This window comes from Lagopus leucura, unplaced genomic scaffold (assembly GCF_019238085.1).
Source record: "Lagopus leucura isolate 7727_CA_CO unplaced genomic scaffold, USGS_WTPT01 Super-Scaffold_100015, whole genome shotgun sequence".
Taxonomy (NCBI): Eukaryota; Metazoa; Chordata; class Aves; order Galliformes; family Phasianidae; genus Lagopus; species Lagopus leucura.
The window spans coordinates 10456644-10525482 of NW_024962269.1; the positions used below are offsets into that span (position 1 = coordinate 10456644).

At 49.3% G+C, this 68839-nt stretch overlaps 3 protein-coding genes and 1 long non-coding RNA gene across 13 annotated transcripts; 3 read left to right on the top strand and 1 right to left on the bottom strand.

The window, feature by feature from the left end:
* The first annotated feature begins 6923 nt into the window (after positions 1-6923).
* Positions 6924-29143, top strand: DET1 (DET1 partner of COP1 E3 ubiquitin ligase). 7 transcript variants are annotated; one of them, XR_006179808.1, is made up of 6 exons: positions 6924-7012; positions 7617-8728; positions 11642-11832; positions 13479-13670; positions 17446-17805; positions 29085-29143. XR_006179808.1 is itself a non-coding variant. In XM_042875734.1 (5 exons), the coding sequence occupies exons 2-5, from the start codon at positions 7646-7648 to the stop codon at positions 17633-17635; spliced, it is 1656 nt and encodes a 551-aa protein (XP_042731668.1). In that variant the 5' UTR covers positions 6924-7012; positions 7617-7645; the 3' UTR covers positions 17636-17940. The 7 variants fall into 7 exon arrangements, 4 of the variants coding, with proteins under 4 accessions (XP_042731668.1, XP_042731671.1, XP_042731669.1 ...); XR_006179809.1 differs by lacking the exon at positions 29085-29143 and adding an exon at positions 17985-20519; XR_006179810.1 differs by lacking the exon at positions 29085-29143 and adding an exon at positions 16046-16415 and having other exon boundaries at positions 17446-17514.
* MRPS11 (mitochondrial ribosomal protein S11) lies at positions 28438-31882 on the bottom strand. Of its 2 annotated transcripts, XM_042875738.1 has the most exons (6): positions 31823-31882; positions 31615-31707; positions 31406-31495; positions 30713-30842; positions 29239-29304; positions 28438-28780 (listed from the first exon to the last, which is right to left on the bottom strand). In XM_042875738.1, exons 1-6 carry the CDS (start codon positions 31873-31875, stop codon positions 28673-28675), a joined length of 540 nt encoding a protein of 179 aa, XP_042731672.1. In that variant the 5' UTR covers positions 31876-31882; the 3' UTR covers positions 28438-28672. The 2 variants fall into 2 exon arrangements, with proteins under 2 accessions (XP_042731672.1, XP_042731673.1); XM_042875739.1 differs by lacking the exon at positions 31406-31495.
* A 30-nt stretch (positions 31883-31912) lies between these two features.
* MRPL46 (mitochondrial ribosomal protein L46) lies at positions 31913-34435 on the top strand (the record flags this gene model as incomplete). Its single annotated transcript, XM_042876091.1, has 4 exons — positions 31913-32161; positions 32424-32619; positions 33168-33341; positions 33993-34435. Coding segments are annotated over 4 exons (870 nt in total), but the record flags the coding sequence as incomplete, so codon positions are not given.
* Positions 34436-36651: 2216 nt separating this feature from the next.
* LOC122182583 lies at positions 36652-58152 on the top strand. Of its 3 annotated transcripts, XR_006179877.1 has the most exons (5): positions 36652-39554; positions 39664-39736; positions 42169-42332; positions 52338-53314; positions 54673-58152. It is a non-coding gene; the product is annotated as an uncharacterized LOC122182583 (long non-coding RNA). The 3 variants fall into 3 exon arrangements; XR_006179876.1 differs by having other exon boundaries at positions 36652-39736; XR_006179878.1 differs by lacking the exon at positions 39664-39736.
* The last annotated feature ends 10687 nt before the right edge of the window (positions 58153-68839 follow it).

Consider the following 68839-nt stretch of genomic DNA (forward strand, 5'->3'; position numbering starts at 1 on the left):
CCCAGGGTAGGATGCATGCTCCAATTTGGTGCTTCCCAGCAGCAGTTGGATAAACACGGTACAAAGCTGCTCCCTGTGTATAGCAGAGTCACAGCTGCTGACTGCAGCAACTAAAATAAGCGTTTCCCTGCTTTTTATTCCTCCGAGCCCGGCAGAGCCCACTCAGCCCCAGGAGTGGAGCTGGAGTCTATTCTTAGCCCTGCAGAGCCTCACAGAGCTGGGAGGGAGAGGGAGTCTCTGCGTGGAGTGGGGACCACTGTTTTAACACCATCCTATCCCCAGAGCCTGGCCTGGCCCCAGGAAGGCACTGAGATCCATAGGATGCTGATGTTTGGCCAAGGAGGATTTGGGAAGAAAGCAGCAGCGGGGATATCCCAGCACAACTCTCAGCGTCGCTGCAGGATTCGGCATCCCCAAGGAGTGGCTGCAATGCAGGTGGCTTTCAGAGGGTGCTCGTGCAAAGCTGCTTTTATTCCCACTGAAATGGGCACGAGGGGAATCAGAAGAGCTCAGCTCACAGCTGTCTTTGCCCCCAGGAAGGGAGATTTAAGGGGAGTTTTGCGCAGTCCTCACTGAGAGTCACCCCTCTGCCCAGACACAGCCACGAGATGTTTTTGTCCATCCCGACCCTCCTCAGTGATTTCAACGTGTGCTGCAGCCCATGGCACCTGGAGGACCACTGCCAGCATCGTGTCAGCCCCCAGCATCACACCCACATCCCCCCTTGCATCGTGCTCTGAAACGTGGGGTGGTGAGGGATGACACAGATGAGTGCACACAGCTGGTCACACACGCTCCAACCATCATCCATAGGGACAACCCTCGGGACAGGAGCAGGGATGGGGAGAAGGCAGGGATGGGGAGAAGGCAGGGATGGGGAGAAGGCAGGGATGCAGGCGGTGCTGGAGGAGAAGCCCCAGCTCCATAGCAACAGGTACTCGCCGTGTAATGGAGTCCTTTCCGCTCGGCCTCCGCAGCCGTCAGCCTTATTCGCATGGCCATAAATAATTCAATTTTCTCATTCACACACATGAATGCTGCGGGCCGGGGCTCCGGGTGCACTCAGCCTCCATCTGTCCAGGGGGGAAGGGGAAGGCAGGGCTCGATAATAGACTCCGGCGTTTGTTTAACATGGATGAGTATGGGCAGATGGCCTGGGGATGGGGAGGAGGTGGGGGATGCTCTGTGGCATCCTCAAAGTCCCCAGGTTTAGCCCAGTCCCTTGTGCTAGGTGAGGAGGAGAGGAGAGCAGGGACCTGGTGCATCCAAATCAGCATCTCTGTTAGAGACAAGCGTGTTTTGGGTGGGATGGTGCTAGGTGCATTTGGATTGCCTTTGGAGCATCCCACTGGGGAGATGTCCTAAGGATCTGAACATCAGGGTCAGCCCTATCCCTGGTGGTTCGGGTGCAGGAGCTGCTCTCAACATGAGATACGGTGTCTGGAGATGGCATTGGCCATGCAATGGGGGATGTTCTGTGCCACAGCTGCTGTTCCACACCATGTCCTGCTCTTTGGGCGGGCAGCCCCAACCCCTGCCTTGGGCACAGAGTAACCAGAGCCCTGGAGAAGGGGAGCAGCCCAGCAATGAGCGAGCTCCATACCACCTTCTCCCAGGGAGCGTGGGGAGGCCTGATGAGAGAAAACAATATAATTAGTGGGTTCATTGGCTACACACATGCCGTGGGGTGCTGAGATGTGAGGGACAGTCATCACTGCCATCGCCATCTCTGCAGGTTTAGCATCGCCTGGTCCAATGCGTGCCACAAAAACGTGGGTTAAGAGATGAGACCATGCAACGACATCACTATCGGCCACCCACACTCCGGGGTCCCTCTGCAGGAATGGTGTCTGCAGGAGGTGGTGGGATGGAGCTGGCTGACGCGCGGATGTGCTGAGAGCTGCCACGTATTTGGGTACAGCACGTGTGTACGGATGTGTATTTGGGTGTGCTCACACACAGACACAAATTCTCTTTGGGTTGCACTGGGAATGGGCTCTTGCAGATATCAGCAATTCTGCCCAGCCTGCACTCCACCGCTTTCCCTGCTTGTTGTGTTTCCCCTACTTGCTCCATGTATCCACCTAGGCAGACCACGGTTATTTTCAGCTCAACTCCGGCCCCCTGCACAGTTAAGATTATGTCCACACAGCACACGCCCCATGCATGATCCCAAGTCTTCCTCAGGCACCCCAGCACCATGGGGTGCTCAACCAAGCAGGTCAGTGCCCCCTCTGTGCTGCTCTGGGAGGGCAGGCATTGTCTGCTCCATCATGCCACCTCCTTCCTCTTATGCACGGGGGTCTCGCCCTTCCCTGCACGATGCAGCTGTGCACCCTGCTGTGGGGCAGACAGATGTGCAAACACCATGGTGCCATGCCTTGAGGTTGCCACTCAGTTTCTCTATACCCAACAATTAGCATCGTCTCTTCCACACCAAACCCAGGCCCAGCCCAAGCTCTCACCGTCTTCTACCATTGCTTCACTGCGTCCCAGGATGCAGGGAGCCAACTTCTCTCTGTGGGGTTCATCCTTGGATTTGGCCCCATTTCTCAAGACTGGACTGTAGAATCCCATGGTTCCATTCCTACCCTGCATAGTTCCCATCCCTTCCTGCCCAGAAGAATTTGTCCTGTGCTGCTGGCTCTTTGGTGGTGGGGTCCAACACAGCCCCCATGGACTTGGGATGTGGGGACCTGCACAAGCCCTTGATAGGAGCTGCTGAGGAGCAGGACATGGTCCCAATGGGTTACATCCCATGGGAAGGAATGAACCCTTCCTCTCCCTGGGAGTAGACACGCTGATCTCCATGCACACATCTCCATTCTGAGCTGCTCCCAGACCCTTTTCCTACCCCATTCCCTGCCTGCACATCTGAGTGACACCAAAATCTGCAGCCATAACGATGGCACTTACCTGCTGCTCACCCTGTTGGGGCTGGGAGGACTGAGGGACAGACACTGGGGACTGGTCCTTGCCCCCCAGGGGATGGGCAGCCCCTCTCTCCCTGCTCCTTTGCCACGCACCGTGATCCCTGCAGCACCCACCACCACCCAGCAGCACCCACTCTGGGTACATGGCATCAAATAGGATGTACTGAGGACTAGGGGATGCCATGCTGGAGACACCCACTTCCCACATGGGGGTGGCATACAAGGAAAATGGGTGCCCAGGCAAGGGAATGGGAAATGAATTCAGTGGTGCTCTGGGAAAGCCGGAGTGGAGGTGCTGGGATCCTGTTGAGCCCAGTGCTGCCCCAAAGCAGAAGCATCCCAGTGCTCAGTGCCAGCAGGGCTCTGTCCCCACAGTGGGAACCCGTTGTGCCAGGGGTTGCCATGTCTTCTGGAATCATCCCCATGCCCTCCCCAGAGACAGCAGGAACATCCCCAGGACTGGATCGCAGCAGGTGCCCAGCGCTGGGTGTCCCCACCACCTCCCCTTGGTGGCACGGAGCGATCCCTTTGTCAGAGCCGGGGCTGCAGGGAATGGATGCAGAGAGGCAGGAGGGACCGTGGGGCCACGGAGCGCAGCCTTACCTTGGGGGATCCACTGCGGTGGTGGGAGGTCGGCACAGGAATGGGCACGAACCGGCTCGGAAAGCCCCGGCACAGCGGGAGCTGTACGGGATATGGGGACAAGTGGGATGCAGTGGGATGGGATGGGTGGATGGATGGGATGCGGTAGGATGGGGTGGATGGATGGATGGATGAGTGGATGGATGGATGGATGGATGGGTGGTCGGGGGGCTGCAGGTTCCCTCACTCCCAGGTGCGCAGACAATAGCCAGGGCTCCTGTTGCAGCTGCAGACTGTCTCTTTAAACCCCTCACCAGCCCACAGGTGGCCCTGTCACCACCGTGGTCATCCATGACGTCATCGGGAGGGAGGGATGGAGAGGAGGAGGAAGGGGGGGGAGAAGCGCGATCCCCCTCCACAGCAAAAGTCCCCGAGCGCCCATGGCAACAGATTGCAAATGTCACTGCGCATCAGCGGGAGGGGCCGTCACCCACGGGTGGCACAAGGCGCTACTCGCCAGGGGTCCTGCATGCGCTCTGCGTTGTGTAAAGGTCGGGAGAGTTTGGGAAGGTGCTGAGGGCAGCGATCAGGCGCCGGGGACAGACTGGGGGGGGGGGGCTGATGGCAGGTGGGGTCCCAGCACCATCCTTCTAGCCTGGCCCTGTGTGGCTCTGGAAAGGGTCGAAACAGGAGCCAGGGGGTTCTGACGGGGACTTCTCTGTCCCATTTTATAAAAATGGATGCCCGAATGCCCATGTAAACATGAATGAATTCTCTCCCCCGGCCCGGGGTAGAATAAAATATCGAGTTGGATCTCGTTTTTTTCTTGGAAAAAATGAGAGAAATTGGAGTTGGAATTGTCATCTCAGGGCTGCTCTCTTGGCTGCATCCTCACCCCAACTGTGTTCCCAACTGAAGCCTGCTGCTCCTTGGGCACACAGGATACTTTGCCCAAAGGAAAGCCCCACAGAGGCTGCTCCTTTCTGAGGGCGAGGAAAACACCATTGGAGATTTCTCCTGGAAGAAACCCCCCCCCCCCCCCATATCCAATCCACAGAGAAACACCTCCAGAAGGGATTTCCCCATGGTTCCCAAAGCACCCAGCACCTCTCCTACTGCACGTGGGTGCCAGCAGCCGTGCACATTTGGAAAGAGCACCCTGTGAGAGGGCAAAGCCTCGAGCAGGGCTACCTGCACCAACTTTGCTCTCTGCAAAGCCTGGGGGATGTTTGTTTTTCTCTCCTCCACCAGCACAGCGTGGATGGGGCCACGAGAGGGGATGGCAATACGCAGGACCTGGAGAGGGTTTTCTTTCCCTGTGAGTGTCCATATGAGGAGATGGCCGGGGCTGTGGGCTGAGGCAGGGTGGGAGCAGAGCATCCTTCCTTTCCTTCTTCAGTCCCCAGCCTCACTCATCCCGCAGCACTTGGTACGCAGCAGCAGAAAGGACCTTGCTTCAGCAAACCCCCCAAAACATTCCAAATGAGCTCTGCTTGCTTTTTTAAGCCCCCATGCTAGCTGTGGGGATGGATGGGAAATATCTGTGCAGCACTGGGGCTCATCCCAAGGGAGCTGTGATGAGGACACAGGCGTGTTTGAGGTTTGGGGTGGAACAGGATGGTTTGCATAGGGGAGCTGATGCTGACAGCCATCAGAAAGGACAGATGATGTGCAGCTGGGAGCAGAACTGCATTGTTTGTGCCTGAGATCCATTGGGCTGCGCTGGGAATGGCACTGTCACCTTCCCCAGCAGCAAATGGGATGGCTCAGAGCAAAGCCTCATGCGTACCGACCGTTCTGCCTGCAACACTCACCTGTTTTCTCTGGGTGCTTTCCACCAAAGCCTCCCCCCAGCCCACCTTGAAGCCGTCTGCAGCTGAAGAATGGACAAAACCCTTCCTAAAAGCAGAGCAGCCAGCCCAATTCCAGCCAATTCCATCCCATTTGAACCCTCTGAGCGTCTCACCAAGCTCCCTACTCCCAGCCCTCCCTCGCTGAGATTTCTTAAATCCCATCAGCAAACCCCTGCAGATGAATGAAAACAGAACTGTTCCCACAGAGGTCTGCTGCCCTGAGCCCCAACACAGGCTGGCCACAGGGATGGAGTTATTAGCTCAGGAGTGCCGATTGCTGCTGTGTTAATGGCTCTTTTGTCCGTTGAACTGCCTGTCTGTGTGTGTGCTGGGTGGTTATTTTCCTGCCAGCTGCCGTGTGGTTGGATGCTCTTTGGTATTTAGTTTTATCCTATTAAGGTGGATCCCAATTAATTACATAGAAGGGAGGGAAACAAAGAGAAGAGCTGAGGCCATTCATTTTCAGCTTGTCATCGTGTCTCCTGCTGTGAAAAACACTGGGAAATGGGCACGGACCCCCAGACCCATGGAGTGGGTTCTTTCCTCATGTTCCCATAGGGGATGCTGCTCCTCTGCTTAGCAGGGTGCCTCCTTCCCACATACATGTATAGGGGGCACAAGGTGGATGCTGGGGTTATATAGGGGTCCCCAGGGCTATAAAGGTCCCCACTGTCCTGGCACCTATCTGCCACCCCAATGGGGTGATGTCCCCAGAGCTTTGTGGGAATAGCAATGTCATGGAGTGCTTTATGGAGCTGAGGCCCTTCACCCAGGGCTGGCTGCAGCACAGTAACCAGTGTGGGTGAGCATGTCCCCAGCTCCATGGCACTAATGCCACCGCCTGGATGCTGCTGTCCCCATCCCTGGGCTGTCAGAGGGGCTTCTGGGGGGCAGGAATAGTTCTGACTGTCCTACACACCTGAGGAGCTTATGAGACAGAGGCATGCCCCAAAAACATACAGAGCATCTCTGGGGGTGAAATGCAGGTTATGCAGGTGCAGGTTTATGGATGTGCAGGCTGATAGGAGCACAGGATGGATATAGGCTGATAGGGCCACAGGGATGTAGTTCTGAAGGGGTGGAGGATAAGTGCACGTTTATGAGGTGCGTGATTATGGGTTTCAGTTTAGGTGCAGGGCTATAGTGATGCTTATTTATAGGTGTTCAGGGTTATAGAGATTATGGGGTGCGGAGCTATAGGGATGCAGCATGTGTGCAGGCTTCTAGTGGTAAAGGGCTACAGGGCTATAGCAGTGCAGGGTTATGGGGATGCAGGATGGATGCACATTTATAGGGGTGCGGGTTTATAGGTAAGCATGCTTACGAGCAGCAAGATTATAGGGGTTAAGGATGGGTGGAGGGCCACAGAGGTACAGATTTATGAGGGTTCAGGATTTTGGCCTTGCGGGGCTGTAGGGGTGCAGGGCGCGTTTCAGGCGGTTCCCGCTGTGCGCGGACGCGTCCCGCAGCGCTCCTCCCTCCGCCAGGGGGCGCTCTCTCACTCGCTCCGTGGACACTCTGGTGCGCCCCGCCTCGCTGCTCCGCCCACCGGAAGCGGAAGCGGACGGTGAGGGTGACGCCTTCTCGCCGCCGCTGTCGCGGTGCGTCGTTGTGTGGTGGCGGAAAGATGGCAGCGGCCATAGAGTAAGCGGCGGCGGCGGGCCCAGCGCCGGGCCCCGGTGGTGAGCGCGGCCTGCGCCCTTTGTAGGCACCGCTACGCCGTGGCCTCCACGCCCGGAGGGTTCCGAGCTCTTCCGTGCCCCCAGGGCATGGTCCTGAGCCGCGGTTTCCTGCGGGGCAGAGGGAGAGCGGCCCCCCGTCCCCAGCCTCCAGTCAGGCTTCTCCTTGGGGCTGCTGTCCCCTCGGTGGCCCACTGGCTGCCCCGTTCCCCCTGCCTTCATGCCCTCCCTGGGCTCCCTCTGTCCCAGCTGCAGGCTGCCCCTGGCTGCTCTCACCCCGTTCCCGGTGTTTGAGTGTCCCTGTGGCATCCACGTACGTGTGCTGCCTTCCTCAGCTCGATCCTTTCCTGCGCCCTGCTCTGCAGCAGGCAGCTCTGCAGACCCCATCGCCTTGCTGGGTTCCCTCTGGGTACCTCCCACTGTCCCTGTTACGTCCCCACTGAACCCTCTCTCCCAGTCTCTCTCCCGAAGGTTTTCAGCTGGCCCCCTCCCTCAGGGGGTTGCCCAGAACTCCATCTCTGTAAACAGCCTTGGTGAGGTCCCACAGTGAGTGTGTGTGCCATCTGCAGCAGGGTGAAGATGAAGTAGTGCTCTGACCATGGACCATGATGCCCCCACAATCAAGCCCCGCCGCATCCAGAACCAGAATGTCATCCACCGCCTGGAGCGCCGTCGGATCAGCTCTGGCAAGGCCGGCACCCACTGGCACCAGGTCCGAGTCTTCCACCAGAACGTCTTCCCCAACTTCACCGTGGTCAACGTGGAGAAGCCACCCTGCTTCTTGCGCAAGTTCTCCCCCGATGGACGCTACTTCATCGCCTTCTCCTCCGACCAGACATCACTGGAGATCTACGAGTATCAGGGCTGCCAGGCGGCAGAGGACCTCCTGCAAGGTTATGAGGGGGAGATCCTGGCTAACGGCAATGACCAAAGATCTGTCAACATCCGAGGGCGGCTCTTTGAGCGCTTTTTTGTCCTGCTCCATATCACCAATGTGGCCTCTAACGGGGAGCACCTGAACCGTGAGTGCAGCTTGTTCACTGATGACTGTAGGTATGTCATCGTTGGCTCTGCTGCTTACCTCCCCGAGGAGCCGCACCCGCCCTTCTTTGAGGTTTATCGCAACAGTGAGTCGGTGACCCCCAACCCTCGCTCCCCTCTGGAAGATTATTCCCTGCATATCATTGATCTCCACACAGGCAGGCTCTGTGACACGAGGACTTTCAAGTGTGACAAAGTCATCCTCTCTCATAACCAGGGGCTGTACCTCTATAAGAACATCTTGGCCATTCTCTCCGTGCAGCAGCAGACGATTCACGTCTTTCAGGTGACACCCGAGGGGACTTTCATCGACGTGCGGACAATCGGCCGCTTCTGCTACGAGGACGATCTGCTGACGCTGTCTGCGGTGTATCCCGAGGTGCAGCGGGACTCTCAGACAGGGATGGCAAACCCCTACAAAGAGCCCTTCATCAATTCTTTGAAGCACAGGCTGCTGGTGTACCTGTGGAGAAGGGCAGAGCAGGACGGCAGCGCGATAGCAAAGAGGAGGTTCTTCCAGTACTTTGATCAGCTGAGGCAGCTCCGCATGTGGAAGATGCAGCTTTTGGATGAGAACCATCTGTTTATCAAATACACTAGTGAAGATGTGGTCACACTGCGGGTAACAGATCCTTCACAGGTACTGCCTGCCACCTGGGGCTCCCTGTTGCTTGGGGGCAAGCGCTCTTGGGCAGGTTCAGTGCTGTTCGGAGCAGCATTTCCTAGCTGAGCCTGTGATTGTTCACTGGATGTGCTGTTTAGGACCCCATTACTTCATTCTTGTGTGAACATTGGACACCCTTGGTATTGAATAACTTCAGTGTCTTTTGCTCTCCTGACTTCACCACATTCTTCACAACTGAAAATGAGACAGAAAAGATCTTAGGCATTATTGAGTCCCCTTTCTCCAGGGATTGTTCCCTGTGCTCACAAGTGCTTCACGGTGCTCTTTCCCTCCTAAATCCCCAGCTGATTTTTTTAGCTGCTATTTCATGTAATGCACTTGCATTGTAGAGGTAGTCTCTCCCTTTTCTTCTGCATCTTCAAGCATGTTTTTCAAATATAATATCTCCATTTTTCACCAGTAGAATTACCTTTTCTATTCTGCCTACGTACTTACTCTATCAAGCTTCTGTCAGAGCTAGTATTTATGATCTCTCCAAATTGAAGTAGCAGCTCTTAAATCTAGCTAATGTGCCAATTGCTTTTCCTTTCTGTTTAGTACTAAAGAAGTCAAATCAGAGTAAATGTAGCTCAGACAGTGCTGGGTCCCTCCAGGCTTTTCACCATCCCACATGTTGATCATCTCTTTTCACCACTGTTGCTGTTACTCAGTTTTTGAGCTATGTGAAGCTAAGCAAGACATTTTTCACATTAACCTACTTTAGTCTTTTAATCTGTGCTTTGTTTTTGTTTGTTTTGGCAGCATTTGGCAAAAATAATTAATAAATCTACTGCTGAAGTTTGTCAGGTAGTTCCCTAGGTGTTTGTTTATCCTTCCTATCCCATCCTTCCCATCTTGCTGGTTCCAATACTTAGACCTTAATGAAACGAGCAATAATTCTTTGTGACCATGATTTCTCTTTTGTATTTGTTTTGGGCTAATTATTTTGGGAGAGAATAAAAGAGGCTAAAACTGTTTTACCCACTGGTGTAGAATGGAGTGTCTCAGGAACATGAAAGCTTTGTGGATGTGGCTTGCAGTGTGTAGCTTGTTGCTTGTATCCAGAGTGGTGTTCCTGATCCAAGCCTCAGGGCACCCCCATGTGAGTGTCTGTGGGAGTGTCAGCTCTGCTCCCTGCTGTGGTTACCAAGGTCTTTGTGCCTGCTTTGCTCCAACCTGTTCTTGACTTGCTTCACCTGAAGGTTACTTTCAGACGCAAATTGTGGCTTGTTTGCGCTCTTCCTCAGGTGATGTATTTTCTGCTGAAGGAAAGCATCTTATTTCTTCTTTCTTTCAGCAGAAAATTCCAGCTGTGGAGCAGCCTGACCTGCCTGAGTTCAGTCTTGGTGTTGGGGCTTCGTGAAGAACACTTTGGTCACAGAATACCTAAAGCTCCCATTTTTTCTTTCACCTATCAGTGCAGGACATGGGTTTGGTCTGATTTCAGGATCTTTCTTTAGGCTCTTCTGTTAAGGAGGCTGAGGAAGTTCCTGTTTACGCTTGCAGGTTGCCTGTGCACTGCTGTGTATGTCTAGTTTGGGGGTTGTTGTTTTTGGCCTGTGTTCCAGCTTTGCCAGCTTTGCTGTGTGCTTTTTGTAACAGCTTCCGCTGCCTGTGCCGCGCTCGTGCTTTGTCTGCGTCACAGGTGCTGCTGAAATGTAGGAAGGAACATTTCTGTGGTTGAGGGCATCCTGTGTTAACCTGGCAAAGGAACTTCTTTATTTAAGGTTGGAGGAGATTCCCTGCAGTTTTAAAAGATGTAAATGGTTTCTACTTCTGCTGTTTCCTCTCTGCTTCAAAGCTGTATTTCAGAAGGGCTTTCCTTTCCTCAGGCAGTCATTCAGTGAGTAACCTCATTCAGTGTGCTTCATTTTAACATGTGGGGGTCGGGTTGTACGATCACAATTTATTTTGGGGCTGTCAAACAAGTGAACCTTGTGATATTTACAGATGGATGAGGTGGGCAGAGTGCCTGCCGTCATCGCCGAGCATTGATTGGGAGCGGGATGTGAAGCATTCACAAACGGTGTTTATGAGCAGAAGACTTACCCAGATCTGTGCATGTGCCCAGTGAATTAGCTGCATTTGAAGCAGGGATGGGCTTTGTGGTGCTGGAAATCTAGCCCTGTCCTATCTAATAACAGCTACCTTTGGTGACCAAGAACTGCCCCTTCCTGGTGAGCTGGGAAAGTCCTTTCCCTTTGTTGCAGTTGTGCTGGTACAAATGTGGTGTTTTTCCCCACCTCTGCCTTGTTGATGCTGTGAAGCACTGAGATTGCCAATGTACAGCACGGCGCCTGAGCCTCCTTGCACGAGAATGATGGCATTAAAAAGAAGTTGTTAATGTCTTTCAGATTTTCATTCCTGTGTCAGCAGGGTATCAGGAGGGTCCAACTTTTTGTAGGCAGTGGTGTGGTGCACAGCACTCTGAATGGGCTCATCCCTGTGTGGTGGAAATACTAAGAAGAGAAAGCAAATAATTTCTCTGCATAAAGGAAAGGATGATTTGTTGCCAGCTAGCACTGGGTTTAAAATCATTTTGTCAGCAGGAACGAAAATTAAATTTGGCACTTCAGAAAGCATTTTGGATTTGGTGGAGGGCAGAGAGGAAGAGAAAACAGAAATATTGACATCCAGTTTGAGAAGAAAAATTGGAAGCCCATTCAGTTGTGGTTTTTTTCCATAAATAACGACATGGCAGTAAACAGGTGGATAATTTGGTGCCTGTTGAGGTATTTGAGTAGCAGAAGGGATTAGTATGAAGATGTGAGATTCTCCTGCTCTGCAAAGACGTTTGGGTAGGATCTGTGGCAGCACATGGGGAGGAGGAAGGGCCAGCTTCCCTCTGCCTGCTCTCTGGCTAACCCTCACCTCTGCTTCTCTCCCCAGCCTTCATTCTTTGTCGTGTACAACATGGTGAGCACGGAGGTCATAGCCGTGTTTGAGAACACGTCCGATGAGCTGCTGGAGCTGTTTGAGAACTTCTGTGACCTCTTCAGGAACGCCACTTTGCACAGCGAGGCGGTTCAGTTCCCCTGCTCTGCTTCCAGCAACAACTTTGCCAGGCAGATCCAGCGCCGGTGAGCCATTCGGAGCATGCTTTATACCATGTAGACACGCTCAGCCCCGTCAGCTGAAGGCTAGTATCAAACAGCCACCCTGAGAAAAACAGCTCCTGTGGTCGCTGTGTGATGTGAGGGGCTGCCTGGGACCTGCTCGTCTCGCAGCCTCGTGCAGCTGGTCTCGAATTCCACAGTATCTGTCTTTGTACAGCAAGGAAGAAGGCAGTGGTGCAGTTCAGTGCTTAGAAGAGAAAGGAATTTTAAAGGCAAGATATTGCTGGCTCTCTTTGAGCGGTACCTCCTCTGGAGTTCATTAAAACAGTGCTGCCCAGGAGCTTTGGGCCCCATAGATAAGATTTATCAAGATGCTACATCGTCTAATTGGATGTATTTTGCCAAGTGGCCTTCTTTAAATTTAGTGTGCAACAAGCTGTGTTCTGTAACAGCAGTAAACAGCTTGTGATTCTCACTGAACTCTGCTTGGAGAAAGGAAATGGATCTGCCTAGACTTGTTGTGAAAACTGAGCAAAATATCAAAATATCCAGGGTTTCCAGAATGTTCTTTAACAGTCAAATGTGGTTTTAATGAGGCAGAGTGTGTTGTTTCTCTTGGAATGTATTTTTATGTGACTCAGGGTGTTTTGTTCTTCTAGTGACTTGTTTGACATCATCCAAAGTACTTGGCAGTCACTCATGGCAGTGAAGCTTCGGCTGATTTTAGTTTCACATCCCATAAGTAAGAGGAAGTTGACTGTAGCATCGTGGAGCTCCCTGTCACAAAATCCCTATTGCTTAGGGGAAAAAAAACAAGAACGAGGGAGCTCAGTGCAGGCACCTAAAGAACAATTTCTGCATTGTGCTGAAATGTAGAGGAGAATCTGTTCATCCACTCGACTGTAAGAACGTGTAACAGGAATGTTTAACTTAAGTAGCCGAGTGTAATAATGCTGTATACACAGCAAGCTGGCTTTTGGCTGAGTGTTTCTGTTCAAAGGGAAACAGTTTACTGACTGTGGTGTGTGACGTTGGTGCAGCTGATCTGTCTGTTCTTGCTTGTGGAAAGCTCAAATTTTATTTGGAACAAGAAATCCAACCTGCGTTTGTCTCTTTACCTGGAAGAGCTTTGAGCTCGCTGTGGCTTTGAAGCGCGTTCTGCTTCTCTTCAAGGTTCTTCCTCATCTCAGGTTTCTCCCTCTATGTGTTTAAAACACAATGGCTAGAGAGGGAGGGGGGATTCTAGAGTCAACCTTAAGGGCTCAACTGTTGCTGTGAAACACGCTGGCTTTTGCTTATGCTGTTTACAGGCTTTGTGGCAAAACTTGGATTGACTGATAAGCTGCTAATCCACCTCTCCCTGTTTCTGATCCTGTTCATTTCCTGTACTGTGGTGCAGCTGAGGCCAGACCTTGTGGATAGGCACGGTCTTGTCCTTCCATCAGTTTGGACTTTCAGAGCAGAAACAGTAATGATGAGGGAGGATAAAAAGGTCACCAGAGCTGGTTGATGGTTGAATCACTCTGATACATCTTTGGAAGTGAGCTGTTCTAGTTCTTACACTGCTGCTGCTTTTCTTTCTCTATCAGTTTTCCTCCTTTTTTCTTTTTTTTTTAAATCTGTTCACCTGTGGCCTTTGTGAGTAAAACCTGCTTCTTGGTTTGCTTCAGGTTCAAAGACACTATTGTGAATGCCAAGTACGGGGGACACACAGAGGCCGTGCGGAGGCTGCTGGGCCAGCTCCCAATCAGTGCCCAGTCGTACAGTGGCAGCCCGTACCTCGACCTCTCCCTTTTCAGCTATGATGACAAGTGGGTGTCTGTCATGGAGCGGCCCAAGACCTGCGGTGATCACCCTATAAGGTACGAAACAGGTCAAGCAGCTGTATGTGAGGAGAAAGGGGAGCTCTAAATCACCTGTGAAATCTGCAGAAAGAACAGACATTGGTGCCTTTCTCTCCCGACATCCTTTGGCCAGGGGGTTTATTTCAGTAGTTGCACAAAGCTTGGCCAATCTCCTTGTGATAAGTCACCTTATATGTGTGGGAGAGCCCTTCAGGCTTTGTCACTGAGCTGCCTTATGGAAGATTTGGGTGGTAAAGAGTGAGCCTTTTTCCATATGAATGCTCTTGTTCCTCCTTCTAGAGCAGTTCAGCCCCCCTGTGTGGGCTGCAGATATGTTTCTGGGTGCTTGCTAGCCTTCCTGTGCTGGAAGGATTCTTTCTGAGCACGTAGGGTTAACTGGTAAGGATCACCTGGTTTGTCCTGTGACTAAAACATTGTCTGGCTTAGGTGTTATTCATAAAGCTTCTGGTATTGATTTTGCTATTTTCAGACTTCCTTTTTTTTCCCTATTTGCGTTTCTCACCCTGGGAGCCGTACTCCTCTTCATGTCCCTCTTCTATTTGTGATCTATAGGAAATTTGTTTCTGTAGTAGAAGTTTAGCCAGGTGTAAAAGCCATTCTGTGCCTCTTATGTCTGAGTCTTCATTGCTGGCAGAAGGAAGAACTCCAAGCCTGAGAATAAGGATGTTTGCAGTGCTTCTTTCAGAAACACCGTGACTATTTACTTCTTTTTGTTGGCTGCAGCTATGGTGGCAAGCAGTAGTGGTTAAAAATTCAGCATCCCCTGCCTGAAAGGCTCAAATCAAAGGGGCTGAGTTCTCCAGGCAGAACAGGCTTTCCACTTACACTGTTGCAAAAGAGAAATGAACCTACGCTCGAAAAACAAAGAGAGCCTTCAATGTCTAAGTGCTTTGTTTAGCAACTGGACGCGTGTTGGGGGCTCCGACAGCCTCAGGAGTCCATTCTGGATGGCTTCCCAAATTTATTTTCATCAGTGCATCCTCAAAACCTGATTTCATGTCTCCCCTGGCTCTGACTCAGGTGCTAGGGATCTTCTGATTATTCCTGTGCTCTCAATTCCCAAATTATGTATATTTAATTGATATATATATTTTTTTTCCCCTGCCCGTATGATTTGGTTTAATCTCCAGCTCCCATGCTATCTGCAGAGAAAAGCCTGCCCTTTCCCCCTTGTCATGCTTGACGTTGGGAAAACTTGCAGGGCAATGGTTGTCTGCCAGCACCGACCTGCGTAGGGCTCCTGCAGACAAAAGGGAGCAAAACCTCAGTCATTTGCTGTGGTTACCGTCTTTGTAGTAAACAAAGCAAAGTGCCACCTTTCCTCCCTCCCTTGAGCAACGCGGCATTTCAGAGCCAGAGCTTTGAAAGCTCAAAGCTGTGCAGTCAATTAGGACTTGAATAGGGCCTGGGAGCAGTGGGGCTCCTGGTTTTTGGGAAGTAAGCAGAAGACCAGGCGCTAACCTTAACCATTCAGTAGCTGAAGTAGCACTGCTGTGTTTCTCACATACGAAACAAGGGGATTAATAAAATAATACTGCTGCCCGTTGTGGTTGGAAAGCTTGGAAATGGGGGGCGGCGGGATTTGTAATGTAAGTCCTCTGACTGGCTGCAGTGCAGAGAGCTTGGGCAGCGACGGGTGTTATGGACTGCATGTATTTCCTGGCAGGACATCTGTGAGATGAAGGCCTCTGTTTTACTCACCAGTTTCAGCACCTCTGTGCCTGGTGCTCTTTTGACCCGTGCTGCTTTTCTGTGTTCGGCAGGTTCAGCCCTCTGGCTACTTGAGAGGCCAGTAGTGGTTTTGCTGTCAGGCGGGAAGGACTTCAGGTCCCCATCACTGCCATTTTCCAATATCTTTTCAGGAGGCTTGAAGAAAAATTCAGTGGGTGAAATGATGGGACTTGTGAGGAAGAGGCTCTAACACAGCTTTACCTATAGCAGGGGGTCTCTAAAATCCATCTAGATGGCTAATAAGGAGCCATTTAACCAAAAAATTGGTCTGCAGATAAATCTTCCATTTTCATATGGTTTGAAAAGGCTGGTCTTGCTGTTTCTGTTGACATACAATTTTATATTGCAGTGCCTAATTTATCCCCAGAGTAAGAGCCCATGGAAATGGCCTCTGATTGCAGAGCACTTTTAAAAATAGATTTAAAAATACCAAACTGAACACATCTCTGAGATTACAGGGAGCTTCATCTTGAGTAGTAAATTATTGTGAATTGGGGAGAGAGAGGAGCAGACCAGGGACTATGCTTTATTTAAAGAATGACCCTCCACATACCCAGCCTTGTGTAGGAGGGAGAGGGCTTTTAAAAAGCCAAATACCAAGATTGTGACTCTCTTGCTGAGTTCTTGTGTGCAATTTTCAGGCAGAGCTGGCTGGCGCTTTGATTCAGAGGAAGAGAGAGGAGAGTGGCCCTCCAGGAAGAACATGAGGATCTCAATAGGCTGTGCTGTTAAAATGTGGAGTATGTCTGCTCCTGAAACAGCATTGCCTGTATCTGTCATCACCTGTTCTTTCCAGGCTGAGAGCTGAGTGCATTGTATTGCTTGCCAGAAGTGGGGGGAAATGTGCTCTAGTATTAAAAGCATTCTCTGTGTTAAAACCAGAGGAAAAATGCAAAATGTCCACGTCCGCAAAGCGATGGTGGAAAAGGAAAAAGCTGGAAGACAAAATGGCAATTCTGTTCCCGAAACTGAAAGGGCAGAGAAAATGCTCTAAGGGGATGAGTTCTTCAGGTGAGAACTTGAGTCCTGTCAGCTGGAGCTCAGCTGCCTTGTAAAGGTACCAAATCCCCCAAACCTCTGCTGTGTTCTTGGGAAGAGTGGGATCGTTGCAGAGAGTCCCCTGTTCCCACAGCAGCTCAGAATAATGTGTAAGGTGGGCTTATATCTGCTACAGAAAGCGAGCCAGTCCTCTAGTATGCAGAGAAGGTTCAAGAAGCAAATGGCTTTCTAGACTTTGGCTTTTCACTGCATTGCCTCATCCCCTTGGCAGTGCTGAAGCTGTGTTCCAGAGCTCGCCTATTTGGAGACACAAATGTGCTTCCTCAGACCGACAGCCAGATTTATGGGCACCAGCAGAAAAACACATCCATTTGCCTTTACCTCTGCCCTTGCTGTGATTGTCTGTTGAATGCTGTCCACCAGACACTTCCTGCTCAAACTTTCATCTTGGTGATTTTTGTTGTTGTGTTTGGAAATCTATCAGGATTTGCAAAGCCTTGTTTGAAGTGTAAGGTGGAATATGGCACTGTGGAGCTGAACTGGATCCAGGTGTTCACTTTCCTCTGTTGAACAGGGATGTAACTAAGCACAAGCACAGCAGCATCCTGACAGCAGCAGGAGAGGGAAGGGTTGGCCTTACAGCTGGAATGAAGGCCATTGCTAAGGGAGGCAAGCTCCATCCTGTACAGTATATCTGCCATAGGCATCAAGCGGAGCAGCTTGCATTAAGAGAGTATAGAGAGTCAGCACACGTGGGCTCTGAACCAAACTTACTTTGCTATTGTAAAGTCAGCTAAGTCCACCAAAATGAAGACAGAATTTTCTGACTGAAAGGAATAGAAGTCTTTTTCTAGACAGTGAAAAACTAGCTGCCCCAGGGGGGACTCTCCTCTGTCACCAAGAGCCAGACACCCAGCTGAGGATCTCCTGCCACTGAGGGAGTACCAGAAACTGAACAAGGCACTTGTCTCAGTTTGTGAAGAGTCCAGATGGCAAAGTCAATAGTCAGGAACAGCCATAATTGACTTTCTCTTCCTTTCAGATTTTACGCTCGTGATTCTGGCCTCCTGAAGTTTGAAATCCAGGCGGGACTCCTGGGGCGGCCCATCAATCACACCGTGCGACGCCTGGTTGCGTTCACCTTCCACCCCTTCGAGCCCTTTGCCATCTCGGTGCAGCGCACGAACGCGGAGTACGTGGTAAACTTCCACATGAGGCATAGCTGCACGTAGGGCAACGCGTGGGCAGGGCAGCTCTTCTCCTCGGGTCTGGGCCTCTGCCACAGACAGACCAAAGCCAGGCACTCACACCTTCTAGGAAACCAAACCATCGATCGTGTCGAGAGATCTGACCTGGGAGCTCCCACCTGCCGGCATCTCGCAGTGCCCTCAGCTGTGAAAAGGTGATCTGTTGAAGTCAGACCTGCAAATATTTCTTCTCGCTCTTTTCGTACTGCAGCGGTTCCCACTGCGTTAAGCACTGCTGTTGTTCCCTATTCCTGTTGATGAACAAAGTGTAGCTGAGGTTTGTTTCTCGATTTCCCAGAGGCATGTCTGTTTTCTCTCCTGTTGTATGTCTTAGGATGGCAACCATGGAGCTTTGCAACATATTTGTGGAGCGCTCCCTTCTGCACTGATGCTTTCCTACTTTGTCAAGACAAACAGCCTGTCCTAGAGGGAATGGATAGAAGCCACGGGGAGAGCTTAGAAATACAGCTACCTGTATTTGTATCACCAGTATTACCAGGGAAATGAAATCCTGTTCTCATCCACACCATCTACTCACACGATTTTAATATGCAAGAGGTTAGGAAAAAGCTGTGAGAAATCATTGGAACTGAGAGAGATGAGGTGTATTCCTGACTTTTATGCAAGTAATTTAATCTTTGTGCCTTAGTATCCATAAAGCCCCCTAAGTGGAAGGTGGTAAGTTAGTACCACAAACCTGTGCAGCTGATTGTGTCTCTGGCGCATGAAAAAGTGGGCAACAAGGAGGGAGGGTGGCTGGGAGGAGTTTGGAGAATAACAGCAGCTCCTTGCTCTTCTTGAAGGGTTTCTTTCTGCAGTGTGGATGAATCCTTATGGGCATCTGCAGGCTTGCTGCTGAGCAGAAGGGAGTCCCAGCTGCTGGCACCCTTCTGTGTGCTGGAGAATGACCGTGGAGAACTAATAGCATTTGGGTTTTTCCAGGAAGGAGGGAGGAGACCTGAATTACTGTGCATTGCTGCAGGTTTGCAGTTAAGAGATGAGTTTGTTGACTTACGTTGCTTACCTATCCCTGTTTGATACGCTGTTCTCTGTGAGAACCCTTTTGGGTATTCCCAGGCTTCAAAGCACAGCTGGCTGGTGCGTCATGTTCGGCGTGGTGCTGAGTGGACCACTGCAGTGTCTATGCTGCCTAGAAATTAAGCTCCTAGGTGTAATACTGTTTGTCCTGTTAGTTGGTGTGGCCTGCCCTCCTCTGTTAAAAACGGAATTCTTGGTTGCAGAGCAGCGTTTGTGTTCTGCTGCACACAGACTTGTGACTGTGTGCTATCAAGCATTGCAGCCATCCCACGTGAGCTACAGAGGGGACATCAGAAAATTGGTGCTTGTGCACGGGAGACACCTACTTTAAATGACCCTGTTGGTGTCGTCTTTGGACCAAAGTGGGCTGTGGGTGATGTGTTGTGGCCGCATGACTGTGAAGAACAGTACTGATGTCATACAGTCATTTTGCATAGTAAAGCACAAGAAAGTAACTTTGTGTGTTGTTGGTGCCTGCATAAAGCATGAATGTGGGACCTTGCAGGGAAAGGTGGCTGAGGATCTTCAAGTCAGCCTTTAGTCTCTATTCTATGGTATTTACTTTCCCGGCCATGCTGAACTTAATTCTAGGACAAGATGCTGTATTTCACTGCTCTTTTTCTGGTTTATGCACTGTGGGTTTCTCAGGTCTTTCAGGAATGACTTCAAGGTTGGAAGACTGCTAATAGAGGGAGCATCAGGCCATGTGTGCTTTAGGTCTGGGTTCCTCTCCATCTAATAACACTATTTGTCAAGGTTTTAGGTTTTATCCTGTGATCTGTTCCTCAAATATTCAATTAAAGCTCCAAGTGGAGAATCATTTGCACATAGTAGATCATGGAATTATCTTCTTCCTGCACCACTCTCACATTTGTTCACACTTTCAGTATGAGACTATTTTTGTTTTCTCCAAAGCTCTCAGCAGCTCCGTTCAAGACTGGCTTTATGCCTTGATGTCAGCCTGGGAGGTCAGTGCTTATTAAAATAGCTCCCAGGTCTCTGTTTAAATGTTGTTTGTTTGGGTTTTTTTTTTTGGGTGGCAAAAATATAAAGCATTTTTATATTAGCATTTCTGCAGTAGGGGCTTTTGCCAGATTCAGGCTGTCCTGTGTGATGCAGAGAGCATGGCGTGGGTTGTTGGACTCGGGGCTGAGAGACCAGAGGTCTGCTCTTATTCTGCTATTAAATTGTTTTGTCACTGAGGGCAAATCTATTCCTGTTCCATCCGGTGTTTTCTTCTCTGTAAATGAGGCCAAAAACATATTTTCAGCTTTTGTAAAACGCTTGGAGATTCATGGATAAAAAGTGCTGGGTGAGTGCTAAGTATTTTCTTATTATGTTTGCAGACAAACTGATTGATTCATTCTGGGTACTAATTGCCTTTGAGTAGCATTGCAGATCCTCTGGTCGTGGCTGCTGCATTTTATATCTACAACAGAGTTAATTTTATTACAGAAATGCATTGGAAGAAAAAAGTCTCTCATACTTGAAATTTTGATTCTTTATTCATTAAAACAACAACAACAACAAAAAAGTGTGTGGTGGGGAGGGGGGGAGGAAAGGGCAAATATTTTCTACCTGATATTTTTCCTAGGCTAGGATGAAGATTTGTTAGCAGCACAACACAAAAATGGAATAAACAGAATTTGCTGTAAGAGCTCGATTTATTGTTTTTGTTTTCTCAGAACCTTAGTGGTGCAGCCAGGAGTCCCATTGTTAGGAAGAGATGGTAGGGATGTGTGCTGGGCTGTGCAGAATTATTACCCGCCAGTTTCTTGCTTCTTCCTGACGTCTGGAGTAGCAGTGTGCTTCCTACCAAGGGCATTGCTGTAGTTGCTGCAGATTTCTCATTCTTCCCTCCAGGAGAATGCTGGGGGAGGAATACTTGGCCTTCGGTTATGTTTTCCTCTTTTAATTTTATTGCTAGTCCGTCTTGCACTCAGACTCTTCCTTTAGTCCATTTTATAGCACTTGCCTAACCTTGTGGCCATGCTCCGTGATCAAGAGATAAAGATTGAGCTGTACAGATTGCTTGGCAGAAGTCATCACCTACCTATTGCTTGTTAGGGCACTTGCATTTTCCAGCTGTGTGCTGCTTCAGGCATGAAATATCTTCTGTACAACATCATGGCTGAAAATTTGCAAACGGTTCTGGACTGGGACCCCCTTGTAACCCACTGCTGCTTTGTGACCACCCAGCATTGTGCCTGTGTAAATTGGTTCCTGTACGCATCTGCAGTCTTGGCCCTGAGAGCTTCTTTGAACCTTCCTCTATTTTGGTGTGTGCAGTTTTCTGTTGCTTTCCTTTGGAGACCTTGAGCATGTCAGAAAGCTCTTGAGCCTGCGGCTCTTCAGAAAGGTACTAAGTGACAAGGAGATGCTGAGATGCTTGACTTTAATACCATGTTTGTTAGGTAGTGGAATCCCATCTTTATTACTTCTTGTGCTGCCTTTGCTTTAAAAAAAAACTATGTAATATTTCTTATATAAACTGCATTAGTCAGCAAGCCACAGAAATCCCAATAGAATCAAATCTGTGTATCCGTTAATGGCGTGTTCCTGCTCAAACACTCCTTCTGGTTAACCCTCCAGTCCTGAGCAGCTGTCCCTGATACAGCACCCTGATTTTCTCTGTGTTTTTGTTTTCTCAGAACCTTACTTTTGCTCACGTGCTGCTGTCTGTTATGCTTCCTTTGTTCTCTTTTGACCCAGCTGGAAGAACCAGATTTCTGAAGCTTTATTTCAGATTTCTGGTGCTTTCATATGTTTTTTTTAATTGTTTTTCATGTTTCTGTCCTCTTGATTGCTTTTCTGCCAGCTCTTCCTGCAGGATCTCTCAGGACTTTGGAAATGGAGATGATGTCTGGGAGGTACTGGGACGTGTGGCCCTCCCAACAGCTTTCCTCCTGGTGGGAGCCTTTATTAGGAAAGTCAGTCCTGTGGGCAAGCAATGGGACAGGATTTTGTGGGTTTGCTTTTGTGTTGCTTTCATAGTTGTTAGTGTCCCTGAATGCTTGTACTTTCCTGTCTTGTTAGTGTGGTTGTAAAAGCTTTGCTGGCCAAATACTTCCTTACGAGGAGGGAATGGTGAAAGGGCTTTTATATACCTTTTTTTTTTTTGTAGCCCCTGGGCTGCGGGGGCTGAGCTGTGCAGCCAGTCATTGTAGCAGTAACAGCCTGGCACTGCCTGCCAACTAGGCTGACTGCTCATCAGGCAGCAGCAGCCCCTGCTAGAGCTGTGTTCTGGCTGAGGTCTGATTAGCCTGTGTTTCTTTCAGGGTAGCAACCAGGGAAGAGCTGTCCTTATTGTGTAAGGAAATTAATTCTTAGAAAAATACTGATGTGGAAAAACCCTGAATTGCATATTCTTTTCCTGATGTTATAACATAATACCACACCGGCTTTAGACTAGCGTTCTGGAAATGAGTAACTTGTGGGTGACTACAGTGTTCCTACCAGAGAGAACTGAACAGGAGATGTTAGAACAGGGGCAGAGTGTCCCTGGTCCCAGCCATTTAGGGCTGGGGTGTAACATCTGGTTAGTGTTTTGCAAAGATACCGTGTGCACCTGTGTGTTAGAGGGCAGTTTTAGAGGAGATGGGACTGCTTTACAGCAGAGTGGCAGGGAGATGCTGGCTAGATGCAGGGAGAGGAGCCTGCTGGGGAAACTTTCTGAAAGGGGCAGCAGCACGGCGTTTGGCTGCCATGGAAGAAAATCCTACAAGAACTGCAGTGGAAATTCAGGGTGACACGGCAAATGCATTTTCTGCATTCCGCTTTGTTCAAGTACAAACTGGTGTCTTTGGAAGAGTTCACCTTCTGTAGATGACAGAATTTAGCCTTTTTAAAGCTGTCCTTAGCTTTCTTTCTTTCTGTGCCAGGCACGGACCAAAGCAGTCCTGGCTCTGCCCAGAGGATTCCCTGAGCCCCAGCTCTGGGCAGTGCTTCATCTCTCCCTGAAAACTATTCGCGAGCCAGTTCTCATCTGCCATGACCTCCATCCATCCCAGCGTGCTGCAACATGAGGAGGGAGGCAGAGCACTACGAGGACACATTGGATGCCCCAGGGCCCTGCCTCCATCAACCACATTTCTTGTATACGGGTCTGCTGAGGATGCACTGGTGGTGATGGCACTGAGCATGGAGCCTGTAGGACAGCCCAGCCCTAGGGACGACGGGACTATGGCTGTGTCAGCAACTGTGAGGCGTGAAGGGAGAGCGCTCCATGGGAAGCCCTGTCAAGGGCACTGTGATGTGATTTAGGGCGTGAAGAAGAGCGGTGGGCCGGTGTGTCCACCCAGAGCCTTCCTGCTGGCCATTTGATAGCTCCTCAAAGGCGCAAAATGGCGTGGGGCCGGATTAGATGTACCCTCAGCCTGAGCCGGGAGATATGGCGCTCGCCCTCCGCCTCCGGCCCTCTGGCACCAGCGCCGTCACCATGGCAACGGGGAGAAGCAGCCATCCGCATGGAAACGGCCTTGCTGCAACATGCAGCGAGTCGGGGGGAAAATGGTTCAAGTGGCAAGTTTGGAGGGGAGAGGGGCCCTGCTGTGTGGTGCTGGCCCCGATCGCAGTGCTGTGCGGCAATGGAGATCTCTCCTTAAGCTCTCTGGAACTGCCCCAGCACGTGCCCTCGCCATAAGGATGGCTTTTGTTGCCGCTGCCCTATTTTTTTTGTGTGTGTCTAGTCCTGAGGTCAGGGTGAGGCCCAGATGAGCTGTGCTGATAACCACGGGCAGTGTAGCTTAGTTACTGTTTCAGCCCTGGCTGAGAGTCCTTAATGCCAGCAAAATCCCTCTCTGTAAGCAGAAGGGGAAGCTGGCAGCCAAACAAGGTCTCCTGTAACATAGGGCAGAGCAATGTCGCGGCTGTGCAGTGCAGCTCTGGGCAGCAAGGTTGGAGCTAATCTCTCCCTTCCTCCCTCTCACTCCTTATCCCCCAGACAATGGCCCTGCCCACGCCAGCTCCATCCTCAGAGGGTTCCGATAAGGGCTGGGAGAGCAGCTCGGCTGCAAGGCTGCTTGCACCCATCTGGCTTTGTCCCAGTTTTACACCGGCCCCGGGGTGTGAGCCCACTCTCTTGCAGGGATTTCCACCAAAGGAGCAGCTTTGTCCAACATGTCTATGGGCAGATTGTCTCGCACCATCTCCCACTGCTGAGGCAGGCTGCTTCCCTGCTGCGTGCTTCACAAGGAACCCAGCAGGCTGCTCAGCGCTGCCCGTTTTCTTCTGGTGTTGGTTCTGACAGCTCAGGAAATTAGAAAATTTACTTGTGCTGTGGATGCAGCAGGAGCAAAATGAAAGGCAGCAGCCAGGTATCTGCAAGGGGCGGTGTGGGGGCCATTGCTGGCAATTAGGAGAGTGAGTTGTTTGCCTGCGGGTTGCTGTATGGAGAGATGAGAGCTGTATTTCACCACCTCAGCTTGGGGGCTGCTGCTGAGAGGCTGGAGGTGAACATATGTCTTTCTCCTGCCTGGCCCTGCGTTTTGTTACCTATGTGCAGCGGGAAGCCCGCTCTGCACAGGAGCAAGCAGAGGGAACAGGGGCTGAACGCTGGAAGCAGTAGTGATGTGGCTGTGAGGCATAGTGGATGTTTGTTCGACTTCTGCAAAATGAGCCATGAAGTGGTGTAGCACAGAGAATAGATTTTGGAGTGCCCTTCTTGTCTACCTCCAAGGTCCCCATCTTTGCTGGTTTCTGGGCTGGCAGATCTTGGGGAAGTTTTTCATGCCGTGTTTTCTCTTCCTGTATTTTTGTCTCCTCACTCCTTCTTTCTTGCCCCACCTTTTTGCTGCCCACACACCCTTGCTTAGCTCTCAGCCCCTCACACCCAACACTTTTTCCTCCTGCCCGGCTTCTCTACCAAACTGTAAACTGCTCCCAAGCAGTAGCTTTCGGGGCTCCCTAGCTGAGAAGAGGTCCCAGACCCATGCATATTCCTGCTCCTAGCTGTGGGGCATAGGAAGCGAGTTGTGAGCTCCAAGGGAACAAAAGGACCCCGCAAAGTGGCAGCAGCAGAACGGGAGAGCATCGCAGGGGAGGCGTGAGTGGTTGCAAAAAAAGGAAATACAGTGAGGCTGCATCTCCCCAAGAGGACCCTGCAGCCCTGCTCCATCGTGAGCCCAGGGACTTGGATGCTATTAGGCAGTTCATTAGTAAAACCTCTGAGCCGTTCCCGCTGCTGTTGAGTACCTATTAATGCCTCTTGAGGGGAGAGGAGAACAACGTGAAAGCACAAAATCTGAGGGCCCTTGATCTCTTTTTGGGCTGAGAGGTTGGGGCTTGGGCTGAGGGGCAGCTGTGGGGAGGAGAGGCTGTGCAGGGACGCGGGGCGTGAAAGCGGCAGCTTTGCGCATCCCTGATTATCTTGAAAGTCTGAGTGCAAAACATAACCCGACTTGAACTGCAACTTCTCAGAGCCTCCCGAGGGGCACGTTGGGGTTATAAACACCTAGTCAGAGCCCTGCTTCATGCCGAGTTCGAGCCAGGTATTCTTGCACCGTAGGGAAAGCAGGCAAAACCTGCACAGATGTCCCTGACAGCTGCAGCTGGGCTGCGGTAAGCCACCCCTGCTGCGACAGTTTATTAGCACTGCGGGGTCTGTCCCCTTCTCCTTGCTTGTGTATACAGTCAGCTGTTAAAGGACACTGACATCACTTAATTAATGGTTTAATTGAATCTCACAGAGGGATCGAAATTGGCTGCCTGACTCCTGCCACTGAGATGCTCGCGTAGGAAATAGTAAATCACCAATTCAGCAAATAAAGCTGCGCTCTAGGTAGAAAGTCCCTGTTGTAGGGGCGAGGGGAATAATTCCTCTTTGCACAGTAATATGCTATTAGAGATAAGTCTGGGGCTATTTTTTTCAAGCCACCAGGTGTCATCCCTGGCCAAGGGAAGAGTAACTGGGTTAGACTATCTCCCCAAGGCACTCATTAATGGGGAAACAGACCTGAGGTAGCGCTTTATCTCTAAGTCAGAACAGTTTTGTATTTCACCCCCCCTATAATGGAGGTACATGGTATTTTAAAATGAAGAGCAATACTCAAGAAAGGCCATGGTAGAACTGGGATGAGGCTTTGCAGTCAGTAGCACCTTCTGAGTTTGTTTTCAGGAGGGAAAAAAACAAAAGAAAAAGCTTTTTCTGAGAGTAGGGAATCAAAGATGAGCAGGAAGAGGAGGAAGTGGAGAGAAAAAATGTCCCAAAGCAACAGGAAAGCCTAAAGGGAGAGGATGTGACCCTAATGATGGTGCTAATGCTGTGGTCTTACTACTCCAGTAATTGCTGCTCAGGAGGAATGCGAGCCAGTAGAAAACAGTATTCTACCCAGGCACCAAGAAAAGCAATTAAGACTGGTAAATACCAGTGGTTGACTAAAACTAGGCCTTTAATTAATAGTTTCATATGAAGGGTAAGGAAATCATTAAGTGCTACTGGTGTCTATTAATTCCCTGCAAGAGGAACCACAATAGAGGATTTTAAGATTTCTTTCACAGTACAGTGTGTGCGACTGAGCCCTTGCATGAAGGGGGAGATCTTGCTTTGTGTAGTTGTGCTTTCCCATATCACTGACAGCTGCCCCTGAAGCCTGGATTTGCTGTGAAATAAACAGCTCAGACTGAGTATTTAGCTGGGACACAGCTTAGGGGCTGCTCTGTCAGGGCTGGAGTGAAAGCAGCTGGAAATGTAACCAGTTAAAAGGTGCACAACTGAAGCACTGTGCTGGAAAGCTTAGGGAGGATACACGGAACTGGAGGTTCAGAAGACAGATATTGCTTGCTATTGCAAGGACCTGGTCACAAAAGTGCGAAACATCCATCCCTTCTATTCAGGATGGAGAGAGCTAAATGAACATCAGTTGGAGGAAGGAGTAGAAATAGGTACCCAAACCAGGCAGAGTGAACAGGGAGATACAACACCCGCTGTCCTACCGGTGGCTGCGTAATCAGATATTCAGAAATACTCAGAAACTAAAGATGTTACAGAGCAGCCTCTGTACAGGGCACAGCCTTGATTCTAAGTGTGGATGAGAGAAAGATTTACTGTAGTTCTCTTTGATTCTCAAGGCATCCACCTACTCTTCCTTGAATTTCAAGAAGACCACGGATCTTTTTGTACTCTTGCTTGTTCAATCCATTCCACTGTATTTGTCTAACATGGGCATTTCTGCTGCATTGATGCAACAAGCAGCTTGTGGTACAGAATGGTAGTGTTTGGTTTTCTCAGTGTGTGTGATGCAGTGCATCACTGACAAGCCTGCCAGCACTGACTCGTGCTCCTCCTTTGTCAGGGCTACTACAGTGCTGTGCAGAAAGCAGTCTGCTGCGAGGCACTCCAGTGCTCATGGCTGCCTTTGCCAGCTAGCTGCCCAGAGAGTCAGAGTTAATCTTTGTGGTTCATAGTATCTTCTCCTTAAAAAGAGTAATATGGAGTCACTAGAAGCCCAGCCATGTTTCTGGAGCAACGGGGAAGCTCTTCTAGTCTGTCAGACATCTATGAAGAATCTCTCTTCCTTGCTGTCAAATTTGAGACAGCTCAAGGAACTTCCCTTCAAGATAACTTCTCCTCTATTCAAATTCAGACAGTTGGAGTAAGGTAAGGGATTCATCTGGATCTTATTTTATTCTCTTCTGTCAAATGCAACTCAACAGGCTCTTCTAAGCAGACTGATTTCTTTCAAAACCTGCTGTATGCCATTCAGCCCCATGAAGGAGGTTCACTGCCTTGTTGCCATGGTACCCTTTCTCTAAAGAGAAAGAGAATAGTTAATTATGCAATTTAAGAAACGAAGGAGGAACGACAAAGAGAAATAATAGAAAGGAAGATTCTGGGTTTGTGATAAAACTGCTGGCTGCACCAGAATACACTGTTTACAAGTGAAATGTTTGCCCAGCGTATGCTGTATGTAGCAAAGGACTGATTTTCGGGCAGCATGGATTTCAAGGAGCTGCCCTATGCTAGGCAGTGTGCTTTTGCCATCCAGAAGATCGAGCTTGTAGTCAGTTACTGCTGTTACTTTCTTTGGTTAACGTTCCGAAGAGACTCAGACATATTTGTTTGGCTGCAATTCTCTCTGGATGGAGGTAGGGCAGCAATAATACATCACAAATTCATGACAAGCCCATGCTGCCCGTGGATATACAGAAGCACAGTTCAAGATGAAAATGTTTTAAATCTTCTTGGCAGCAGTTTGTTGTTCTCAGGCCTAACCCCCTGCTTGCTTACCCCAGGAGCTCTAGCAAATCCAGTTTGTGGTGCACGAGGCAGAACCAAGGGGACTGCAAGCAGCAAACCTGGCACAATCCCAGCCCTTTCGAAGGACTGGCATTTTCCATTTGCCAGCAGCACCGACAGGCTGGCTACAATGTGATTGCAACAAAGCACCACAGCAGACCTTTGACAGTAATGGAATCTGACTGTGCCGCTCCACGCTGTGCGAATGGTGAGAGTCGCTTCACGCACACCACAATAAGCTCTGCAAGCCAGGTGGAAAAGTGTTACCCCATGCCTAGTTTCCAAATGTGTGCAGTAAGGGAAAGACAGAAGGAAGATGAAGTGACCCCATGCAGTTGTTTACTACAGAAGACTGAAGGAGATCTGATTTAGTACATAGCTAATGTTCCCCCTTGTACCTAACAAGAACAGTAATAGCACTGAAGGCTAGACAAGAGCCACATACTGTGGAAAGAGGAAGAGAGCAGCTGAGAAGCAATAACAACCCAAAATACTTCTAGAAACACAGCAGGAATGACTGTCAAAAGACCAACATTTTAATCAACAAACTTTACACACAAGAGGCTTCCCACTAAGGAATTACACGTATTCCTGCATTTACCACCAGCTTCTTCTACCCCTTGGGCTTCTAAGGCCCAGGATGGTCTTCTTAAAGCTTCTCTCATCAAAAAATTGCAGGGAGGATGGCTTTCCAACCCAGCCCCTGTTACAGAGCTAATACTGAACGCAGTGTCTCTTCCGTTCCCTTCTCACATCCGCCTGGCTTTCCGAGGGCGGCAGCCGTTGTGTGGAACCGGGGTGTTGTCGGTGATGGAGATGACCTCCAAACCTCCCATAGTCAGCCCCTTGATGGCAGCCTGGAACAGAGCAAGGCAGCAGATGATATACTATTATCAACACACTGCAGAGCACAAAAGGGAAAAGGCTGAGGGGCAAAAAGATTGGTCCCCTGTGAAAATCAGCTTTGCTCAATAGTTCTGCTTTGGAATTATCTTGTAGTATTAATATCAGAAGGAACAATTTAAACCTCTCTCTCCACTCCTTTCATCAGAATTCCCATCAGCTTTGGTGCTTAAGTGGCTAGAAAACAAATACAGCTTTTATTCTGTCTCCAAAGGAAGTGATTCTGAAATTTTTATTATTCTATGTTTTCTTCACTAGGCATTTCAGTGATGAATTCTTTGTATCACCTTCAGAAAAATAAATCAAGTTAATCGGTATTGTCATGAGACCAGCCTCAATTTAAAAGAGAAAAAAGACACAACGTGGATGATGTCTGAGAAGGAAAAAAATACGAAAGGAAACTGACACCTACTTTGCGTCCTGGCCCCAGTCCTTTCACCATGACTCGTACATGCAGTACACCTTTTCCACGTGCTTTCTGAGAAAGGAAGAACTGGTCAGTATTCTCTTTGACAAATCTGCCACTGTTCTGCCTCCCCTGGGCTCCTTCATTCCCTAGTATTCTTTAAGTAAAAATAAAAAGCAGGTGGTAGTGGATATGGAGAAGATAGATGGGGATCGCTGCACAGAACGAGACACCAGCAGAAAAGCAGCCCTGGATAAACAGTGGCAGTTTGAAGGAAACTTGTGTTAAGCTGTCAACTCTGCATACAGAGAAAGTCTGACATCAAACTATCCATGACCTAAAGACAGGACAGAAAATGACATATCCATGGATACCTGACTAACAAGGAGCATCTCAAAGCTGTTTTCCCTTATCTAATGCAGTGACTTTTATCTTGTGATCAGTGGATTCCTTCTAGAGGGTAAATGAGAAAAGCAGTCAAGCTTTATATTCACTGTGCAGGAGTCCACAGTGACAGTGTAAAAATTCTAGGGGCTTGCAAATTGAAAATGAAAAACACCTACTGTAAAGCAGAGCAGTGCTGCCACCAAGTGGAGCTCCTCTGGGTCTCAGTTTCTGTGTTCAGGTGCAATTAATCTACTACAAACTTCAACAGGAATAGGAACAAATCTGGCCAACCACTGTTATGCAGCTTTTATGAGGCTCCAATGAGCAAGGACTAATAGTGGAAGTGTTCTTATATTCCCCTGAATCAACCATAATAAGCTGTTGGCCAGCAGTGGCACAGAACACCTCTGACATGAAAGGTTCCACGTAGTTTAGGATGAGGATTTTCAGTCTAACCTTGCCTTACTTTGCTGTAATGAGAACTGTAACACAGCCAGCCTCATTTTTCCCTGTCACCTGGACACCTACATAGTTTTTTTTACATTAAATTGTATGCATCTGGAAATTACATCTATGTGGACATCACCTTCTCTGACTAGAAGTGCTGGCAGAAGCTCATTTCTCCTGTGGCAGAGAACAAATACAAAAAATTCAGCCAGTAATTACAGCCACTTCTCAATTCCCTACAGCACGAATTTAAACTGCTGCTGAGTCAAGGGCTTATATTTCCAAAATGACTGAGGTATGTTCCCTTTCAATGAAAGAGCTATGAAACGAGCTAGGAAATGATAGGCTACAAGTTACAGTCAGTGCTTGCACAGCTAAGCTCACTTTCTGAGCATTTTTATCTGATGTTTCAAACAGACTTTGCCAGTGTGAAGATGCTTGCTGTCAGCAAATGGCAGTGTGCTGCTTGAGTGTTAATGAGCAAAGGTCTGCAGTGCTGCTCATGAGCAAGGGACAGCAAAGTGAACAAGAAGCAAATTGTCTTCTGCCCTGCTCTGTTCTCCTGAATGAAGCTACTGCACTTGTTCCCCATGGACCCAGGTAGCACGGGGATGCAGGAGAGTGACAACAGGCAGTGCAAACTCACCGTTGCTGCCGCTATGCCAGCTGTCTGTGCTGCAATGGCAGTTGCCTTCTTGGCATTCTGGAAACCTTCAGTGCCACAGGATGTATGGGCAAACGGCCTGTTGTCAAAGCTGACCACTTGGATGTGGGTACTACAGCAAGAGAGGGACAAAAGAAAGAAAGAAGCTCGAAGAGGATTTTACTGTCATAATGCATGGCTCCACCACAGAACTTGTCTCCCTTCTCAAAGCCATATGATCTCTTTCAAGGCACATCAGTTCTACTCACATGGACCTCCCAGCAGTGAACTCTGGGGTTATGGTGGAGAATCCAAGATGGCAGAACCTTTGTGGACAGCCTGTTCCTACTGACTGTCCCAAAGATACAGCCAACCCTTTCACACACACTTCTCACAGTAAGCATTTTACCGTTTCCATTTCACAGAATCACAGAATGGTTTGGGTTAGAAAGGACCTAAAAGCCCACACTGCCCCAGTCCCCTGCTGGGGCTGGGTGCCCCCACCAGCTCAGGCTGCCCAGGGCCCACCCACCCTGATCCTGAGCACCTCCAGGAATGGGGCACCCACAGCTCTCTGGGCAGCTCAGGTTTACATTCTGTGTCATGAACTTCCCTGTTTTGTTTTGTTTTCTTTTTTTCATTTGAAATGCATAGCTTGAAGTGCATTGCACAGAACAGGAGAAGCTGTCTGCTCACTTGTTGTACGTGGCTTTGATGTGAGCTATCGGGATCTCTTCATACGTCTTTCCATCCCACCTCATGGAGTTCCTCTGCAGGATTAAGGGGCTGAGGAGCAAGACGACAATTAACAGACACCGGCTCTTTCCATCTGGGGAAGGAAAGAAGGGACGCAGCGACGCCAGAAGCCCCGTATTCCCGTGCGAGGCCGACGCCGGCCGGCTCACCTCAGCTCGGTGCCGCTCAGGCTCTCGGCCCCTTTCTCCGCCAGCTCCTGCAGCCTCTGCACGCCTGCGTGCACGCCGCGGCCTAGGCCGGCGCTGCGGGAAGAACGGGAAGCGTGGGGAAGCGAGGGCGCGAACGGCGCCCGGAGCTCATCCCGAGCCCACCGAGCACCGAGGAGCCCCGGACGCCGACATCCCCCCCTCCACTCACCCGCAGGCCGCGCCGCGCAGCCGTTGCCGGGCGATCGTCAGCGCGGCGTGCATAGTGACCCCGTCCCGCCAGCGGCGTCCCCCCCCTCCGCGCGAGGCACGACGGGAGCTGGGAGGAAAGATGGCGGCGCCCAGTTCGCGGCTCTGCGGCTTCCGCCAGAGCGCGATGGCGGCGTGCGCGTGGCGGGCTGCGGGGTGCGGCCGGAGCTTGAGCACCGCTTCTCCCGCTGCTGCTCCCCGGCCGTGGAAGCTCTTCGGGGCTCTGTGCCTGCTGAGGCTGCCCCGCATCACGCAGCCCCTCCGGAAGGAGGAAGAGGAGATGGCGGCCCTCATGGAGCAGGTAGCGGGGTGCTGCCCGAAGGAAAATGGCTGCCCCGGGGCTGGGGGGTCCGCTGGAGGCACCTCGGGTCTTGCGGTCGGTTTTGGGCTCTCAATGCAGTCAGGCCGCATCCTGGAGGTGTTCGAGGATGGGAGATGTGCAACTGAGGGCTGTGGTTAGCGGGCACGGTGGGGGGTGGTCTGGGTGATCCTGGAGGTCTTTTCCAACCTTAACGATCTCTGATTGTGCTGGTGGCCGAGTGGTCTTTATGATGCCCTTACAGATAGAGCTGGAGAAAAGCCACTACTCTGACCACGAAATCCGCAAGCTGGAGGAGGAGGAGCAGCTCAGAAGGAGGAAGGAAGGCTTGCATGATGATGAAGATGAAGAGCTGGGCAGAACGGTTGTTATGGCTCAGGACCTGGAGGAGAAGTGGGAACAGAAGCTGCTGCAGTTCAGCCCGGCCCCGCGGATTACAGGTACCTGTGGAAGTGTTGTGCCCCAGTCCTCTGCTAGGCACAGCTGAGGGCTATTTGATGAAGAAAGGCATTTTTTGAGGGTTTTTTTTTTTTTTTTTTTTTAAATCTTGATGCTGTGGCAGCGTGGTCAACGCATGAGAAGTTAATCATCTGACAGTGGAGTCAGTGTTATGAAGATGCATGTGTTCATACAACCTTATGAGAGTAAAGTAGGTAAAATGGTGATTGTTTCCACATAAGAGAAACCTTGGTTCCCATGCTTTCCCGTTGCTCTTACTGGTTTTTTTTTTTCAGAAGCTGGAGATCCAGGCTTCTTGCCACAGATTCCCTTGAAAATGGTCTAGGTAGAGTGTGCTTTGGCAGTAGTATTTTTCTGAATCCTGCGTTGGCCTTCAGAGTGTCTGAGAGTAATGCTGGCTAGATTCTTGTTTCAGATATCTGTGTGTCTGTGTTGTTGGAAGGATATAAGATAAAGAGAGGTGATGAATCATAGCGATTCCAGTGTGGCCAGGAGACTTTATTTCCAGCATGTGTTGTTTTTTTGGCAGAGGCTGATAAAAAAAATGATCGAACATCATTGAACAGAAAGCTGGACAGTAACCTGATGTTGCTGGTGAAACAGAAAATTGGTAACCAAGAGCTGTGGCTCCTGCCTCAAGCGGAATGGCAGCCTGGAGAGACTCTGCGAAGCACAGTTGAGCGAGCCATGGCTACGTTTTTAGGTATGTAGTCTGCTGTGTGCCTGTCTCTCGCTCCTCTTTGTCCAAGTTGTTTTTTTTTCCCCTTGCCCTACCTAAGAGATATTCACCATCTGTAGCAAAATCGCCTCCCATCTGCTGGGAAGAGGTATTTTGTGGCGTAGAGATATACCCAGTGTGGTGGGGTTTCTGGCAAGAGCTGTGATCCTGTGCTCAGCAGCACTGCATTGTGAGGGGCTGACGGAGCCAGCAGGCTAGGGGCTGGGATTTTTGACTGCCAGCAGCTGCAGTGTGAAGCTCTTGCAGTCTGATGTTTGAGTTTCACTAGATGTCCCCTGAATGGTTGCTCTAAGTGTGCAGCTTCTCTTTCAGTCTTGTTGCCCTGTATCAGCTTTTGTGGCAGATGGGTGATAGCAAACCTGCATTTCCTTGCTTTTTGATGTGTGTTGGCAGAGTGTGATGCTCTCTCCCTTGTTCTGCAAGGACTTGCTGAGCTTCAGACAAGTCACTTTTTCATGAGAAGAGACTTAAAATTGGCAGTATTTCTGCTAGAAGAGAGAACAGCCTGAACCAGATATAAAGTCATATGCTGTGTGTCTGTGACTATGAAAGTGCAATTACTATTGCTCTGTGTCTTATGTTTTGCTTTCTGTTTTCTTTGCTGGGGTCTTGCAGGCGAACACATTCAAGCCAAAATCCTGGGGAATGCACCATATGGGATTTACAAGTATAAATTCCCCAGGGCCATCAGGACTGAGGATAACGTGGGAGCCAAAGTATTCTTCTACAAAGCCTTCCTCCAAAGCAGTGATTTGTCCCAGGCAGAGCTGAAGAAAGATTATCTGTGGGTTACAAAGGATGAGCTGGGAGATTACTTGAAGTCGGAATACCTGAAAAAAATCAATCGATTCCTTCTGGACTTATAAGTGATAGGCTGTGCTCAGGCAGATGGGGAAGATGTGGAATGTGACTCTGGGGAGGAGCACAGCTGCTGCTTCGTGTGGTCTGTGTGAATGGGATGTTAAGCAGGACTCTGGAGGATAAACTGCCTTTGCCTTATTTCCCAGTTCTCTTCACCAGGCCTGTATTAAATAAATATTAAAACTTTATACTCCCAAGTGAAGCTCTCCTCAGGGAGTTCTTTGCTCTTGTTGAATCCTCCTCCACCTTTTCTGGAAATGTGTGTTGTGATCTGTTCTTCTCCAAGCATGTGGTTCCCTGGGGCTGTGGTACCTAGGAGGCTCCTCACCAGACTCCTGTTGTGGTCTGGAGCTCAAATGGTTTCTTCTAAGCAATGGCCAATGCTCATCTCTGGCAACTGCTCTTAACTAAGAGCAGTGCTGGATAGTTACATTTGTTTCCAGCTGGCAGATGATGTTCTTAGGTGTAAGGGGGGGGGTTAGCCAGCTAGATAATGGGAGAACTGACGGGGGTGATTTTCTTTGGCATCATTCCAGCCTCTGAAACTGTAGTTTTCTTCCAGGTTGTTATGTTGCTCTGGGGAGGATATGCACATTGCTCAGAGCAGCAGAGCAGCAGTCAGATGCTTATCCATGGATTAGCTTTGCAGGCCTGAGGCAGCTCCACCAGTGTTTCCAGCAACACTTTGATCTCTCTGGACACGTTGGCTGAGCTCCTTGTGTGATCCTGTGGAACTTCTCTAAAGGTAAGCAGTTCATTGTCCCTGCTTGCTGAGATTTCCTTACAGTGTCACCCATGGATTTAGGTTCCTCTAGCCAGAAACAAGACTGCTAGTACTGGATCGCAGGCAGCAAGTAAGGGCTAACAGGGCTGGGCAACGCATGTTTCTGGGGAGCTGGAGGCTGCAGTTGTTCAGTGCTTTGTTACATTTTGTCCATGTTGGAGCTGCGTTTGGCCCCAGAAAGACCTTGAGTGGAAAGATGCATGAGAAACAGGCAGTAGCTCTTTAGATGACTGCTACTTTTCCACCTACGCCACTGTCCCCTTGGGCCTGAAACTGGTAACTCTGGAGGGGAGAACTATTTGATCAGCAGTTCCTTCTGGGCTGAAAGGCTGACTTTTGCTTGCAGAGGAAAGGCAGCTCTAGTGTTTCTACTTCCTGTGAGCAGCCTCAAAGGTGGCTTTGATTCTCAGCTCCTGTTCCCAGTGTACTAGGGCAGCACGGCTAACGCAGCCCAGCTGAGTCTGTCTCAGGTAGCCTGAACCTATTCCTCCAATTTGTTTATTAGAAGGGCTATCTTATGCTTATATGGCACAGTCTCATCTCTCTGGTCTGGTTGTGTTTCTTAAAGTGCTTTTTCTGGTTGTGTTACTGTTAGTGTAGTGGAAATGCTAAGTTACAGCTTAAAACAGTGATTGAGCACCTGGTGGGAAGGCAGGACTAACCCAGGGGAACTCAGATGTATGCAATGCAATGCATCTGAGTGACTGGAAGGGGTAGAACCAGGATCCACCCCTTACCAGACCTCATTTGAGGGTTGGCAGTGGAGGCAAGGGGATGCTGATGGAGATTCCTGCATACCCGAGGCTTTCCAAGGGTAAGCAGATTTCTTTTTTTCTTTGTTTAGGTGTCCACAGCTGCTGCATTTGAGCATATCCTCACTTCCTGCAACATAAGACTTTGCTATTCCACTGTCATTGCTGTGTTTTCCTTCACATTGCAGTGTTACACTCAGAATGTGAGCCCAGCACTGGTTAGACTTTGCAGGGAGAGGGAGGAAATGGGTGTTGTTAATCATCTGGAAAGTGTTTGGCTTACAGAGGTGGAGCTGGAGATTGCTATGTATATTTCATCAATCCTTTGAGAGCTGCAGACCTCAAATTAAAGCTGTTCTTAATCACTCCATGAGCCATTGGGGTTGGGAGTAGCTCAGTAGCCTCATTTTCTAATGCTGGGCAGCTGAGAGCTGAAGGCTTGTCATAAACTATAAACAAAACTTGGTTTCTTGAAACACCCTTACAGAACTGTCAAAGGAGGCTGTTTGCAGTGGAGGGCATTTACAAAGAGGAGGTAAATGTGGAGTAGAATACATGCCTGCAAAACTGCAGATCTTTTGGCCGCTGTCTGGAGGTCAGCACTGCCTTCTCTGAGACTTAAAGCTCCTGTGGAGGGGTGAGGTGAGTCCTTCCCCTCAGGCTGTGCCCCTGGAATCCCTAGCAGCCTGGGGCAATGGATGCAGGCAGCTCTGGATTCTGCTGTTCTCTGCCCCCATTTCAAGCTATTGCTAGCTCTGTAGCATGCAGCTTCTGAGCAGAGCTTTGTGGGTGCAGGCTCGGTTGAGCTCCTTGCCAAGTTCTCTTCTTCACTTCCCATGCCAAAGGCAGGTTTTGTGGTGAAGGTTTGTGCGTGAGACTTTCAAAGTATATAAGATAGTATTTAATCAGTGCATTTTTAATCTCAAATCTAGGTGCACAAAAGAGAGAAAAGGCTGTACAGGAAGCTTGCTCATCTTGAACCTGGACAATTCTTCTTTTCTGGCTTGCTCAAGCAGTGAGTCTCAGCACTGTCTGTACTGAGAGGAGTAGCTCCCTCTAGCACTGGATGGGTCAGAATCAACAGCTCTAAATTTTGTTTCTTTCTTCCTCAGGATCAGGTCTTTGTTCTTCTAGGCAGTGGGGGCACAGGAAACCGAGTCTCCTCTCAAAGTTGAAACTGTTGCTTCCTCAGCACCTAAAACAAGAATTGCTGCTCCCAGTCTACATAGGACCATAGCCTTTTATTTTTATTTTTTCCCCTGCAGTTTATTCTATTTAAAACCCTCAGTTAGTTGCTGCAAACAATCCCTGATCCCCTTGTTTGGGTGCTTTTGTTCACTTCTTGTTCTGTGTGTTGCCCTTCCCGTTGGCCTCTGTGAGGGGGAAGGCAGCATACCATGGAGATTTCCTAGGGGAAAGGAGATGTTTTTTGCATGTTTTCTCTACTCCCAAAGGTCCTGTAGCAGATCACAGTGGCACTTTCAGAAATCTGTGGCTACAAGTTAATTTTTCACTCTGTGCAAACTTACACATACTCCTTGTGAAGCTGCAGGTCTGGTCAGGTAGCTGATCTATTTTAACCATTATCTATTGAAAGGCCAGCACAGCACCTTGGGGCCTTTCCTGAGAGAGCCCCTCTCCCTGCTGGAGCAGAAGAAACCTCTCAAGTTGTGGCTAGGAGAGAGCTGCCTTGAATGCAGCCCAGCAAAGAGTAGGGGAAGCAGATGAGTTATGCTGAGCGAAACACATGAAGCTCACCTTGCAAGTGTGACAGAGAACTATGCAAGTATTTGCCTGTTTGTTTGGGAAGTTTGGTGCTTGTTTGCTCCCAGAGCCTCAAGGTTTTTCTCACTTTGGCTTTGCCTCCTCATGAGCTCTCTCCATCAGCATGTGAAGCAGCAGCGGATGGCTGGAAAGGCACCAGGTTTGCTGTAGCTCTCTAGTGCAAGGCACTGTCAGATCAATTGAAGAGCTCTCCTGTGAAGTGTGTGTCAGAGAGCTGTGTTTTGGAAAGGGCCTCCTGTGATTCCTCACTTTGAGAGCAGCCGTGTGGAGCTCAGCTGAGAAGTCCAATGTGGGATTGGTACTGCAGCTGCCAAGGCCATTATTGGAGTGTTATCTTCTCCACATTGCACAGCCTGGGGAGAAAGCTGCAGAGTGCTGACAGACTGCAGAGACTTTCTGCTCTTCAAAGCCATTTTCTGCACAGAGCACTCCTGTTCGTGAGGGCAGTACACAAAAGTCGGATCATTCTGCCCTCAACACAGAAAGATGCATATCTATCTGGAGGACCTTTCCTTGGTGCAGTGCAGTGTAGCAGCCATTGCAAAAACCTCCAGAAGCAGAAATGAATGTAAGTATCAACTGCAGTCTGAAACTCCTCCGTTGAACTTACTGCTTCAGTCACAGTGTTAGAAGAGAGAGGTGAAGGCTTTCTTTGTGACAAATTGGATGCTAGCTGCCCTCTCCAGCAATGGAGAGATAACAGGTCCTACTAAAACCACTTCTCAACTTCACAGGAACAGATTTCTGCTGCTTCCCCTACAAAATAACTTCCTTAGCTGATATCCTGCCCTGTCAGCAGGAGTTTTGGGAATTGGTGGCCTTCAAGCAGAACCACCTTTGCATGTTTTGTGATACAGTAACACCAAACTGTTCAGAACTGCATGCTTTCTCATGTAAAAGGAAACTTATTTTTTTTCTCCTTCTGTCTGGCTCCAAGCAACTAAAATACCTCAGTATTTGGAAGATAAATGCATTTACAGCCAGGAGAGGCCTCCGGAGCCACAGGCTACACTGCTTCCTGCTCTCTGAAAACCTGAATAAGGAGAGATACTATTGCTCCCAAATACAACTCAGAGCTTGTTAGAACAGGGAAAGCTGCCCTGTTTGGCCCTTCCTGCAAGGGCAAGGGATAGACTGGCTTAGGTGAATGAGGCCATCCCAGTTTCTGGGTTCACCCCATGTTTTGTCCCATAGGATGAGGGATCTTCTGTGGCTCCACCTCTCTTGTTCTGCATAAGCTTCCTGTGTCTTGGAATGGGTCTGTCTCTTGGGAAGGAGTTTTTTCATCAGTTCCCAGGGTTTCTGTGAGTACTGCATAAGCCTTCATGGAAAACATCATGGGATGCTCTGCTCAGGGCATCTAGGAGGTCCAGCAGAAAATGGCCTGGGAGGTCTGGTTAAGATAGGTCACCAGTGATGTGGTTGGGTTATGTCTCATCTTTCTGCTTCAGTGATGCTTTTTCCCTCCCATTTCTGGGTGAACACCGAGTGGCACAGGCAGAGTGCTGCACTCCTTTGCAAAGATAAAGACTGGTATAAAAGGAGGAGAGCTACTAGAAAACTGGAAGTTGGTAAAATTGCTCCAGAAACTTTGCTGAGACCTCAACACCAAGCCCACAAAAAGCAAACCTGGGCATTTGTGAGGTAAGCACAAAATGCTGGCAGCTGGAAGCCCTTCAGGTTGTTCTGGATACAGCTTCACTGTCGAGACTACGTTTCCATTACAGACTGTGGTCCTTTGGCAGGACTTCATAGGCAATGCTTGGAGACACAAGGACACTTCTTGATTGAAACATGAAGGGACTTTGAGCTGACGTAAAACTTCAAAATTCAGGCAAGGCAATAGAGCCTTTTTGCAGTGGGTTCAGGACTCATGGCCTCATCAAAGCCCCCTCCAGAAGCAAGAAGAGTGCTAGAAGGAGCCGGCCCCTTACACAGCCACTGTGGTCATCCCATCTTATAATTACATGAGACAAAGCTTGCAAGATTTCACAGGTAAAGGTTTGCACCCAGGGGCAGGCTGCTGCCTCCTCATGCTGCATGCCAGCTTTCTGCATTCTCTCATCTATCAAAGTAATTATGCCCATTATGTTTCTCCTTTCAGGTTTCACCCTCCCAAATGTTATTCCTCTGCATTAAACCTGTGGGGGAAGTGAGTTACTGGGGAAAGTAACCAGGTATAATCCAGGTTTAATAGACACACTGAAAAAGCATGCTGGGCTGGGAGGGTGGTCCAGCCAGCATTCTGCTTCTGCAGGCAAACAGAAACTTGTCTTGATGTGTGTATGTATCCAGCTTTGTGATCTGTGAGCTCTTAATAATTGGTTTGGTGACCTGCCACCAGTGTTCTCTCTCTGTAGAGCTTTCTCCAGTCCCCGGTTAATACAACAGGCCACAAATCCCATTTGCTTTTGAATTCTGTGTAATCCTTTCGTTAATGTTGCCTAGTGCTTTTTTTGGAAGCACTGAAGGAAATTGGAGCCCTGTGCTAATCAGTAACTCTGGCTCTGCGTGTTTGTGAGCTGCTGCCCTGGCTGGCTTTTCCAAATGACCGCTGCAGCCTGTTTGTGTCAAACACCAATGTGTGCCTCCACAAAGCAGCAATTGTCTCTGAGCTGTGGTATTACCCAGGGCACGGGCTGGGGATGTTGGCTGAGCTTTAGGAGAGCAGTGAGGTGTGATGGGGTGGCTGCTGGTGCCACGTTCCTGCTGCAGTGGTTTCCCATGGATTGATCTGGTCGGGAAACTTTACTGGTGTCTTCAACACCTACAGTACCTGAATTACGGTCGGTGTCTCTTAGTTTTGTTTCTTAATTTTTGTTCCCTGCCTTTTTTTTCTGTAGTTTGTCCACCTCCACGTTGCTGACAAGCATCACACCTTACCCCTTTCCCTCACACTCCCTGTTCCTAGCCTGTCTGTGGCATTCCTCACACAATGCGAGCGCGCACCGTTCTGCTTGGAGCTGCTGACAACAGCATCATGACCTTGAGGATAGCAGCACGTTACAAAGCAGCATGTATTGCATTTAGTTAACTTGCTGTAGCTGGGCACTGCACTTACAAGCTGCTATTGAGGCCCCTGCACATCAGGCTTGTGCTGGGTGCTCTTGGGCAGCACTGTGCAGTCACCTCCCTTTGCTTTGGGCCTTTTTCCTTATTAAATCCCTCCAGGATTTGGGCTGTTTGATTTCCAAACCCTTTCCCTGGTGCAGAGGGAGGAGCAGGGTGGGGAACTCCCTGCACTGGGAGCACAGTGATCGCATCGTGGCTCCAGCGTAAGAGAAATTCCTCCAAGGATGGGGTTGCACGCTGCTTGCTGCCTGTGCTCCGTGCTGGGCACTAGATGGCAGACAGTGACTGGGAAATCCCATCGTGGAGCTTCCCATCCCTTCCCCTTAAAGTCACCCGCTCCAGAGTGGGGAACCTAAACCTGGAGTTGGGATCGCTAGTTCTTAACGTGGTGGCTTGAACTCCAAAGGGTTCCAAGGACCAGCAGTGGGTCGCGTTTGCTCCACGGAGGCTCAGTGGGTAACAAGGCGCTCAGTGGAATTTCTAGGACAGGGAAATGAGGCAGGGATCAGGCAGCTGGGTTTGATGATGGAGAATGCTTGGGGCTGCTGGGCTTCCACGTGTCATGAGGGGGCAGGAGTTGCAAAAATCCCTCCTTACTCTCCCTTATCGCCCGGGGTTCTGGCTTTGCCAACTGCTGCCCCTGACCCTACAGTGCTAAGGGTGAGACGGCCCCTGCAGTGCCAGGCAGCTGCTTGTCCCCCCGGGCATGGAGCTGTGCAGCCGCAGCCCCTCGCTGGGTGTTGTCGCTTCCCCTAAGCACCTTCCAACAAAAAGGGGATTATCTATAGCTTGTTAGAGTCCTTGCAGGGAGGGAGAGTAAGGCTCTTTGCTCTGAAATGCTCTCTTCCCTGGGATTACAAGATAATGCATATGAAACGACATTAGCTCAGCCAGGTTTATGGATTATTTGAAAATCAAATTCTTTTAATCTCATCCACCATCTGGCACCGGCGGAGCAGCCAGCTTGCTGCCACTTCCACCCTGCCTGTGTCAGAGCAAGGGGACACGGTATCCATGCACCCTGGCACCGGTGCCAGCCTTGTCCCCATTCTTCTGACAGCATACAGGTGACAAGTCCCAGGAGCCATGTATAGGGAGGCTAGGTGACAGCCTTGCCTTCTCCCAGGGCACAGCCAGCCCCTTCTGCTGTTTGGTTGTATCTTTTTTGGGGAGGGATGAGGAACACGAAGCCAGGCACACTGCAGCACTGCTCAGCTCTCGTGTCTGTGTCATGAGTTGCTTTGCCCTCTTTGCTGAGCTTCAGCAGGACCATCCATCTTCCCTGTCTGCTCCAGAACACTGCTGCACCTACTAGCAAGGAGCGTTATAATCTCAGTGCCCATTTAACAAGAATAAAAAGCCTTCTGGGACAATAGGTCACGGCTATACAATTTAGCTCAAGTAGAAAAAGGGCCTTTATAGCTATGAATATATGAATACTTAAAATATATATGTAACATTGGTTAACACCGGGACATGTAAGCATAATATATATATAGCGCTGGGCTAACAGTTTGCTCCTTGGCTCCCTTTTCAGAAGGCTGTGCCTGTTCTGCCTGTCAGCTCCATCCCAACAGCAATTCGTGGCTGGAGTCACAATTCTGCCCTGGTACAGAAGTGTTAGTCATGGACAGAGGGACACGGAGCAACTCAATGGGGATTGGGATGCAAGCAGTGTGGATGCAGTGCCTCTGCCTGCAGGTAAGGGATGGCACATGGAGCCAGCAGCTTGTGTGCAGCAATTTGCTGTTGTGATTTGCGTGCCCTGAGGATGGTTACATGCAATAAAAAGGGAAAAACAAACAGCAAGAAGAAAAATCAGCGGTTTTAGAGACAGAGAAACATGGTTTCTGTAGGTGATTACTAATTACTCAATTACAATGTTGTCTGTATCATTAGGATTATTTGTATTTTTAGTACATTGTAGTTTTAATTAAACAAATCCTTAGATTGTTTTTACCCTCCTTTGTAATGAAAATCCTTTTTTTTTTTTTTTTATTAGTGCCAAAGAATAAATTAATTGTGTAATTAGTGACTATTACTTTGTCACTTCTGGAAGGGTTCTTTCCAGGTTGTACACATGTGGTCAGCTACAAAAGGGTTGTAAAAAGCTGTTTGGTACCGAGACTCCCTGGAAGTAGCTGTCTGTGGCTGGGGTTGCTGCTGGAGGTGTGGATTTGGCAGCACAGCCAGTGAGAGGAATGTAGGAAACCTCTGCCAGGCTGGCATGGGGGGAGGCTGTCAAACCTCAATGGTGTCCCCTTGCTTACTGCTTGCACATAAATGTGTTTCACTCTGATGTAGAAATGCCTTCCAGAAAGCATCCTCAGGCTCTCCATAAACAAGAACTGGTGAAGCTGTGACTGCTTCCACATGCTCCTGCTGGTGGTGCAAGTGGAGCTGTAGGGTAAGATTTCAGCGTGCGCCATCCATTGTTGCTGCTGGTGGCACATTACCCTGTGCCCTGCCATGCACATACAGGGTACATAGCAGATTCCAGGCAGGAAAAAAAGAATTTAGCACGCAGGGAGTGATAGGGTCTTAATAGATCTGCACTTATTATTTGGGGAAAAAAAAGAATCGGGATTACAGGCTTATGAGGGATTAGCAAGCATGAATGCCTATTTCTGCATATACTGCTCCTTTGTAAATCCATTGTGCCACTACACTGATATAGAGTTATACCATTATAAGCATGATATCAGTATATCTGATAGCCTTGATTAGAAGATCCAGCAGCTGTGCTAAGAAAAACAGCCCTGCAGGGCTTTCCCACTGGTGTTCTGATTGTATCCTGCTTAGGGCCACACATATGACTGGAGGGATGAACACCTCCCCTACAAGGACAGGCTGAGAGCTGGGGTTGTGCAGCCTGGAGGAGAGAAGGCTCTGGGGAGACCTGAGAGCAGCCTCTCAGTATCTAAAGGGGCTGTAAGACAGAAGGGGACACTTTTTAGTAGGATCTGTTGTGATAGGACAAGGGAAATGGTTTCAAACTAAAACGGGGTAGATTTAGGCTGGATATAATGAAGAAGTTTTTTGCAGTAAGGGCGGTGAGGCACTGGCACAGGTTGCCCAGAAAGGTGGTGGCTGCTCCATCCCTGCAGACACTGCAGGTCAGGCTGGACGGGGCTCTGAGCACCTGATCAGCTGTAGGAGTCCCTGTTCAGTGCAGGGGAGTCAGACCAGATGGCCTTGAAGGGTTCATTCCAGCTCATGATTCAGCTGTAAAACCACCATGATTTTCACTGCACAGGCACCTTGTGAGTGTCACCCCTGCTCCTGTAGGGTTTGGATCACTTGTTGAAGTGATCAGATTGAGGCTTGCAATATCCCAGCTGCCCTCTCCTGGGTGGTTTAAAGCAGCAGAAGGAAAATGAATGCGTGGGGATCCTCAGGTGTCTCTGTGCTCAGATGTGGTGGTAGAGACATTGGGCTGTCAAGAGGTGCTCAGATCATTCGGATATATATGCAAATGTCTTTCAGCTGTGGCTGAAACTGTGCTTCTAGGCATGGCTAAAATATGAAAAGATCCTCATAACTGTGGTATGTCTGTTGGCTTCACATACTGCATGCCCTCAAGTGTGTCTCAGCTCTTGCAGCCATCTGGAAAGGGTAAGAAATCAGTGCAGACCTGGGCAGCTTTACCAGCCTGTAGCTGCTGCCCGCTGTGTCAGTGTGGACAACCTAACCTCTGGCTGTGGGCTTACCTAGAGATGGTTGTTGTATGCAGAGATGTGCTGAACAGGGTACGGAGTCTTTATGGTATGTCGAGGACTCCATGCGCACGTGGATCTTTGATTTTTTCACTAAATATTTTTCTCTCTAATTCAAACATAATTTTTTTCCAGGGAAATGTAATAATAAGAGGCTGTGTGTTTTTAACTAAATAGCAGCCTTTGCTTGGTAGACGACCCAGTGTTCGGTTTGAATGGGGTTCCTGCTTTGCTGACTCTGGGAGTCACACGGCAATAAAGTGAGGGCCCCTTGTTGCTGGAGCCAAGGGCAGCACGACCCCCCAGCTGCCAGCAGGAAGGAGGTCTCTGAGCTCTCAGACCTGGCTCTGTTCCCTGCTCTCTGCCACTCAACCATCACTGTACAGGGCAGTGTCCCAGGAGTGATCCCAACACTGGGGACAGCTGTCCCTCTCTACAGTCTCCTCAGTGCTGCTGCTCTCGTGCCTCTTTGTGATTTCAGCAAGGAAACTTAGATCCCCCCCTGTTCAGACTTGAGTGCTTTGGAATTCTATTTATCCTGTATTGTGCCAGGCTCCTGCCACTTCCAGTGCTTAGAAGTGTTGAATGTGAAATTCCAACATCACTTAGAGTGCTTGGGTAAGTGCTGTCCCGTTTTCCTCCCCCTAGGACTGTATATCTGTGGGCTAGTTTGTTGTTTGTTTGTTTTTTCCTTAACCATGCTTAAAATTTCTTTTGGCCTTAGTCTCTTTTTGTGATGTAAGTGTTCTGACAAATCTGACTCTATGTTGCACAGCAGTTCTGCATGAATGAACCAGGTAGGTCAAGCAATCTTCCTCTCTGCTTCCTTCCCCAAAGTTGATAAAAACAAAAGAATGACCCCATAACAACAAACCTGGTGTGCAGGACCCAGTGTGTGCTGGAGACCCTACAATAATAAACCTGCATGCACAGCCCAGTGCTGATGAGCACTGACATAGCTTCAAATGTAGTGATGTTCCTGCTGATGTGTCCCTTCTGAGGACATCAGCATCAGCAATCCTTTTAGCTGTGAAGCAGGGAGGATGACTCATGAACCATCCCGAAGCAAACAGTGTCAGTACCTTGATGGTCCGTCAGGTTTCCAACTTGCGTCAGCAAAACCGGAGGTGAAGAGGGAAATGAGAGCGACAACCCAACCTGAGATTGAGGAGAGGAGGGCAAGTGCTATGGAAAATAAAACTCCTACTGAGCCAGTGTCCCCACTCTTCACCAGCCCCATCCTGCAGGGAGAGCCAGCTCTCAGGCCTTCAGGCGCAGAATGTTCCTGTCACTTGTAGACATGATGGATGTTGACTCTTGACATATTCTCCAATGGGCTCCAAATTCTTTCTCTGCCAACAGCCTGAAAGCATCTTCTCTGCCTCTCTGCAGAGGCTTTCCACGCCTGGTTCTCCAGGCACTGTGGGACCTGTGTCCTCCTGAGTTGGACTGGGAGTTTGTTCTCTTTGCAAATCCCTCTCTAGAGTCCCATTCAGCCTCCAGTGCCGCCCCTTTTCCCCTGCAGTCCCTCCTTGGGGACCTGTTAGGATGGTCCTGCCCTGGCAGGTGTGGCAAGGTTCTCTTTGAGAACAGCACAGGTGCCTGAAGAAGTTCAGTTTGCAGCGAATCATGGGCTGCTGGTGCAAGAAACCCTCCTTTCATCAAGGCCAGAAGCAGACCAGAAGTGGTGAATGTCAGAAGGCTGCTAAGAGCAAACTTCAGATGATGTGAATGCACTTGCAATAATTAATGGCTCTTTTTATCTGAAGGTGCTTAAAAACTGACATCTTCTAGAGCCATGAGAGTGAGATCTTTGGGATAAACGAGGAAGAGTGTTTCTTTTTTTAAAGATGTTTCAACCGATGTAAGAGTTTACCATATCCCTGTGCGTCTCTCCCTGTGTGAAACCCTTAGGAGAAGAAAAACTGGTGAGAGAGAAAGGGCTTGGTTTGGATCCAAAGGCAGCTGGGCTGGAGCATGACCTGTGATTCAGATGTCACCTTTGCTCAGTGCTGAATGAGGTGAAGAGCCCCCTGTTCCTGCTGCAGGGAGCTTCCCACACCTGCATCCTTCCATCCTCCATTTCTGCCCCAGTCTGGTGGGATAGCCTTCCCCCAGGTAGCAAACCTGATAGAGCTACAGGGAGGACAGGTGAATATTGAACTGGAGCTGGGCTGTAATGATCCTAAAAAAAAAAACAACCTAAATCTGGCTTGCGATGCCCCAGCTGGATCTTAAAAAGGGTTTCACTGTTCCTAAAGCAGAAATGTAAGAGGAAGCTCTGCATCTGTTTACCATGCAGAAGGGTCAAAAAAGGCTCTTTCCCCCCCCAGGGTCCCTGCAGTTTCTCTAGCAGAATTAAAAGGCACATGCAGAGCTGTAGCAGCAGGGTGAGGAGGAGAGCAGAGCAGGGGGAACAGAAGCACCAAGCCTTCGTTTCATCCCACCTGCGCTGCAGTGCTGACTTGCCCCGAAGAGTCGCAGGCAAATCCTGTGTAAATGGAACATAAATGTTTTATGAATTCAGCCCTGGTGGAGTAAATTAAAGGGTCATTAATGGCCTCATTAAAGAGCTTTGCACTTTGTTCTGAATTATGAAAGCTATCATGCAATGTTAAACTAAATGGAGTTTTCGTCGAGATTTTGAAACTCTTTAACTAGTTCTCCCCCCCCCCATTCTTCCCTTTTTTGTTGTTGTTGATGAGAAATGTCTTTTGAGGGAGCCACCTGTAGTGCTACAAACTAGATTTCAATTATAAATCTTCTTATGCTCCACTAATTGCCCAGAATTTTTCTCGAGAGCTGCCTCAGGTTAATGCTGATGAAGAAAGAACCCTTTTGTCTTTTCTTGAACTGGGGCCTCCCTCACTGCCTCTGGCGAGGCGTCAAGCTGGGAATTACCTCCAGTGACACCCAGATGGTACATGGAAGGGACAACAGATGAGTTGTTGGCTTGCTGCGGGCAGGGGAGAAGCCTTCAGATTCTCCAGGGCTGCCAGCTGACCTTGGCCCGGAGAAGTGTTAGAGTCCATCTCCTCCATTTCGCTCTTCCGCTCCAAAAGAGTGGCGGTGCACTGGCACAGCTGCCCAGGGAGGTGGTGGAGTCACTGTCCCCAGAGGTGTTCAGAACCGTGGGGATGTGGCACTGAGGGATGTGGTCAGTGGGCACGGCAGGGGTGAGTCAACAGTAGGACTAGACGATCTTAGGGATCTTTTCCAACAAGCCCTCCCTGCCCCACCAATGCTCATTTCTTTGACTTGTTGACTTGCCCTCTGCAAATTCTTTGCGCAGCGACATGACAAATTAAACCCCTTATTAACTAATTAAGCTATTTCTCCAACCAGGCAGGAAGGCGAGAGGAGGTTGTTATTCTTTCTATTTTTAAATACCTGCAAGAGGCACACGTGTCTGAGGTGCGTGGTGGACGGCTCCAGCTGAGCTGTACCACTGCAGCTTGACACCTCTACAACAAAACCCATCAGGACTGAAACTTGCTTGTTTTTATTTAGTTTGCACATCTGGGAGCTATTTCAGTGTCCAGAAAGGCTTCCTGAACCTCCAGATGTTGAAGAACCACAGAGATGTGGCACTGAGAGATATGTGGTTAGTAGGCATGGTGGGGATGGGTCGACAGTTGGACTGGATGACCTTAGAGATCTTTTCAGCCTTGATTCTATGATTCCTTAATGGACCTTTAAGCTTGGGGTGGGCACAGAGCTCAATACTGCAGCCTACAAGCACACGTTTGCTTTGAAGTTGGTGAAGTTTTCTGCCTTTTTAGCAAAATCAGCTGAGCAGCAACCTGCCCTATGCTAGGGATGTCCTCTTCTGGCCTCCTTGCAGCTCCATCATCCCTCTTGCTTCTGAGCGTGGCACCATACATGGACCCGAATGCAGGCAGGTGTGACTCTCCCTGGGTCTGTGGGCTGGAAGGGGCTTGGAGCTGTAATGGTCCACGCTTGCAGAGAGTTTGGGGTGAGTGCTGTGGTGAGAGTGCCTGCAGAGTGTGCTGTGGCTTCAGGGATGCTGTGTGGCTGGGAGCTGGGATGGAGGGCTTTGTGGTTTTCTCATGAAAAGTCCCTAGCTGGTGGCATGGTGGAAGGGTTCTTGGGAGAACACAGCACAGCTGGTGCAGCCTTGGGTGTAGAGAGCATCATGCATTTATCCTGGTCTGCACAGATAGGAGGCATGAGGGCAAAGGGAGCTCAAAGGCTCCTTGGGCAGAAAGATGGCTGCAGGCACACCTGGGGAACCCCAGAAATGCTTTGCTGTGCTGTTTTCAGTGAAGTGACTGACGGGGATTGAGGGAGGAGGATGGATATGAGTGGGGAGTGGATTTAGGAAATGATTTCATCATTGGTTAAATTTTCTATGTGCTGAGACTTTGCAGAGGTTGGGGAAAGAGCAGCGAAAGGATGTCACCAAAAGATCCCATTGTCAACTGTGGCTGAAGGGAAAAGAGATGGATCTTGTCAGGTCCTTGGCCATGCAAAGCCACACTGGAGAACGTGGGGCAGGGACAGCAAATCCCACCTCGTCCGTGCCTGAAAATATTTCCCCTGTCTAATGCATTACTGCATGCTTATTCCTATAACAAATAACTGAGTCAGCGGGAGAAAACCAAATTCAATTTATGTCTCAGTCCAAGCAAATAGCAAAGGCTGCCAAATCCGACAATAAAAGAAAAACAACACAGTGATCTCAGATGTTTCCCTCCTCTATATTAAGAGGGAGCAGCACAGCGTTTGGCCGAGGTGCCGATAGGGGGGGGACAGGAGCATGCAGGAGCCAGCCTTGTGCAGCACTCTGCAGGGTGTGCTGAGGGGTGGAGGCCTGGGAAAGAACACCTCTGCACTGCTCCCAGCCCAGCTGCAGGTGCACCATGGCACCAAAAGGCGTTCTGCTGTGCAGTGGCACGGAGCTGATGTCCCCACCATGTGCCTGTCCTGACATAGGTGACGCTGAACCCCTCCGGGTTTCCAGCAGTGGTAGTAGATGGCTGAGAGGGATTAAAGGAAAGGTACGAAGGCACTTTGATTAACTGCTTTCCTAGAAGAAGGCATTTAGTGAGCACAACTGAGCTATAAATACCCTATAAATTTGCTCTAATACATGAAACAAAATAGTTGATGTTGAGCTGGAATGAAGTTTTATTGTTTTCTCTGTTCATCACTGAGCTGTGAAATTCCAACTTTGTAGGGTGTGCATTTGGTGCGTGCTGGGTGCATGTAGAGAGCAGGGGAATAAGGTGCCAGGGCCAGCTTTCCTTTAGAGGTATGCTTCATTCTCTTATTTGCTTTTTGGCCATACAAACCACAGAACAGCAAAAGGGAAAGGAAGGAAACATTATTCCTGGTCTGGCCTAGGAACAGTTTGGTCTTGTTATAATCTGATTTCACCTGTTACTAATTTTCCTCTGGTTGTGAGGGCTTGGAATTATTTGTTTGATAAATGAAGAGGGAAGAAGAGCTGTTGGATGTTGCTCAGTGTGAGGTAATGATGGTGAGGGCACTCCAGGTGATGTGAGTGGTGCTGGAGGTGGGAGAAAACTCAGACCCCATGCAGTGCCCTATGGGGTTCAGAATGGGGCAGAGGGCATTCCCATTGCTTCTCCCATCCCTGCAGTGTGAGTGGGGCTCCTTTCTCCTTTATGGAGCTGTGGTAGGGAAATGGGAAAGCACAGGTGTATGGGGAATTCCCAACACGATGCCAAGTCCCCTCCCTACAAATCAGTTTGCATCCTCCCGTTGCTATCCTTCTTAGTGTAGTCCCGTTGCTGTGACAAATAGTTTGGGTGATGTGAGCTGCTGAAAAGAAATGACTTTATTAGGCGAAAACAGCCTGTGAACCTCCTGGAACAAGCAGACTGTTTAAGTGACTCCAGATTGCACGGGAAGGCGGCTGCTCCCCTAAATCCCACAGCGTGCCTCAGCCGGGCTGCAGCATTGCATGGCACAGAGCATCGCCCTCCACGGCACAGCTACTGCCTGGGTTTGGAGCGAGTGTGAATAAATCCTCAGCGCCAGAGCTGCTTTAGCATGCCTCTAATTGGAGCCATAAAGTTAAACCTAGCCACTTAGGGTTCTGCTGGGAACTGGGGCTTCCATTTGCAGGCTCCCCTGTGCAGCTAAAGGGCACCACGCTTGCTAATAGGTGTTAAATTGGAGCATCACTTTTTAATAAGCCTCCTAATGGCATGATGCAGCTCCTTGGCAGCTCTGGGCTGCCTCCATTACGGTACCCACATGCTGGGGTGAGTGATGGAAGGCGGAGGTGGTGCCAGGTACCAGAAGGTTGGAGATGCACAGAGCCAAGGGATGCACCCAGCTCCTGTGCTCCCCTGTGAACTCCATCATCTTCATTGTCAGGACTGCCCCTTCCATCGGACCAACCTCATCATGGGGACCATCGTCTTTGTGATGGTGCTGTTGAGGTGTCACAGCAAGGGTGATGCTCCTCCTGTGTGCATCACCATCCCTGCTCTTGGGCTGTCAGAGCAATTCCAGATTTTGCCTTTCTCCTGCTTGAGACTGAGCAGGATTTGAAGTGGTGCCCGGCTGAGCTCAGCCCTGTCCCTGGCTGCGGGACGGGGATGCCTTGGGGATGATGCTGCTGAGCCCCATGGGACAGGCGATGGGTCCAAGTGCCCGCCTGACTGCTGCTATTTCTGCACAGTATTTCTGCTTTGCTGTGCATGATAAGCTGCATCTGGGATGACTCAGACTGGAGAAGATGAGGATCAGGGGAGACCTTATCGCTGTCTACAACTCCCTGAAAGGAGGTTGTGGCCAGGTTGGGGACCTCTTCTCCCAGGTAGCAGTGATAGGATGAGAAGGAATGGCTTCAAGTTGCTCCAAGGGAGGTTCAGATTTGATATTAGGAAGAAATTCTTCTCAGAACGAGTGGAGAGGCATTGCAACAGCCTGCCCAGGGAGGTAGTGGAGTCACTGTTGCTGGAGGTGCTCAAGGAAAGGGCAGCTGTATCACTTAGGGATGTGGTTTAGTGGGCAATGTTGGTGGTAGGTGGGCGGCTGGATTAGATAATCTTAGAGATCATTTCCAACCTCAAGTGATTGTATGATTACCAAAAAGTGAAGCCTGTCTGTCCCCCCCATTCCAAAGGGGTTCCTCTGATCCTGGTTGCTAACCCATAAATGACAGTGGGGATGTGACTGAGAACTGTCCTGGCAAATGCAGCTGGCTGGATCCAGGAGGGAAGTTTCCAGGCTGCTTTTGCAGAAAGGGCTGGGTTCCCAAGGAACAGGCTTTATTTTTATGTAATCCCTCTGCTTTGAGGAGTTGGAGGGGGTTTGTTGTTAGTAATTCAGAGGAGGGTGTCTAGAAGCGCTGTGCTGGCCTAGAGATGAGTGTGCCCTCAGCTTTAACAAGAAACACGCACAGGCAGAGAGCATTTGCTCAAACTCTGCTCCCCTTCCTAGGGATGGGACAGAGCAGGACTCAGGATGGGATTTGTCACCTTCAGACCAGCAAATCGGAGGCCAAAGCAGTGGAAGGGAATGGATGCAATTTTTGTCAGCTCCATCCGCGCCGGCGAATGCAGATCATGAATTACACACCCGCCAGATGACAGGCTGACATTTTAGCTCCAAACATTCTTCTATAATTAGAGAATCTAATGCAATACAGGGAATGGCTCCATTTTACACACACATTATCGTAATGCCTTTAAATAAGATAATTGATTATGCCTCTGCATAAGAAAGTAAAATATTCGGTGTAATTAAAACCGACATTCAGATTTTGGCATGCTGACAGGTGAGGCCATGTGTCATTTCATAAATCCTTAAAGTGATATTCACACCCACATTCGAGTTTCTGAAGTTTAGGGAAAAGAAAAGAAATCCTCAGTGCTGAGTTGTGTTGTTTTTTGTTTGTTTGTTTTAATCCTGAGTTCAAATGTGTTTTGGAAAGAGGGATTTTTTTTCATTTTTTATTTTTTCCTTCTGCTCTCATTTGTCTTCATTTCAGCCTCGTATCATCAGCTGACAAAGCCCTGCAGTCATGCTGCTGTGAGCAGGGATGCCCAATCCTCTGAGGAGATGCAGGTTTCAGCACCAAACCTCTGCCCGATCCTGATGAGCTCTCATGGAGCACAGACCTTCGTGTTGGAGGTGGAAGAGCACCTTGTGGTGCAGTAGCTGCCAAAGCCCTGACATCCCAATGAGGGATGGATGAGAAACCCCATCCTCGTGTCATGCGTGAAGGCATGGGCCAGCCGAGAGTGGGGTGACATGGGGACGGGGCCCTGGGGACTGCTGCCACTTGGGTTAAGATGCTCCTGTTCCTTCTTTATAAAGCTTTTATGCCAAGGAGTGAGGATTTGTTGCTTCTCCCATCCATTTCTGTGGCTGGAGGTGCCTTGTGAATTGTACTTCTGAGACAACCAGGTGCCCAGAACTGCTCAGGACCATTTGTGAAACCTATGCTGCTGGGGTTCCATCCTGCTGCTAGTGGAGAAGGTTTGTTAGATGAATCCCCAGCACAGTGGGGTCATGCCTCCTGCAGTCACTGGGTTGGTGGTAGGGCCGGAGGTTGGGATTCTCAGCTGTGAGAAATCCTCTAAGTCAAGGCTGATGCTAACCTGCTGCTTCAATATTTGCCAACCGCTGCATCTTGAAACTTTGCAAACAGAGCCTTGAATACTGTCAGCATATTTAAATCTATCCTTATTGTCCCAAAGCATATTTCTGGTGAGATTTGGGCAAGATCTGGGCAAAGAACCTCTGTTCTTTCTGCTTTGCATCCATCCCTGTCCTCTTTGGAGGTGACATGCTGCTGTACCAAGGCTGTGAATGTTTAAACTGACAGCTCCCAGCCTCAGAGCTGGCTGTAGAAGCAGAATCCAGCTTCCTCCATACCACTGCATCTTGACTAGGCTGGACAGGGTGAGGGCAGGGGTTGCCCGTAAGCACCACATTGGAGAACCCTCCCTGGAAGGATAAGAGGTAAGAGGAGGTGCTTCCTCATCTCCATCCTCATTCATATTGGCATTCCCATCCTACTCCTACCTCCATCACCATCTATAACCCCAGCCCCTTCCCCATCTATAACCTTACCTCCCTCCCCATCCTCAGCTTTATTCCCATCCGTAACTTCATCTCCTTTCCCATCCCTGTTCTCACCCATAACCGCATTCCTATCCCCAACCCCATTTCTACCTATCTCTCCCCATCTCTGTTCTCATTCCCATCCTTATCCATAACCCCATCTTACCCCTATCCCTTTCAATCCCCTTTGTGCAGGACTCTGATGAAGGCAGGAGGAGGAGGAGCTCTGCTGCCATTAGCGATGCGCTCTGCTTTCTCCCCCCATTTAGGCCATTATTCCAGGCTCACAGGGCTGTGGTTGGCAGTGCGGGCGCCGGGCCCCGCAGGGATGCAGGCCCAGCAGCCAGCCCTCGTGTCTTCCTCCGTTCTTAAGTGGGCTGGGAAAGGAAACCACCCCCCTGTGCCTGGAGAGCAGAGCCATGTTAAGCCGGCTTGTTTAAAAGCACTGCAGCTTTCTTTTGGCACTGTGACAAGCGGGGACGATGGCAAAAGGTCTCTTTTCTCGCTGCCCCATCATTTCTTATTGGGTGATGCTAACAGGGCAGCGCATCAGTGCAGCCCTCCCCACGTACCCAGCTCCTCCAGGTCAATCATATGCATAAGACCCTGGTGATGGCATCCCGCTGCCAAGTGCCACATGCCCAGCTCAGCTGCTGTCCCCCGGTGCTGTCTCACGTTTGGCACCTGTGCTCCCCATTTCCTCCACCCGCGCCCGCTCCTCACCCTCGCACACCCCCAGTGATGATGCAGCGCGCGGAGGAGCAGCATTAGTCACCGTTCTGTAGGAAGAAGGCTGTGAGCAGAGGAGGAGGAGAAGTGCAGCCACAGTGCGGAGCCAACAACCATCCCTCTACATGTAGTTGGGGCTGAAATAATGGCACTGGGCTCAGGCAGTGCCCTGGAGCTGGGCAGGTGGGAGAATCCAGCTAGGATGACCCAGAGAGGGGGGGGGGGAAGCGGTGTGGGAGCACAGGCAGCAGAGCTGCTGAAATGTTTCCCCTGGGATGGAGCTGTGGATTTTTTCAGCATCCTTTCTTCAATAGATGGAGCCTGCTGGGGAGAGAGTGGCTGAAGGAGATGGGCTGCCCACAGGACAGCGAGATGCCTTGGGGGTCTGTGGAGAGGTCTCCACAGAGGTGTCTCCTGGGGATGTTCCCAAAACCATTCTCTGCCTGGCCCAGGGCCACTGCACGTTCCTGGGTGAGAAGCTCAGCCCTGAGATGAGCTCTGCTTAACAGCCACTTCCTTACTTGCAGCTTCGAAGTCCTGCAGAGTGTGTGGGCAGCAGACTGGAGGAGAGATCAACCATAGAACACCATCTCCTTCCTTGCAAATAAGCCTCAGTCCAGCCAGCAGCAAAGCAGCAGCTGCCCTATTTCCAGGGCTGGTGGGAGTGCAAAGCCCTCTCCTCCTCATATTCATCGTTTTCAGCTGCAGATTCAGCTGTAGCCTCCAACTGCATCTAAGTCAGGACTGTGCCATGCAAACGGATGGGACTCAGGGAGCATCCCTGCACCATGAGCTGCTGCCAGGACCTGCTCTGTCTTTTAATGACACACATGTCCATGCGTCTGCATCTAAGCCTGTTCTTGACTTGCCCAATACACACAGGGATGCTGTGCTCCATGCTTTATGTATGTTAACTTTTTATTGTATCCAGACACTCCTCCATCACATGCATCATCAGGTTGCTGATTGCTTTCCCCGTGGTGGGCTGGAATGTGAAAACATTGGGCTACCAGTGTACCCATGGACCCTGGGACACCAATGCACTGGTGGAGAGTTAATGAATCACAACATCACTTATGCATTAACTTCTTTGAAATGCAAAGCACTCCCTTGATATTTCAGCATTTTCCACCCGGTCCAAAGCAAAACCCGATAGGTAGAGAACAGTGGAGAGCTGCACAAGGTAACACTTCCACCTTGTGTCTGGTACAACGATTGCATCAGCATTAATTACAATGGAACTGGCTGCCCTTTAAAGCAATTCAGCACATGCTGTATCCTCAGCTTTCCTGCTTCTGATCGGCTCTGCACTGAACTGCTTCCTTGCATGCATTCAAAACAGTTTGTAATTAACAATCACATTGTTTTCCTTTGAACATCAACAGAGATACAGAAAACAGAGATTGAGAGCCGAGATGTTGGTACAACTGGGTATTATTCTGCTTTCATGAAATGACTTTTCCTATTTTGCTGCAAATTTAGTGCTGATGAGAAGCTGGGCCAGTGTGCAAGCAGCCGGGAGGCTTTGCTCACCAGCTCATGGACAAAATTCTCTCCTATCGCTATGGGGAAGCAGGAAATTTGAGCTTGGATGCCCTGTTACCTTTGCCCATGCTGAATGCATTCTGAACACCACTGCCCCATTCACAAAATAAACTCAGCAGAAAAACCTGCAGAGAAGGAGAAGGAAAAGCAAGACTGTGCAGGCTCCTGAGCTACGCAGCGTGTTGGAGCAGAGCGGCTGCATTTGAAGCCTTGGCTCTGTGAACAAGAAGCAGATTACAAACTTCTTCAGTTCTGGTGCAGAGCTTGGATGGGAGGATTGCTCCCTCCATCTGTTCTTCACATAGGCAATCTGCCTTCAAAAGCCATCGCTGCTTAAGTATGGAGGAAGCGTAAATGCAGGAGCACCTGAATATTGTTTAACAGATGGGGACACACATTTTTCAGGCAGAGATTTCCTTTCCATTGCCCCACTTATTTCAGAGGTGTTTTTCAGGACCATCCTTCCAATGCCTGGGAATAGGATCCCAGCCTGCAGTTTGTGGCGATGGTAATTAATTTTCAGCAGCTAACTTTGCTGTGTGAACGCTCTTGTGACATTTGTGAAATTTGCTTTCATCTTCTTCCCTTCCAACTAAGCTCACATTTTTCATCCAAGCCTTCCAGGAGGATCACACTCTATGCCCCACTTTCCACCCTGGGAACAAAGTGGCTGGAGTTCATCCGTGCCATTCTGAAACGGTCAAGCAAACCAATAAAGCACGCAGCCAGGCTGCAGCCCATGAATGCCTCTGCCCACATGCACATCTTCTCTCCCTGCAGGAGCTGCCCTCCTGTTGATGATGCTCACTTGTTCTCGCCCCTTTTGCATCAATGCATACAGCACAGTGGCTTTCAGCTTCATCAACCCAAGGGCAACTACAAATCTTCCAGTGGGAATGCTGTCGTAGACTGCTGAGTGGCAGAAAGGAAATTGCTTTTCTTTGCAACTTTTGGATGATTCCATGCAAACAGATGGTGGACCCCATACCTCAGGGACTGCACATTGAAGCCACCACCTCACTGAGTTGGTGAAACCAACAGAAATGTGTCATATGGACCCCACAGAGCCCATCTACTGGGAGAAGTCGCAGCTGGCAAAGAGGAGGAAGAAAGAAGTGAAAATATAGGCACAGAGGATGGACCTCAAATTTCTCAGTTTTCATCTCACTTCCCCTTCCCATTCTTTAGTCATCATATTCTTTCCGGAAGAAAGTGGCTGTTGGAAAACAGAGAGAGAAGACGACAAACACTGCTGTGGAATTATTTAACGAGCCAGAATGAATTGCATTTGAAATCATTTAAATGGGATCTGGGAGTATTTAACTGCAGCACAGGAACTTAACAAGAGTGGGAAAGGATTTTGTGCTAATTGCTGGCAATGATATACCTACGGAGAGAGAACATGCAGCAATTAGTAAGCAAGGCTGTAATTTCAGCCTAAGGTCCCTGCCTGCCTTGGAATATGGCATGGATTATCTGCTGAAAGGAAGACAGGGGCCTTGGAATGCATGTGACCAAAGGGCAGCAGATGAGGTTCTCATTAAGAAGTCATTAGCCAAGATTGTCACACAAGAGATGGGTCTGCTCAGACCCCACTGCACCTTTCCCAACCTGACTTGGCTCAAATTGACAAAACTGAAGGAAACCCAAAGCCCCATCCCAACACCTGCTGTGCTGCTTTGTCCCTTCCTACTTGCAGGGACTGATCCTGCCATCAGCCCTTGCTCCAAGCTATGAGTCTACACAGAGCACAGTGGGCTGAGGACCAACTTGACCATTGCTTGCTGGGCAAGGAAGCCAGGGCATCCTTGTTGCTTCTGGGTTTGGGAAGCAGGGTGAGCAGGAAGCTGAGCTGGAACAAGGACCTGCCCTTCCTACAGAAATACCCATACAGTCCAGACTGTATGATGCCACTGTTCCGAACCTGCAAACCTCAGGCACAATCGATGTTCACCAACATGTCCATAACCCCAACCCCAAAAGAACTGTACAACACAGCACCAGGTGAGACCAGGTGTTCTCACTATGGGCTAAGGCAGAAAACTACCCTGCCTGGCTGAGCCTCTGCCACCTGACTGTGGCACACAGCCTCTGACAGCCTCTGCTCATTGTTTTCTATCTCTGTTCTCTCCCCACGATGCCTCTGTCTTTGGTTTTTGTCTTTCAATCAGTTTTTATCTCAGTAATTCCCATTCAATGGTTAGTCTCTGATCTTTCTAATTGAGATCAGAGCTTCATGTAATAGGGAGGGGGGAGGGAGACTATTTTTAATTTGCTACGTTCCCATTAATAACAAGTTCTAATTAAAAAACCTCCATCTTCCATCCTCCCAAGTTCAGAAGAAAACTCTGCGACTTCTGTTGGAATCTTCTCCTGATAAATTGGTACCACAGCCTCCTAGAACAGCTGGTCCTCTTTAGCAGGCATCGTAATTAATGGGAATAATAAATGCATTCAAAGCAGGTTCGTAACCTTCCTTTCTGTGCACTCAGGCTTCTCTTTGCATCGTGAGAGACACACATCGGCTTCACTTCACAAACAGGCCCAGCAGAGCTGCCTAATTCTAAGAAGCCCAGGTGCCAGTGATAGCCACTGGGCCATCACAGCCCCTGTGATACCCTTTGTGCAGGGGCTCCATTTACACCAGCTGCTGGCTGGGGCTGCCTTGGGGTGCAGATCAGCTGTGCTAGTGATGGACAGACTCTTGCTCTCCCTCTTTGCTTTTGTTCATCGCTACTGAGTTAATGGATTTGTCTCAGGAGCAGCCAAACCGGGAGCCATCAACACAGATATCCCCAAGATGAGCAATCTGTCCTGAGCAGTGATTTCAATTAAAGGGTCATTAGCGTGAAATCTTATCCCACCCAGCTCCCATTTGCCAGCAGGAGGTCCTTCTCCCCATCCCAAGCCTGTTCTGCGGTTAGAGCGCACTGCTCCTGCTGGAGCCCTCCCGTTTTGCTAAAACACAGCAGCTGCTGCTAATAAACAAACATATTGATCATAGAGATATGGGCTGTCAGGGACTTAATTCATGAATGAAATGTACTGGGGAGTGCCTGGTAGGAGAGGGCTGTGCTTAGAGAGCTCGAGGTCAAGATGGTGCCTGGAGGTGGGAGCGGAGGCTGCTTAGCACTGGGGCTGGTGTTAAGAGTTCAAAGGCTGAATTTGTTCATGGCACAGAAAAGAGCAGAGCAAATTTCTCCTCTGTCATTATGGGCCATCACTGACAGGGAGGGATGAGTTTTGGGGAAGGGCTCCAGTTCTTTCCCACTGAAGCATCTGGGTCAACCCAACCATTTGGGGCTAATTTAAGAAGACTAGAAGAATATTCTCCAAAAGCCAACCGTAAAGTCCTAGAAGGATCTGAGGCTTGGAGAGAAATAGGAGCTGCCTGCCTGCTGAAATCTGTGATGCTGGGACGACGGAGCATCACTTCAGGAACTCCATCAGTACAGAGGAGAGGGGCAGAGCTGCAAGTTTCCAATTTTTCTACCCTCCTGATTTGGGTCAAAATTTCCCTCCACCTATGGACAGTAAAACTCTCCTTTTGTGTGAGATTAGGACTGTGTTGCTGAGATACTAATGGCTGCCATTGTTTCTAAATTGTTGTTATTGTCTAGCATCTTATCAAAACAAGGTACAGTCAACTCACAGGTGGATTTCACACAGCCAGGGGCTGTAATTACAACAGGTGTGTGTTTGAATATACCCTTTACAGGTGCAGTGAATCACACTGAAACAGTCAAGGACAGAGGTGGAACTGTAACAGGCTGCCATACTTTTGGTATTAGCAACCAAAAGCTGTCGTTAAAACAGGCCTCAGTATTTATGGTTCTGGGTAGTGGAGGCCTTGCTAAGATTCCGATGAATGAACTTCCAAGGACAGGAATAGCTGTTAGTCTGAAATATTTATCAGTCTGAACTCTCTCTGCGATTCATGCCATGGTTTTGCTACTTCCATTTTTCTTCCCATCTGCTTGCTTTGAAGCTCAGGTTCCCTGGGCACCAGGTATTCAGCACTGCTGAGTGCTGTGCCACCTCCTGCCCCTGGGGCCACGTTTTGGGGCTCACCAAAGGAATTCCTGCTCCCTGCACTGCAGGAGATGGAGGCCATGGCTAGATGACTTCATGCCTCCCCCAGCGTGTGTCCGGATGCTGCTGCTGCAATGCCTTTGCTGTGGGATTCCCACATCCCTCTGGCTAAGGAGAGGTCAGAGGAGCTTCGGGGCACAAATATGATGGGCACTGCAGCTTTGGTAGCAGATCCATGCATGAAGGAAAAGGAAGGTGGGTTTGCTGAGCAGGCTTCCGAAAAGCCTGAGAGCCAGGATTTCTGTGCAAAGTCAAAGCCTGATCTCACCAACTGGGAGTTTCCATGCTCCTCAGGTCTCCAAGGCACCCGGAGCTTGCAAGTTAATAAAAGTCTAAACATTATCTTCTGAAAGAAGGGATGAAAACTCCCAGTGAATCACCTGCAGCAAATGCCAGCAAAGCACGTTTCCTTGAGGTTTCTTGAAGCTACCTCTGAAAGGTCAGATCTCTCAGTGAGACAAAAAGCTCTCTTCTCCCTCCTAGCTGTTCCATCAATACTTGTGCTTTTTTGTTTGTTTGTTTTTTTTTTTTCCTTCTCCATTTATTTTTACCTTCCTGTTCAGGAAAACATACATAAAGAAAAAAAAAATAAAAAGCTGCTTCCCATGACAGCAGCTAAGTTCAAAGCTCAGTCTTAGGCTAAGAGCTCAGCCCAGTGACCCCAACAGGCTTTGGGAGCAATAGAGGAGGTGAGGAGATCCTCGTGATGATCAGGGCAACGCAAAGTCAGCTGTGAAGTTGGCCGCAGCGGGGACAGCTGGTATCTCCAGTCGGAAGCAAAGCAAGGCTCTTGTCCACATGTTCCCTTCAGCCGCGGCACCCGGCTGGCTCCCAGCACCGATCGGCTGCGGGCCTCCCTGTTCGTTGCAGCAGAGCTGCACTGAGGGCTTCTCCCAGCAGCCAGCTCGCAGGGTCTGGGCGCGGGCAAGGGGAAGGAGGCCCCACCTCGTGGGCAGAGAGCGGGAGCTCTGCAGGGCGGACGTGGCTCCTCTCTCTCCCTCATGCGCTGAATGACTCTCTACTGAGTTAACCATGCGGTACGGTTCAGGGTGAGATTCCTAACCGCAGCGCTGCGGCACGCCTCCACCTGCTGACACCAGCCCTCCTTTTCCCCATTCCGCCTCAGTTCTCTCTCGGTCGTTATGGCCTTTGTCCAACACAGCACTTAAGCAGGTGTTTCTGAGCAGTAACCCAGCCTTCTTCACGGCGGTGAATCCGGAAGCCCACGCAGGAGGCATCTGGCCACCTCTGCCCTCTGCACACCTGGGTGTTTTTTTTTGGTGTAGGAAAGCACTGGGGCCATGGGCAGAGCAGATGGAAGACCCTTGGCTGATCTTCTCGCCGTGTTCTGCAGTCCTGACACCTGCTCGCGTGTGACAAGGGGAATAAATCACTGAGGATTTCCTGCCTGGACTTGGGGAAGACGAATGCTGCTGAAGGCTGAGGTCCTTCGGTTTGCTCAGCCCAGAGAAGAGGAGGCTGAGGGGAGGCTGCATGGCAATCCACAGTTCCGTCATGACCTACAGCTTCCTTCTGACCCACACCTTCCCTGTGGCCTACATCCCCCCTCATGGCAGCCTACAGCTTCTGCATGGCCTGCATCCTCTCCGTGGCAGCATACAGCCCCCTCGTGGCCTGCAGTCCCCTCATGGAAACCTACAGCTTCCCCAAAGGGAAGAGAGGGGCAGGCAATGCTCTCAGCCATATGGTTTGATTTTGGGGACTTGATGATCCTTATGGGTCCCTTCCAATTTAGGATATTCTATGATTCTGCGCTTCTATAAAGTGCCCGAGCCCTCCATGCAGAACATGATTCTTGCTACCAAAATGTCTCCTGTATGGCCAGAACCAAAATCTCTGCATTTCACCCCAAAAGCACCAGATTTAAGGTTAGCTCCATGCACCAGTGCAGTATCTCTGCTGCTCAGCTCGGTAACAAGCCGCAGATACGACAGTGGGGCTTACATTTCAGGACTTAAATATTCAATTAATCAATGGAATATTCCATTAGTGTAATAATCACTTGGCATTGGCTGATCTATAGGTACATCTCAGCTGGGCCTCGCAAATTGATTTCTGATGAAGTTCTAATTGACTGCACGGGCAGAAGAGGACCTGTCTGAGCATATTGAAGCGGGGTCTGTGGAGGCTCTGGCAGTACCACCTCCCCACAAGGAAGGGGAAGGAGAGGGGTAAGGTGTGATTTATGCCCCATTTATCTCAGCAGCCTCTACCCTACCCTGTTTTATTGGTCCCAAGTGAGACATGAGAGCTTACAGCTTTAATGTGGAAATTTGCAGGCAGCTGGAGACCCCCGTTGCTGACAGCTGCTTGTCACTTGTGCAGTGGGTGCCGGGGGGACCTTAAATCCTGAACCTCTCAACACGGGGTGCAGCCGTGGATCAGGTCACATTTAAAGTGCTGAAGTTTCCTTCAGAACACCCCGCTCTCCATAGAGCCATACCACCAAAGCCATGGGTGTTTCTTCCCTGCTGATGTGACTCAGTTCCTCTGGGGTACATGGAGGGGGACAGCATGTCCTCCTTGGCTGTCCTGAGCCCTGAACCCTGTGTTCTGCCCTCTCTGAGCCTGGTAGTAGCATGTCTCCTTTGCAAAATCATGAGCTTTGTCCCCAAGGTGGGGAGACCCCAATTCCCACCCTGGCAGGAGAAGGCTGCCTGGAGATTTGTGTTACACCAGAGTGTGGTTCTTCAGTGAAGGTCCATGCAGCCTGATTGACAGCCCCATTTTGCTTCTGAGAACATCTCTTGTGACCTACTGGCTCCTTCTGAGCTCTCCTGGTGGGAAGAGGTCACTATGCCAGGTCTCTGAAGCGTGCCTCACTCTGCTTCTCCTTCAGCATGCATGGAGACCTGGTGGTTGAGCTGGGCGTTAGGAAGGTGATGGATAGTGATTTCATGAAAACTGAAAACAACAGCATCAACAAAACCAATCAGTGCATGCATGGCTGGCTGCTGAATTTTAAGAGAAACAGCTGCGTTTTTCAAAGATGCAGAAGTGACTGTAACTTCCTCTCCATCCTCTACCTACATTAACTTAAGAGAGAGCCAGGTGCTTAAAGGTTACTTGGTAGGCAATGGCTGTTCTGTAAAGGGCTACTCATCTCTAACAGAGATAGCTTTTCTTTTATTGAACATCATCCAGAGTGGCTGAAACCTGATAAAAAAAAAATCCAGAGTGATAGCTTTCTTTTTTTTTTTTTCCTTCCTATTTCCAGTGAGGAATAATAAGCAGCAAAATAAGAAGGCAATTGTCTCGCTGTGTGCACTGCTTTAAGCAAAGGCTTTCTGTGGCAGGGTTTGCAGCTTAGGTAAATGTCCAATTAGAAAGATTTTGAAGACAGACCTTGTCTGAACATGTCCCCCCCACACCATTTCCATCTCCAGTATTTCTAACCTCATCTATTTGTTATACGGGAAGGAGATTTAAAAGGATGAAGCTGCATGTGTGGGGCTTAGGTGACAGAATTATCCTTGGGAAAATCAGATTCGGGTGGAAAGTGGCAACATGCAGGGAAATGGCTCAGTGGGCAGTATGGTGGGATGTGGACACTTGGTGATTTCAGAGGTCTTTTCCAATCTAAACTATTCTGTGATTCAGTGATTTGATGATTCTATGAATATGGTTTTGTGTGGTGGTCTCTGGGACATGGAGATATGTGAGATGCCTTAGGTTGATTCTGCTTCCTTGCAGCAAGGAAAAATACACTGAGTTTTATGAAAAAGGGGTTTCTGGCTCTAAAAAAAATGGAAATAAATTCTACATGGGGATAATGATTCCTCTTCACCTCAAACCTAGGGTGACAAGCTGGGAATCAAAGCCTTTCTGTGGTTGTAGCTGCGGGTTGCTTCAGAGCAGTCTTGACTGATGATGAGGTTTGACTGATTCCTAGTTTGTTTGTTTTTGTTGTTTTCCAAATGACTGTTTCTAATTACTCGATGAGCAGAGCCAGAAATACAACCAGCAATGGAAATGCTTCTGAGCGGGGCTGCAAACAGGGTAGACGAAGCCCAACGCTTATGGCACGTGGGGACCCTTCTGCACACCACATTCATCTGCACAGGAGCCTCATTTCTCACCACTGCTTTGGCACCACGAAACGTAGAGATGTGATGCACACTGAGACGAGTCCTCTCCAATCCTTAGAAAATCCACCAGGATTAGATTGGGCCATACTCACGAGCATCTGGTACATATATCTGCTATGGAAAGAGTAGACCCTGATCTTCAAAGCTGTCAGCCCTATTTTTACCCACAACATGAAGTTCAATTAAAAATTACATTATGTGTCTCCCAGATATGTGTTTCTCTCGTCTCTCTCCTTTTTCTCCAAGCTGTGCGACACATGGGGCAACCGCACTGCGTGTGCTCAGAAAGCATGTCCAGTCCTCAGCGTGTCATAGATTCCCACACAAATATGGAGGCTATTAAGTAGAAGTTATTAAGTGTCACTGCTAATATACTGGAATGTGACAAGGAAGGATTTATTTTTATGCTGGTGCCTCGGCCATCAGAGCAGTGGTGGGTGCGCGGTTTTTCTCCACTGTTGGAGCTCAGCAGAGTGGTTTCATTGACCTCTGCCTCCCATTTGGTCCCTGCTTGGGATGTTCTTGGGCTGGAACAAATGACATAGTGTGGTTTAAACTTGGAAAAAGTGACACTGAACATTTGAGAACATCAAAACCCGTATGGAGAGGCAGATGTGGCACAAATGCTCATCCTGAATTGAAAGAGGACACACGGCCCAGCTGAGTTATGGACCAAGGCATGGAACCACTTCTGATAAACTTCTCAACTTCCATCTCAGAGATGGGCAAAATGGTTTGTGTAAGCACCACAGGTTGTTTAATCCTTCCATCCCCAACCCTACTCTGATTGAAGACCATGCCTGGTATCAACTTTTCTTGTCAGAAGCTGAATTTCAGTCTTTCTAATAAGAACACTCTTCTTCTCTATGTTCTGCACTGTTTTCTGGGTGATGAAACGCAGTTCCTCTCCTAAATGAAGCTATAGGCAGTTTATTAGCCTGCCTAATTAACCCATAATCAGCGTTTCGTTCTCCTTTAATCACAGGCTGCTCACACCCTCGGTTCACAGAGTGCAACCATGCTACAGCACATGTATTTATAAAGGGAAAAAAACATGAAATGTTCCACATGCCGTGACCTCTCTTTACAGGGATAATGTCAGTGCATTCAGGCACATGCTGTGGCTGGGGGTGGAGTGCTGGGGCACCTGCAAGGCTGACTAGCTGCATCCGGGTGGCAAATGGCCGGCTGTCAGTGGTGGTTTGGGATGTAGGCAGCTGGGGATGGAGCAGTGCCTCCTATCTCCACCCCTGCACCGTAGGACTGTCTCCCAGTGATCTAGCCTTCTAGCAGTGATCCTTCCACAAATCCACACCACATTTGCTGAGAACAACATATTCCTGAGTCAACACCTGTGGCTTTTCATTTGTTAAGTCTTCCTCTCCTTGCACACCCAGTGCCACCTCCCTCAGCACTGCCTCCTGCCCTTCCAGATCCTCATGGGCGGATGCTCAGTCCTCCGTTCTAGCCAAACAAAATAGACTCAGCTTTCTTAACATTTCCTTGTAAATCGGGTTTCTGATTATTGCTGCTGCCCCCTGAACTCCCTCCAATTTGTCACTCCATTCCTGATGCTGCGGTGCGCCGACCATGAAGAGGCAATGTTTGAAAACATCCTCAACCCAGGCGACGATCTAACGAGGCAGTGTATAAAAATATCGTTACTTGGTGAGCTGAAGGCATTGTGCAGCTCTGTAATCATTTTCAAGATGGTAAAATCATTCTGCAAGGACAGCCTGTCTCCACTCTGATAAAATCAGGGCCAGAAAAGCAGTCCAGCTTGGAGGAACAAATTGCAAACTTGTTTTTTTTGGGGTTTTTTTTTTTTTTTTTTTTGGTGAGGATTTATTTTTAAATAAGGGAGCTGTCATAAAGTGGGACAGCTGTTGAGAAGATCAGGTATGAATAAAACCATTCCTTCCAGCCTGCTCGCCCTCTACATATCCACAAGATCTGTTCTGTACAGAAGGAGATGAAGAAAATGCATCATGCCAAGAAGATGGCCAGCAGATGGATGGTGACATTTGAGCCTGGGGTACTGCAGGAGTCATAGAACCACAGAACCAGTTGAGTTGGAAGGGACCCTTCAAGGCCATCTGGTCCAACTCCCCTGCACTGAACAGGGACACCTAGGGCTGATCAGGTGCTCAGAGCCCCATCTATGCCTGGTCTGCAGTGTCTGCAGGGACAAGGCGCTCACCAACCTGGACAACCTGTGCCAGTGCCTTGCCACCCTAATTGTAAAAAGCCTTTTCCTTCCATGCAGTATAAATCTCCCCTCTTTTCATTTGAAGCCATTTTCCCTTATCCTATTGAGATGATTCCAGCTTGACATCCTTCACTTTGCCCATCTCTGGGGCACCCAGATGTTAAAGGCTTCACAAAACAACCTTAGCATCCTCCCACCCTGCATCCTCCCGGCTTCTTCCAACTCATGTGCACTGTGTGCTTTGCTTCTCTTCCTCCCCATTATTCTCCTTCCTTTCATCATTCCTGCCTCATATGCCGGGAAAAGGTGAATTTAATTCTAGGCTAATGAAATGCGTAATGTATTTCTTGAAGAATTGCAGTCTGAGTGAACAGCGTATGCTGCTGCCTTTCTAAACCTCTTGTGGTGATTTTTTTTAATCATTATTTTTTTTATTTTTCTCTCTCTGCCTTTCCCTTTGTCTCTGTGAATGCATGTTGTGTGAGTGCTCCGTGCTTTTACAGAATGCTCAGAGCATTGTCCTCAATGGCCGCTGTTTGGGTTAATTTGTGCCGCGTTGGGCATCACCGTTGGAATAGATCCAAAGTCCTGGTGATGTAAATCTTCTTGATTTAAAAAAAAAAAAAAAAAAAAAAAAAGAGAGAGGGAGAGGGAGAAGAAATTTTTAAAAAGAAAAGAAAAAAAAATAAGAATGTAGTGAATCCCAAAGAGAGAAGATTTCAGGACATTTTGCACCCATTGCTCGCTCCTGGCGAGGAAGGCTGGGATGATTTGGGGTTGGGTAGCACAGACCTTTCATCTGTTTGCAGAGAGAAGGAAAATTAAATCTCATGGCCTGTTTGTGAGAGGAAATTGCCCAGAATAGCTCTGACAGAATAAGCTATTCCACAATAGCTCCCCATGCGGACACTCGAGCTACTTTGTTCCAGGTTAATTAGTGTGCTTCCAAGCGGAGTAATTACTTTGGAAGGGAAATCTCTCTTCTCCCACAAAGAGTGTCTACACAGAGGTAGTAGCTATTTGGGAATGGCACGAATGAGCCATTGCTCCTCTGTTGACCAGCATTGCCTTGTTGACACATCCTGGGCTTGGAGAGGTCCCACCTGCAGTGAGGTGCTCTGGAGGATGTTTGGGGAAAGGAGATAGCACTGTGGTGTACCTATCTGGTTGTCTAGGTGAGGTGGGCTTGTGGAGTCCTCCAATGCTTTCCTATGCATCCCAGAAGAGATGATTCAGAAATTAGAAAAAAATAACACCAAACCTGTTGTTTCACGTCCTTTTTTTTTCTTCTTTTCTTTCATTCCACAGCTTTATGGCCGTGTTATTAAATGTCTGCTCTAAGGGCTGATTCTCCTCTCAGAACGTCTCACTTTTTTTCTAAAAGCGTTTTTTTTTCTCACCTACTTTGCTACTGACTCACTGGAGAGACTAGATTTAGTCTAAACGTTTCTCAAGAGACTCTGTCTCTTGCTGTCTCACATGGCTCGTTCCTCGTAATTCATAGGGAAGTTCTGTTTATGAAAGATGAGGAGGAAGATGCAGCCACGTTGCCAGCTTAGGTGTCGAAGCCCTTGACAAGTTTTGGTTTCCTGGAGATGGATGCTGACCTTCTTGCTGCTTCCACCAGGTTGGGTGGAGGCCAACTCAGCTTATGCCAGGGGTCCCAAGAAAAGTCTCGCAGTGGTGACCAGTGCAAAAACATCTTCCCCACCATTTCTCCTGGAGCAGATATATGTTGGCACTTGCCTTGTTGTTTCTGAGTTGGGCCTGGCAAAATATTGATGCTAAGAAGAATGGAGAACTAACAGAGGACACCTGATTTACAGATGTGGTTTAGTGGGCATGGTGCTGTTGCACTGATGGTTGGACTAGATGATCTCAGTGGTCTTTACCAACATTAATTCTGTGATTCTATGATCTTAGAGTCCACCTCCAGCCTCTCCAGGACCCTGCTTACCTTCAACACTTGATAACTATTACCCAGACCAAAGCAAACTCCCAGTTACACTGTTCTCTTACCAGGAGCTGCTGAGGGTCTCGGCCCCAAACTCTTGCTCCTTGCACATTATTTTAGAGGGTGGCAAAATCCTACTCTGCTTTTCTGGAATTTATGGCCCCTTACTACTTGCTTCCTTCCTCCAGGGCTTAACCCAGAGAATATGGTGCTCTGGAAAGGATGGAAAGAGACTCCAGAAGGGCTGGATGATCCATGCTACGTCCTTCTGCCCTGGAAAAAGTTCAAAACAACTTCATAAGCATTTTAGTGTCAGTTGGAGAGACTCTCCATGGCCATAAAGCCTGGCACAGTCTATAATTACACATGATCTGCCCACTCTGGAAAATTGATATTTACATGGTCCACTGGGCCCTGTGTCCCTGAATTGCTGTCAAAATGCAGATCAGCTATTCCCAAGGGAAAGGTGAACTTTCCTTCCAGAGAAGCACTAAAAGAAAATAGCTGGGAACTTCTTTTTTTTTCCCCTTAATGAGAACATCTCCTTAAGCTCAGACTCCATCGGGTCCAAGAGAGACTTCGTGATGGGAAATAAAATGGATTCCCCATGTACCTGGCTGAGAGAAGTTCCCTGCTACTAGGAAGCCTTTGGGGCAGGCTCGTGAGGCACAAAGTTGCTCAGATGGGAATGTGAATCCTGTGCTGTGAATTCTATGGGTGTGCAGGGCTGGGCAAGGGGCGGATGGAGGGAGGTGATCCGAGTCACCAGCTCAGAGTTGCTGCCT

What these genes read in the sequence shown, in the direction of transcription:
- MRPS11 (XM_042875738.1), bottom strand. Translation starts at nt 31,875, where the DNA reads ATGCACGCCGCGCTGACGATCGCCCGGCAACGGCTGCGCGGCGCGGCC. An exon ending in CTGCGCGGCGCGGCCTGCGG is followed by an intron (nt 31,708 to 31,822) that starts GTGAGTGGAGGG and finishes TTCTTCCCGCAG; the next exon opens with CGCCGGCCTAGGCCGCGGCG. An exon ending in CTGGCATAGCGGCAGCAACG is followed by an intron (nt 29,305 to 30,712) that starts GTGAGTTTGCAC and finishes TTCCTTTCTCAG; the next exon opens with AAAGCACGTGGAAAAGGTGT.
- DET1 (XM_042875734.1), top strand. Translation starts at nt 7,646, where the DNA reads ATGGACCATGATGCCCCCACAATCAAGCCCCGCCGCATCCAGAACCAG. An exon ending in GGGTAACAGATCCTTCACAG is followed by an intron (nt 8,729 to 11,641) that starts GTACTGCCTGCC and finishes TTCTCTCCCCAG; the next exon opens with CCTTCATTCTTTGTCGTGTA. An exon ending in GCCAGGCAGATCCAGCGCCG is followed by an intron (nt 11,833 to 13,478) that starts GTGAGCCATTCG and finishes GGTTTGCTTCAG; the next exon opens with GTTCAAAGACACTATTGTGA.